Genomic DNA, 71,263 nt, shown 5'->3' on the forward strand with positions numbered 1-71,263 from the left:
GTGCGGTAATATTATTAAATTAAAGAAGGCTACAATTATTAACCTCTTTCTAAGGGCCATATTAACGGAATGACAATTTGCATTTTTAAGTATCCCAGTGATTGAAACGTTTATTTAATTTCCATGCCTCTGGTCTATGGAACCTCATGTGGCATGGGGGAAGGGGGGTGGGAAAGGGGTAGTGATGGGATGGTGATAGATTAGACGTACCGTCCGATCCCGGAGGACCGGAGGTAGGAGATGATTGATGCGAAGATGAGATCTCGTTCTGCGGGTGCTGAGGTTCTCGAATGCGTCCATTCCCGAAGGGTCATTGGTCTAAGGTGCGGTGGTAAGGTGTTAACTGCCGCTATCCGTTCTAGTGACGTCCCTTCACAGGACCATACAAGATGGTAGCAAGTCGCAGGGAAAGCGCAGTGTGGACATCCAGGGTCAGGACCTGTGTCATTCCCATCTGTTGACTTGTAGAACTTGGCACGCCAAAAGGGAGTCACCATAGTCCGAGTCTGGAGCCTGTGTAGTGCCACTTGCTCCCATCGTGGAAGCCCGCGAGGGATCGGGTGGGGGTTAGAAGGTAGGAGCGCTGCAAGGCGCGCTTTTCGTGCTCTTTGTTCTTCCTTCTTCTTTTGGGTTAGATCAAAGCCCTCGTCAGGTGGAACGTCCCGTTGAACGGGCGAGGGGACCGGGCCTTGTGAGGGCTGAGTATTTGCCTGTAGCAGTGCCCTCGCGGCCCCGTCCGCCCGCTCGTTCCCTGGAACGCCTGCGTGGCCCGGTATCCACGCGATGGTGATTGTTTGTCGAGCCGCGGCTTGACGAACCAATTCGCGGATGCGCGCAACTGTAACGTTGCATGTGCTCGACTGCTGTAGTGCACGCATCGCCTCTTGGGAGTCGGTGTATATTCGAGTTTCTGTAGTTTCTGCTCGTGGCATGTTCGTGGCTGTTTCAACGGCGAACAAAACTGCCAGAAGTTCCGCCATGCAACTGCTCCGTGTACATGCGGTGAGCTTGTGGTTCGTCTCTTTGCGTGTAGGGGAAAGCCAGGCAATCGCAGTGCGGCCGTTGTTGTCTCTCGCCGTGTCCGTGTAGAAGACATCCACGTGCGCGGCAAGCTTGCTGACTTCAGCGCGGTGGATGGCTACTTGTGTAGCACGTCGTCCAGGGTGATCAGGTCCTTGATGACTTGGGAGGGGCTTGATGGGAGTGACTGCCTCTGCATCCCAAGGTGGCGTCGGTGTAGGCATGAGTGGGCCGTCAATTAGGTCGGAACGGCCAATCGAGGCAAGAATAATTCGCCCGTGAGGAGTGCGAGATAGCCGCTGAGCTTGGCTTATCCGCATCTCCTCGGCAATCTCACGGATGGTGTTCATTTGAGCGGTCCTTTCTAGCTGTTCAACCGGTGTGAAGCGGGGGAGCCCTGTAACGACCCGCATGGCCGCTCTCAGCATGGTTACTAGTGTGGTTTCTTGAGTATTTGTAAGGCGGAGGTAGTTCAGTCCGTACACTACCTTCGAGATTAGGAGGGTACGGACGAGTCGCCGGAGGAGACCATCCTGTGCACTCCAGGCCTTGCTCGAGATAGCCTTGAGCAAGTCTAGGCCCTCCTCTTACTGCGATTTTACTCTCCGACGCCAAGTGACTGCACCGCCTTTGTGGTCAAATGGGACCCCGAGGATTTTGACGGAGTTGTTCTGGGCGATGGGGATTCCATCCACCCTCAGTTGGATGTCGATACGGGCGCTCCTGCGTCGGCTGGGTATAACCATGTACGTGGTCTTCTCCTTAGATAACTCCAACCCTGATCGGATGGCGAAGGTCATGACAACGTCAAGCGCGCTCTGCATGTAGCGTTGTTGGCTATCCGCCCCACCTGCCGTCGTCCACATGGTGACGTCATCCGCATAAATGGTGAAGCGAATTTGAGGGATGGCTTCAAGGGCGAGAGCCAGGTCAACCATGGCGATGTTGAATAGTAGCGGCGACAAAACCGCCCCTGTGGAACACCGATATTGTTTGTTCTCCATTGACCTTTAGTTTGTCCGATAGAAACCTGGAACGTGCGATCCTGTAGGAATGTTTTAATGAAATTCAGGAATCGGCCCTGTATACCTCTTTTCTTTGCGGCGGCCACGACTGTGCTGTGTGGTATCGAATCGAATGCCTTCCGTAGGTCAATGGCCACGAGCGTACGCGGTTGGCTTTTAAAAAGCCGGCGCTGGTAGAGATCATGATGTATCATGAGCAGGCTGTCTTGTGCCGAAAGGTGAGGTCTGAAGCCCGTTTGCATGGGATGGAAAGCACCCGTCGATTCAAGAATTCATGTCAGGCGTGTTGTGACCATGCGTTCTAAAACTTTGCAAAGGTTGGACGTCAAGGAGATCGGGCGGAGGTTAGCCACCGCGTGTGGTGTCTTGCCGGGCTTTGGGATAGGGATCACTGTAGACCTCTTCCAGTCGAATGGGAGTTCACCGTTCACCCAAATGGTGTTGAATGTGTGAAGGAGCTCTTTCATGGCATCTTGCGGAAGGTTCCGGAGCGCGGTGATGGTGACACGGTCTGGTCCAGGTGCCGACTTTGCTCGTGCCGCGCCAAGAGCGTCCAGGAGTTCTGCGAGCGTGAAAAGGGCGTCCGCCGGCTGTTCGTGCACGATGGTTTCCCGGGCGTAGACTTCGGCGGCGGGTGGCTCGGGCTGTTGGGGGAAGAAACAATTTCCTGCCTCTTCCGCAAGCTGCTCTTCCGTGATGTCAAGGCGGAGCGCCAGATTGCTTCCGGTGTTGCACATTTTTGTTTTCCCGGCAAGCCCTTTGTAGGCTTGCCACAGCTTGCGGTAGCCTGTCCGTTCGTTAAAGGAGTCGCACAGGCTGCGCCAGATAGTGCGGCGGAGCTCGATTGTGTATTTTTTGGCCTTTGCTGTCGTGCGATTTAGGCGGATCTTATTCCTTAGGGATCTCCTGGCTCTGTAGCGCTGGAGAGCCTCCAGTCTTCTGTTCCACAGCTTGATCAGGTGCAAGTCGGGAGGTGGTGTGTCTTCCTTGACGTTGTATTCCGCACGGGACTCCCGAAGGGCTCGCTGAATCCGGTCTGCGAATGGGACGTTGTCAAGACGGCTCATTGCGGTGCGGAAGTTGTCCCACTTTGTGAAAGTGACTCGACGCCTGGGTGAGGAGCTGATGGGGAGCTTTATGCGTATAGGGAGGTGGTCACTGCCCCATGGATCAGTCTGGACTTGCCATTGCACCTGTAGACGTGGAGAGGCCCAAGTGAGGTCGGGAGACGTGTCTTTTTGGCTGGCGACTTGGGCCAGCCGTGTTGGAGTGTCAGGGTCGTTGCATAGATGAAGCCCAGCTGCGAGGCATGCTCTCTTGATGTGCTTTCCCCTGGCGTTTTTGTTCGGGTATCCCCACGCGGTATGTCGGGCGTTGAAGTCTCCAGCTAGGATGGTATGCTTGTTCTGTTCTACCAAGCCCTTTATCCAATTGACCTCGTTCGAGTCCCCGCACGGTCTTATGTATGTGTTATGTATGTTGATGGGTGTGTCTCCAAACTTGACCCTCGTGGAGACGACTTCGCGGTCATCAGAACATAACGCCTCGGAATTCAATTTTGCGTGCTTGTGCTTTTTCTTTATAAGTGTAACTACAATACCGAAATTTAATGTCTGTCTTTGTATACTGGGGTTAATGTAAGTGTTGTATCCCCTAATTTTAAGATTCCTGACGTTAGCCTCCTGAAGAAGACTAACGTCAGGTGCCTTGTTGTTAAGTATTGACTGACGCGTTTTGAATTCATGAATTTTCTGTTGTAAGCCACCGCAGTTCCATTGCAGGATCCATGGTTGCGGGTTCACTCGAAGCTTGTTGCGCTTGTGGATGTGTTTTGCCCCTCGGGTGTTTGTATGTGTATGAGAATTGCTATCCGTCACTGCGAGTGCCTATGAGTTTGTGGATAGCCGCCGTGAGCTCGGACAGCTGTTTTTCAACTCGCGCAAATCCCGCGTATTGAAGCTGTAGGATTTGCGTCGGCATGTCCATCTGTTGGGGTGGATGCGTCAATAATGAAGTGAGTTGGAATGCTCTCATTGTCACTGCTGCATACGACACGCCGGCATCTTGGCTCACCGGTACAGCTGCAGGTGGTAGAGGCTTGGGCTTTTTGCTTCTTTCCTCCGTTCTCGTAGTTTTCTTCGAGGTGCGCCGCGGTGGGATTGCGCGCTTTGGACATTCATTACTCGTGGCCACGTGGGCCCCATCACAGTGTTTGCGCACTTTGGATCTTTCGTGCACTCCTCCATACCATCGTGCTGGGAGCCCCACGTTCCACAGCGCTGACCTTTCCGTGGGCACACGTCCATTTTGTGGCCAATTGCATGGCATTGAAAGCAGACTAGCGGTCTCGGGCGGTACTCACGAACGGCGAGAACCTCGTGCATGTACGCCACCCGTTTAGGACAGGTTTTGCCCTGAAATGTCACGAGTATCACGTTGCCCTTCTTCCCCAAGGGGCGCGCTGCTACCACCTTCTGGGTTCTGCACACGATATCCTCCAGAAGTTGTGCAGGAGACACCTCATTACCCTGACCACGTAGGTACACAACACCGCGGCACTCGTTTCCGGCGAGGGCCTTGTATGGTTGGAATGTGCTGTCTTCGTCCCCCTTGCGGATTTCCTTTATTGTCATGAGCTTTGCGGTGTTGTTAGGGTCCCTGGTGGTGATGGACAAGGCATTCGCTTTCTCATTCCGGTGGACGCTGTAGTCCGCTTGAGCGTGGATGCCGGCATGCTGGATCGCATCGCGGATTTCTTTTCCAGTGAATGCACCAACTTCTTTCTTTCCCACGGAGCGAAGCACCACAGTTTGTACCGGAAGCGGCCCCGGTGTAGATTTGTCGTCTTTTTCCGTTGCTTGTGGGCTTCGTTTTTGTTATCTGCGAGGAAGCGCCTGGGAGCGGCCATTCTTGGTCGTCGTCTGTCTGGGAGACCGACGTCGTAGTTAGCGGTACCGATGGTTCGGATTGACCCGGCGTGGGTCCTTGGGACGTGCTGTACGTCGACGCGCCAGCTTGAGAGGACCAGCCGTCTTCTTGTGGCTTCGGGTTTGCCGATGGGAAGCGGCCATCATCTTCCATTTGTTGTACTCCTTGATAGGACTCTGCCTCGCGGTCCCCAGTAGTTGGTCTCATGGGCGACCGTGACCTATCGTTATTTCGTTTAGACCGTGGGTACTGCCTTGGGTCTCTCTGCTTATGCTGGGGCGGGTCATTCAGGACTTCTTGTGGTAGCGGCACAAATCGAGCAACAAATTGTTGCAGAGCTTCCAGGATTGCCGGTTGGCGTTCAATCACTCCTGCCAGAACTTGAAAAAGTTGGCTCACCTCCGGCGGTGGTAATCTTTGGTGGGTCTGAAGGCCGGCGGACTGGGTCCCCTGCAGCTGACCTGTGCCATCTTCCCTGTCAACTTCTATTTGGCCCAATTTGCAAACGGTTTCTTGGGACGGCATGTTCTGGATGCCTTCCGTTATTGGGCCCGATGTGGCCGTGGTTGTCTCTGTATTTGCAGCTCGAGTGTTTGTGTCTCCCATTTCAGGTGATAGGCTTAGCGCGCTGTTCATGACACCATGTTCGAACATCACTGAAGTCGTCCCTTCCGAGTCAAACATTGGCGGTCGGAGGGTGACGGGAGGCCCTCGTTGGTCCATGATGCCCTTTCGGGCGCGAAGGTCCCTTAATTTGGGCGCTGCGAATAGCTCTCGGCGGAGGTAAGAAAAACAAGTCTTACAGATCAAGCGCTTCGTCGTCCTCTCTCCTCCTTTTCTCAATCTTTCTTCTTAAGTAACCCAAGTGAATATAACTACGTACAAATATTCAGATGTGATCTACAAAGTTGACGGTGACTTTGTAGATCACATCTAAATATTTGTACACCTTCCTTCTCTTTCACTACATCATTATTAAAACCTCAGTTGTGAGTCAGCGCTCTTTCCTTCCTGTTGTCTCTTCCTTGCCTAAATTATTTGCGCTGTTTAAGTCAAGATGTCTATCCAACTCGCCCAGCAACTCATTTTGGCGAATTTGCTTTATTTGAGAAGTTGTTTTCTTAGCTGACGAATGTTTGGAAAGTAAATCAAAACCTGAAACTTAAGAAAGTTCTTTAATGGAAATGTCGAGGAGCTCGGCGAAAAAATAAAATTATGTCTTGCCTTTTCTTTTTGCGAGATAAAATAAAAGACATCGGAAGATATCGATTTCTTGTCCCATCGTCTTTTTAGGGACCCCAATCACGACGCATGCCTACACAAATTATGCACTCAGTGTTTTATTTGTGTTAAACTTCATCGATGCTCGCTTGTTGGTTCTTATTCAATGGGCCTTGTGTGGCAGCATACAGTTTCGTTGAAGACATCATATTTTGGTCTACCGACAGAGCGACCAGGAATCTCGGGATGCTGTTCGTAGGCAGAACGGCACTTTGGGTTTATATTTGTAAGATTCGGCCTGCCAATCGACCACAACTCGTACACTGAAACACAAAAATGTTTTATTATTATTGTTTTCATTGTTGTAGTATCCGCGTAAAATCTCCAAATAAGACAGCCGATGCTGTAATCGACCCGCTAGGACGATTACGGCATCCAGTGTCATCTCTGCTTAAAACATGGCTGCACACGAGGAGAGAAATAGCGACATGAAAGAGTGTCCGGGCCCTGTGTAGCCAAATTTCAAGTAAACTCGCTCGAGAAGCTTTGCGCCTGTTCGGCAGTGAAAATATCCGCAAACACAGTATCTATATAGTAGAGAGTTTAGGGAACCGTTTTTGCACGTCCCATATGGTACGATCGGCCCTCCGGTACGCACTGCGCATGCGCGTGCACAGTAGTACGCTGTTTGTACAATAGGGCCCAACGTCTCGTATAGGATGTGCAAACACGGTAACCTAAACCTCTCTAATATGTGTTTTCGACGGTCCGGTAGCCTTTACGGAATAGGGTTTCCAAATGACGATCATAAAATTGGCGGAAAAACTACAAATTGCCAGTCCACCTTGTGTAAGCCCGACAAGTAACTGGACATGGTTTATAAGAATATGGACTGGCATATGTTAGGTATATAATCAGGGTCGTTGTATGGTTTTACTTAAACCAACGCCGGATTCCTACTGGATATTTTCAGATAAGTTCGGCCGACCATATCCAGTGACCATTTCTAATTTTTACGAAAAAGATATCTTGTAGACTCAATGCCCATCGAAACAAAAACAAAAGCTGTTTGGCAAAAAAAAAAGTCCTTGCGGTAAAAATTTACAGGCACACTCTCAGTGCGAAGCGCTTTCTGCGAATTGCGCGAAGTTGGCATTTGGGTCACCTCTCCCAAAAACACTGTTGTGGTTGCCGGTCTAGAAATATTTACTGAAAAACTATGTGTAAGGAGGATTGACTCAATATATTTATCATAAAGTATCAAGGTTGTTAATTTCTAGAAAAAAAAAAGTACAAACATGGCAGATACCGCAAAAATCCTAATATTTTATATTTTTTTCCCTTCGGAATTATAAGTACCAGAGCTTTCAAACATTGTCAATGTGTTGTCCTGCATCTTTTTAATAGTGGCGCTAAATATGATTTTCCCGGGTAGCGAAATAAATTTGGGAGAAACACTTAGATGGGGTCATTTTATAATTACGAGTTATTTTGAAACAATTAAAAAAAGTCATTCTCGATTTTTTAAACCTTTTCCACATTAAGGCCAATGATAGGTACTAACGCAATCTGCAAAACATGCTGCATTATGTTTGTGTTTTAGAAGTTATAAAGCTAGAAATATGACCAAATTGAGGCTACCGCAGCACCGTGTAGGTACCCATAGATCACGAATTCCTTATTTTACAAAGTGTAAAAATGCTCGAGGGTGGTGAAAAAGAAACATATTGATAACAGAGAGGTGGATGGTGGTTTTAAATTTTAAATTCTTAGTGCGTTTTTGTACAAGAGTCGAAGCAAATGCGTGCGGTCCGAGGCGATCGAGAGGCTCTCTCATTAAGCATCGATGGTTAACATCGTATATTTCGAGTCAATCCTCCTTATACATAGTTTGTGAGTAAATCTGTCTAGAGCCATTGCCATGAGAATTTTGTGGGGAGAGGTGTGCAAAATGCCAACTTCGCGCAATTTGCCGAAAGCGCTTAGCACTGAGAGTGTGCTTCTAATTTTTTTTCCGCAAAGACAAACTTTTTTTTTTTTTTTTGGCAAAACAAGTTTAGGTTTTGTTCTGATGGGCGTTGGGTGTACAATATATACTTTTTTTCGTAAAAATTAAAAATGGTCCCCGGACATGGGCGGCCGAACTTATCTGAAAACACCCTACTGTGTTCAGCTGAAGTCGTGAAACGTCTGTCAACATTCCATGCTGCCGCCGTCTTCGTTCACCGCGCACAACCCTCGAATTGAGTTATTTTTATTGTGTCTAATTTATATTTACGCCGTTAGCTCGCGCCCCAAAGGGTGTACCACAGCACCCTTATTTATACTTGCCACTACTCTTCGTCACGACATGATAGGCACGCGTATTATGTTTTTACTTCAAATCAAGTTTTCCTAATTTCTTTGTGTTATAACAGTCGCCTGTTGAAGAAGTGATGTGAACCGAACAGCAATTGGAACTATGAAGTCATTCATTGCATCTTTATAGTACACGAGGTCTGATTGAGAACCAATGAAACTGCTTGTTTTTCTTTGCAAGAAGGTAGACGGGCAGCGTTGTGCTAATGTTTACGAAGGTAATACATCCACATTCGTCTCTTTTCCTGTGCCCTTTTTTTAACGTTCTTTTCCCTGTGTCTTTTTTCTATTTATCGTTCTGTCGCAGCGAACGAAGACACCTCAGAACCACCCATGTCATCATGGCGGATGACAAAGATGTATTTGTGAGAGTATGGCTGAGGCGAATAGTTAAGTTTAAGGCAGTGGTAACAGCACTGTAGCACTCGTAATATTGCCCGGACTCATCACTGTATAAATCCTAACCATTTTCAACATTGATCAAAAAAAATAAATGAACGGAAGGACTTTTTTTTTTTTTTTGTACGATGAAATGAACAAAGTTGCAGCTGCAACGCTGAAAGTGGTGTGGTAAAACATTATTGGACATTTTTTTTAAAATGAATTTTAGACATTAAAACAAGTATATTCGATGTAAAGGATGATACTTTGGAAGAGGGAACAATAATCAGAGCCTGTAGAGTCACCCATTTGGGAACAAAATATTCGGTCTGATTACTTTTCAAATGGCACTCGTCAAATTCAAATGGAAACAAAACATTTCTTTGAAGTGACGTTTCACTCAAAGGACTGTTTTCAGCTCAAGATGTTAAGGAACACAGAATGCTAATAATTAAAAAAAATCCGTTTCTTAGTAATGGGCCTCAAAATTTAGTGGGTCAGTAAAGAACTTGATTGCCTCTGGTTCGCCACATTAGATCAAAGAATAGTAATTGAAGACTAAGCAACCTGCATAGAACTATCGTGTCTTCTTTATTTTTTTTTTATTTGATACTTCATACTTTGTTTAGCTTATTCAAAATAAAAAAATGCTGATACTTCATTATGCGAAACGAGTACAAAAGGGGAATTCTTGCTTACCACCATCCGCGGGTCTTCTCACGGTGAAGCAGGTCGAATAGTCGGTGAAGAGCAGATCACTATATATCGGTCTTTCGCCTAACTGATAAAGAGGAATCGGGTGTTCTCAACATATATCGTGTAAATCACATTGTTAACAACTGCAATGCTATAAAATTATCCATTTAATCACCTAATCAAACCAGTTTCTAGACTAATTAGTTCTACGCTGTCATAGACCTAAAAAACAAACCCCTGTTTGGCTCTCGCTTCAAATTTACAGTATGAGCTATGCTCATTTAGCCAATCCATTCGGCGATTCTCTTCTGGACGCCGCCATTTTGGGGCTTAGGTTCTTTTCAAAAGTCCACCAAGCAACATTGAGCGTCGGCCACGAAGCGTATGGTTGGAGCCGAGTCCTCGCCGAGCGCTGACGAAACCCTTGTGCCCAATGCATGCTCAGAGTACGTGATCAAGAAATGGCGGACAGGCGATGGCGCGGACTTTCCAAAAAGGGTCTCCATTGTTACGATTTGAAAAGGCCACTTCCTGAGCTCGAGACAGGCGCGATATTGTTTTTACTCTGTCACGGATCGTTTTAACACTTCTGGACGGCGGAAAAGAGCTTCCTGCGATTTCAGATAACTTTGCTTCAGGGAACTGGCAACCATGATTTTAAGCACCAAAAGCATCTGCGACCGATTGGGGTCTTCCGCCGAGTTGGCATTATGGACCCTAGGCCCACATGAGTGTACCACCAGGCGTACTAAATAGGCGACGCTTCACATTAACGGCACTTCGACCATCTTGGTGCTTAAAGTCATGGTTGCCAGTTATCTGAGGCGTGATTTGAAACCGCAGGAAACGGTTTCCCGTCCTTCATAAATGTTAACACAGTATACGTGACGGAACAAAACAGTGACGCCTGAGCCTCCAGAAGACCTACAGCTCAGGAAGCCACATTCTCGAATCGTAACTATCGCCAATTGACCGATCTCACCAGCCAGTTTTGTTGCGTCCCCGCTGCCGACATGCATCCTGGGAACTGTAGTTTCTACACGCGCGAAAACCCCGCTGCGGGTATGCACGAGCAGAACAGGAGATGCCGCGAGCTGTCTCGTGCTCTGGCATTTGTTTCCTGTGAGCTACAGTTATGGCGGCGTCACGTATGTGTGGAAAGCTTAGTGAGATCGGTCTATTCCGCCCACTCGGCACTAAGCATCAAAATGGCGGCGCCCAGAAGGGGGTATTGAGTGCCGTACTCTAAGCGTAGCTTCCTTAGTGGCCCTAGGTACCACCTCGTAATCTCTTGAAGCATGAAATGCTTTTTAACGCTAACCCCGATCCCAAAATGTTGTCCGTTCAGCCGTCCGCGCATTTCATGCCAAATTTAGCGGGGAAATTGATATCACGTGACCGAAACATAACTTTGGTTTCCCCTCTAAATTTAGGGGGAAAATTGATGTCACGTGACCTGACATTATAAGATATGTACACCAATTGAGTTTCCCCCCTAATTTGTTTTTGTGGAGAATCGACCCCGCGTCACCTTATGTCACCTGACGTCCTCTTACGTGACTTGAGCTCACCTGACCCATACACAAATTTAGTTTTCCCGCTAAATTTGGCGATGAAATTGATTTCATGTGACCCATACACCAGTTTAGTTTCCCCGCTAAATTGGTGAGGGACTTGATATCACGAGACCTGATGTAACGTAACCTATGCACAAATTCAGTTTCCCCGCTAAATTTGGCGGGAAAGTTAATGTCACGTCACCTAACGTCACGTAAGCCATACAACAGTTTAGTTCCCGCTAAACTGAGCGGGAAAAGTAACGTCACAAGGTCCCACATCACGTGACCGATATATATATACCAGGTTTTTTTTTTTTTTTTTTTCATTCTTAAACACTTGTTTAAAAAAAAACGTGAAAGAATGCTAATAATAACTAATGCGGTCTGTGCCGGTGGGTTATATGGCCAGGCGGACATTATGTGGGTGGCTAATCTTTGCGATAAGTCGGCTGATTAATTAAAATTCGTCGATTAACTTTTTAATTAGTGGAAATAGACATATGATTTCAATTAGAAACTTGTAGAGCATCATCGAAAACCACTAAATCAACTATTTTTGCAAGGATATAACGCCGGGAAAGCATTTTACGGCGTTCTGTAAAAGCGTTCCATTTGGACGCGTTTCTAAATTTCGGTTTCTTATCGGAGCGCATCACCGCGCCCGCGGTTGATGCGCTCCGATAAGAAACCTATACTCAACCTGAGTGAATATAGTTTTTTAAACAAATTAAACTGATCGCTTCATAAATACTGCATTTCACCTCGTAACTTTTTTCTGCCCTTGCGTGTTTTTTTTTGTTTTTTTTTTATACATAACCATGACTCATATTTTTACTTATTTCTAGTGAATACTGGCAGTTTTAAAGGTTTCTCAATCCTTATACAGCTCTATGCTGCTGAAAAGAATCAACCTTGAGGTTGCCCAACAATCATTTTTTGGACTGAGAAAAATCCCAATAACGCATGTCATTTTACCCCGCGTTAGATTTCGGAAAGACATTAGGGGCTTACATAAACTGCCAGGATTTTGATTGTCATCGAGTCATCGTATGGAAGAATTTCGTTAGATTTATTCGGATAGATCACGATAAAATGTCGGTTTCTGGAATATAAAAGAAAGAAAAATACAATGCATTTGTGGATTAAGGCTTGAAACATGCTCTAATTCTTGAATGATTGACGAAATCAGCTCTTAAACTTATATTGGGGCTGTGTAGCGAATTTTGTACTTCCTTCGAGCCCTTCAGCGGTCCTGAAGAGCTCGAAGCAGCTCCAAGTTTGTAAATAGGTATAGAAGAAGAGGAGGAAGGCTTTAATGCAGGTTGTAAATAAGGAAAAGGGCTTCAATCTTCAATTCTATCAAAATATTGAACCCAGGATCCTGGGTTCAAGCCCCGCCCCTGCCCGTTTCCATCTGGTTGAGCATCGTACCGGCATGTGGTCATGTATCATTACTGCGTGGTGCACGTTAAAGACCCCAGGCTAGCGGTTGTACCGCGCCTGGCTAAATTGCTCATCTACAGCTGAGACACCAGACGCCCACTGAGGCAGACTAACTTCCGGCTGTATAAACAAACACACAACACAACAACAATTCAATCTAGGTTGTAAATACTGAGAGTAGTGAAGGAAGAAGGATTTAACATTGTTGATAGTTCAGCGGTTGTAAATTTTCTGTGTTTATTACTGTTCAGATGGCACCACCCACGAAATCTTCCGCGAGTTACTCCGGCGGGTCATGGCGCGTGACCATCCAGAGCGAACAACGCTGGACGCGGGTAGGTTTTCAAACGTCAAGGTCCCAAAGCGTTACTCGAGAGCAACTCTCGAGGATGAGGTCGAGTCGAATCCGCCATGCTGTTCCTAACCGGAAACAGAACGCGGGCACGGACCATTTATGGAGCGCGTCGGCTCATCAATCGTTGTCGCTACTTAGCAAAGCATTTATCGAGGGACTTTAGAATATGTAGGCCTCAGCAGGTGTGCTCGTTACGTGTTATTTTGAAAGCCTCTGAAACTTACGGACTTGAGTATGGAGGAGTTGCAGAGGAGACCCTTGGTCCTGACAAGCGTTTCTCTTGAGTAAAACCAACAATTAAGCAAAGCAAGGGGCGTTGGCACATTCTCGTTTATTTATACCAAAGCAGAGTTGCTCTAAGAAATATTGAAACAAGAATGGATACGTACATATGGCCTTTGTGATGCACGTAAAAGAGCCTCCTAAGAACTGAGACAGTTTCCCGGTTTTCAAAACCATCGCCATGCCTCGTTTGAGTGCACTGTGCGTCGGGCAAGGCAGAATCGTTTCTTTCAGAACGGTAGAGAAGGTAAAACGTCTGGTTTATAGACAACAGCTGCAACCAAATAGTAACACGTCAGAATTAGACTTCAAAACCCTTCTAAAAATGCGCTACTTTCTACTTTTAAAGGGACACTGACACCTCCCAAATTTTGTTTTTATTCTTTGCCACGCGATCCAGTATGGTGTGAGAAGACTACCCAATCAATATTTGGCTAGAGTGTCACATATATTTTTAATAAAGTAACAAAAAATGAAAGCCGTTTACAACTCCCTGTAATGCCGATTTAGAGCGCAGCTCTTGAGGAGGAGGAGGGAAGGGTACCGGGGGGGGGGTCAAGTGACCTCGGGGGGCGGGAAGTCACGGGACCTTGGGGCGTCACGTGACGTCGGGGGTCACGTGACGATGCCGATGACGTCATCAGTGATGATGACGATGCGGATTCCGGTGACGTCATCAGTGACGTCACTGATGACGTCATCACTGATGATGACGATGACGATGCGGATGCCGATGACGTCATCACTGACGTCACTGATGACGTCATCAGTGGCTATGACGTCAACGGGTGGTCACGTGACCTCGGGGGGTATCCCCAGGTCACGTGACCCCCCCCCCGGGGTCACGTGACCTGCGTAACCATCGTGACCCTCGTGAGGGTAACCCTAGTAACCCTTGTGAGGGCAACTCTCGTGACCCTCGTGAGGGTAACTCTCGTGACCCTCGTGAGAGTAACTCTCGTGACCCTCGTGAGGGTAACTCTCATAACCCTCGTGACCTTCGTGAGGGTAACCCTCGTGAAGGTAACCCTTTTGAGGGTAACTAACCCTTGTAACCCTCGTGAGGGTTACGAGGGTAAGTAACCCTCGTGGAGGGTAACCCTCGTGAAGGTAACCCTTTTGAGGGTAACTAACCCTCGTAACCCTCGTGAGGGTTACGAGGGTAAGTAACCCTCGTGAGGGTTACGAGGGTAAGTAACCCTCGTGAGGGTAACCCTCGTGAAGGTAACCCTTTTGAGGGTAACTAACCCTCGTAACCCTCGTGAGGGTTACGAGGGTAAGTAACCCTCGTGGCCCTCGTGATCCTCGTGAGGGTAACCCTCATGATATTAACCCTCGTAACCCTCGCAACCCTCACGAGGGTTACGAGAGTTGCGGTTACGCCGACGCCGACGCCGACGGCGACGCCGACGCCGACGCCGACGCCGCTCAAGCCGGGAACGGGCCCCCAAGAGCTGCGCTCTAAAAAAACTGCTGGAAACTGAAACCGAGCTGGACTGTGGAGGAAGAAGAAATATAGAGGAGGAGGAAGATACCGGAAGTCGCGTGGCTGTGCCCCCTTTTTTCCTCAATCAAAGTTTTGCAGAAGTCACAAAAAATGGATATCATATTTTTTTGTTTATTTGTAGTATTGAGTGTGTGCCTTCGATGACCTACTACTTTGATTATCTTTGGTGGTTGTGTCTGAACCATAGAAAACGGCACGGGACCGCAGAGAAGAGAGTGAGCGCGACTCAAACCGGGTAGTTCTCGATCGGCGGTTCTCGGGCGAGAAAAAAAACGAATTTCCAGCCGAAAATTGTGTTCGGGGTAGTTGTATTTTCATATATTATGTACATATAAAAACCTTGGCGAGTATAAATACCCTGTCAGTGTTCCTTTAAAGAAAGCTAGCTCTTCAAGTCTCAGAGAAAGAAAAACAAAAAATGAAAGCCGTGTACAACTCCCTGTAAAGCCGGATTAGAGCGCAGCTCTTGAGGAGGAGGATGGAAGGGTTCTGAGGAATAGCTAGCAAAATTTAAAAAAAAAAAGTGAAAGCCGTTTACAACTTCCTGTAACGCCGAATTGGAGCGCAGCTCTTGAGGAGGAGGAGTGGAGGGTATATTCCTCCTCCTCCCTCGTGATCATGCCTGCTAGTCCTCCTCCCCTCCTGCTCCCCCTCCCTCTCCTTTACCACCTCCTCGACCTTCAAGCTCCTCCCCTCCCCTCGCCTCCGCCTCCTCGTCTCTCCTCCCCCCTCCTCCACCTTCGTACTGCTTTCCTCCTTGCCGCTCAAGCCGGAAAGGGTCGCGTAAGGGCTGTGCTCTGAAATATAGAGTCAGGAGGAGGAGCGGAGGGGGAGGAGGAGGAGGGGGAGGGGCGACGCCGACGCCGACGCCAACGCCGACGCCAACGCCGACGCCGACGCCGCACAGGCTGGAAACGGGTCATGTGACCCCCTCCCCCCGAGGTCACGTGACCCGCCCGGACCATACTACACAATGAGGGGAGGAGGAGGAGAAGGAGGAGGATGAGGGGAGGAGAGAGGGAGGGGCGACGGCGACGCCGACGCCGCTCAGGCTGGAAACGGGCCCCTAAGAGCTGCGCTCTAAAAAAATATGTATGCATGCAAGATGGCCGTCCGGTGGCCGCACTCGCGCTGCAGCAAACAGGCAGGAATGCGCGATCCAGCAATTGTCATAGATATCAATGGGTCCAGCCGAACACCAAACGTACCATTCCTGTCCAATCTGTGTCAGCTCACTGGTGCCGTCTAGTGCCACTAAATACGCTACGCTTCAAAGTAACATTATTTACCGAAATTGTGGCTTAATCATAGTTCCGAGTTATCTGAAGTTTTAGAGCGCAGCTCTTAGGCGCCCGTTTCCGCCTTGAGCGGCGTTGCCGTCGCCGTCGGCGTAACCGCGCGGTGCATTATGGGTAAATTTCCCCGCTAAATTTAGCGGAAAAATTTCCCCGCTAAATCTAGCGGAAAATTTTCCCCGCTAAATCTAACGGAAAAATTTCCCCGTTAAATCTAGCGGAAAATTTTCCTCGCTATATCTAGCGAAAATTTTCCCTGCTAAATTTAGCGGAAAAATTTCTCCGCTAAATCTACCCACCAAGGTCACGTGACCTCGGGGGGGGGGGGGGGGGGGTCACGTGACCCCTCCCCCAGTTCACGTGAACCCCCCCCCCCCCCCCCGAGAACTCGTGACCGTCAGTACCCTTCCCGGCTCTTCCTCAAAAGCTGCGCTCTAATTCGGCGTTACAGGGAGTTGTAAGCGACTTTCCTTTTTTTTTAGAGTGCAGCTCTTAGGCGCCCGTTCCCGGCTTGAGCCGCGTCGCCGTCAGCGTCGCCGTCGGCGTAACCGCGAGTAACCCTCGTAACCCTCGTGAGGGTTACGAGGGTTAATCTCACGAGGGCTACCAGGGTTATTAACCCTCGTAACCCTCACGAGGGTTACGGGTTAGTTATTCTCAAGAGGGTTACCTTCACGAGGGTCACAAGGGTTACCCTCACGAGGGTTATGAGGGTTACCCTCACGAGGGTCACGAGAGTTACCCTCACGAGGGTCACGAGAGTTACCCTCATGAGGGTCACGAGAGTTGCCCTCACAAGGGTTACTAGGGTTACCCCCACGAGGGTCACGATGGTTACCCAGGTCACGTGACCCCCCCCCCTCGAGGTCACGTGACCCCTCGTTGATGCCATCGCCATTGATGACGTCATAAGTGGCGATGACATCAACGGCATCCGGATCGTCATCGGCATCATCACTGATGACGTCACCGGCATCCGCATCGTCATAATCACGATGACGTCATCAGTGACGTCACTGATGACGTCACCGGCGTCTGCATCGTCATCATCATCATCACTGATGACGTCATCAGTGACCTTACTGATGACGTCATCGGTATACGCATTAGGATCGTCAATGATGACGTCATCAGTGACGTCGCTGATGACGTCGTCGGCATCGTCACGTGACCCCCAGGTCACGAGACCCCCCCGACGTCACGTGACACCCCAAGTTCACGTGACTCCCACAAGGTCACGTGACCCCCAAGGTCACGTGACCCCCCCCCACCGAGGTCACTTGACCCACCCCCAGTACCCTTCCCTCCTCCCCCTCAAGATCTGCGCTCTAATTCGGCGTTACAGGGAGTTGTAAACGGCTTTCATTTTTTTTTCTCAAATCACAGGAAACGCTTTTCCGTGCTCCACAAATGTTGAAACAATTCGACAAAGCACGAAGCAATATTACATGAGCTTTCTTACACCGAACGTGATGCTGAAGAAGTCTGACTTTTGAATAGTAACGATCGGCAGTTACGTCTGCTCTGCACAAGCACCAAGGTGGCGGCACGTGCAACAATATCGGGGAATAGAGCGCCGATGTTCTAAGCGTAGCTCATTTTGGTGAGTGCCGTCAAAATGCCAGGGCATAGGCTTTGATTACCCTCAGGTGGTGTTGCTGGAACGCGCCTTCGACTGGCGTGTTTACTACGTCTTCATGTTAGCCCTATCGATTCTCAGCTAGTGACGTCACATATTTTTTTATGCCGTGGTGCTCGTCGCCATTCATGCGGGCAAACAGCCGGCCAGTCAGTGGACGCCACGACGACAGTGACGTTTTCCCACTTGAATTCGGAGTTTGGGAGGGGTGGCTGGCGCCATCTATCGTCGTGGAAGCCCGTCCAGACGGCAGAGGCAGCCGTCTCTCCTGCCTTGGCGAATCCGGTATATCGGTGCGTCGGCGGCAGCCCTCTCCCTCGGCGTGGTGCGACAGCGTGGGCAGGGCGATGTGCATGCGTTCGCTCGGACGCGGGGTTTATCTGCCGCTTGGGGAGGATTTGGCGTCATAGGCGCGCTGTCTAATGCAAATGAGCGAAGTAGAATGTATTCGCCTAATAAAGTATTTGAACCAACCATTTCCAAGAGTACCTCAATCTTTGTTTGGTAGGGTCCCAATGTATACCGAAGCACCAAACGAATCCAAATGATTCATTTGGATTCGAAGCCACTTGGTTCGACCTAACCGGAGCCACTTTGAGTCGAAAAGATCGTCTGCTAAAGACGCCGGCTCTCGGCGCCGTATGCTCGTTCGTTGGCGGCAGTTGGCGTCGCGACCGCTTGCGCCATCTCTTGTCTCCCGCGCGAAACGGCGCCGTATTGTTTGGAGACCGATGGCTTCGCTGCGTTTCCATAGGAGCTAAGCCTTTTTCTTTCCTTACTTTTTCCTCGGGTAAGTTAGCTCTTTGCAAATTTTACAGAAACAAATGCACCATCTGTGGGCAACGCTGCACAAAGTCGTAGCGCGATAGGTTAAGAAATCGAATTGTGCGGTCGATTTAAAGAGCCTGGCCGCCTCTTGAATCACCCAGTATATACTGAACAGACAAGTCACCCCTTTATCATGTTTTCCGCGACTACTTTTTAGGCCCGGAGCAAAGATCCTTGGTTGGTCATTGGCCACATAGGCATTCCAGAGCTTCGTGTCATCAAGGTGAGTAAGTGCGCGCTGGATTTGAAAGCTTTTCTGACTGTCGATGGTGACATTCAGCGGATGGGGACATGAACGGCCATCCTCACAAAACGTTCCAGCTTCTCCTGGGTTTTCTCTCTTACCGGCACGTTTCATTTGTGGCGTCATCAGAACGCGCAAATGTGCCGGGAACATTTGCATCGACATGACATATGCCGGCAGCCGGGTTTTACCCAGACTGATGTCACCAGAAATGACGAAAACAGAAGTCCGGCGTCCAGCTGACAAGACACCGCACATCAACTTCAAATAGCGCGAATGTGCTGGATATTAGGGAGTTTTCGTAGACCGCGCTGCCCCTTCCGCTAAGCGTTCCGCAACGAAGAAGTTGCTACTGCGCCTGCGCGCCGATAGCCTTGACTGTGGAGTTCCCGCTATCGTAGCGGGTTGCGGAGGGCCTTGCGGGACGGCGAAAACGATCTACAAAAACTCCCTAATAACAGCTGCATCGGTAATGACAGCAGCTGGAACGTGGCGGGGTTGTTTAGCGGAGTGAACCATCCAGGAAGAAACATCTCTAAAAAAATTCAGAGGGGAAATAATGTAGTCGTGCGGCTGAGACGTGCATGCCAAATTAAACTCCGGAACAACATCTATCTTTGACCCCGGACAATTCATATACGTGATTGTTCAGCGAAATGTCCTAGCTTTAAACATGCAGCGCTTACGTAGCCAAACTTCGCCTATCATCTGCGTTTTCTCCCTGTAAATGTATTCTTGTATTCTCAGTCTTTATATTCACATTAACTAATCGTTCCGACTTCAAGGAAAAGCAGTACATACCCTTTTCGAATCGTTGTGCCGATGAACTTGATTTTGGTCGTCTTCAGTCACCTGGGCAAATGCACCGCAGCAAGCTAGAATAGTCGCAACTATGGAGACCAATACAAACATCTTTCTTGTAAAAGTTGGGCTCAACAAATGATTAAGAAATCGAAAATATTTTTTAATATATAAATATATATATATAGCTCGCTCTCTCTCTTTCTCTCTTTACCTTCCCCTAACTTTGACGTAATAAATTTAATAATCACTCTTTCCTCCGGAAAACACGAACTCTCTCCGGAAAACACAAAAAAAGGTCATTCATAAAGCTCGAGGCTCACAAGAATGCCTTACAAGCATCAAACATGAACTTTGGCCAGCTTACGTCGCTAAAAAAAAAAAAAGCAACAAAAAAGTGATTGTGTTTCTACGGTGGCTTACCGCAGGCTACGTCGAAATGCGATATGCTGCTTGATTTCTATCAAAGCAATATTTCTCTATACGGGTAGGAATTGAGGGGGAGGAGGAGACGTCGGAACACAGACCTCTGACTGGAATGATTAGTGGGTAGAAGCGAAGCTCGCCGTCTTTGTCTCTACGTGACTCTTGGAACGTGTTCGATTGCCGAACGTTTTGCGTTCCGCGTTCGCGTTCGAAGAGTGAAGAGAGACAAAGGGCAGCGAGGCTTCACGTTTCACCACTAATCATTCCAACCAGAGCTCGGTGTTCCGACATGGTTTTCAAATTCGACGAGAAAAGAAGCGGTAGCGGGAGGAACGAAAGGAGCGCGAGCGGACATTCCTTCGCTCGGTAGAAGTGTGTTTCGGCGTCTCGCCGCAGCGGGGCGCCCGTCACGTGGCTCTCCTCTCATCCGTTGTCTGCAGCTCTAGCTTTTCAATTTCGGCGGCCGCGTCTCGTGGCGATCTGCCAGGCTTTGTCAGTATAGAGGAAGCTATGGTATTCGAAGGTGGGATAGCCTCGCGCTGGAGTCTGAGACTCCTCCCTGCCGTTGTCATCCCTGTCGGTGACTATATCCAAAAGCCACTCTTTCTCTCCTCCGGCGCCTCCTTGGAACGTCAAGCACAGCCATACTCAGCACGTCACCGCTTCAGTTCAGCTGTCTTTTCTTTAGTCTGCTTCACGATGCCTCTCGCGAGGCATTGTGAGGAAGACTGTGGCACATCCAGTGAGCTCCTCGACCTGCAACCTGCACATACCCAGGATATGGTTTCATGTTCCAGAAGAGAATTTTCCGAGGAAGGGGGGATCTTCCCTTCCCCCTTTTCTAGATTTTGTCGCACTTAAAAGTTACTACAGCATGTTTATGGTCCTTCATATTCGGGTTTTATACTTTTCGAAAAATCGGGGGTAAAAATGGGGCGCTTTGATCCAAGGTGGTAATCGGGGAGAAATCGTGGTTTTGTATTCTTTTAACATTATTGAGCTACTTATCGCTGATTTCTGTCTGTCTATCTGGCCTCTAATGTAGGAGGCGGAAGAGAAAGAAAAAAAAGGGGGGGGGGGAGGGGGTTCCCCGGCCTCGTTCTAACGTCCTTCAATTTAGGTTCACCGCTAAATTTAGCGGAAATATTTACGTCACGTGACTTAAGCACCAATTCAGCTTCTCCGTTAAATTTCGCGGAAAATTTGACGTCAGGTGACCTTTGCACCAATACAGTTTCCTTGAGGTCGTCCTCGACGTCGCCCTCGACGTCGTCCATGGCCTCGTAACAAAAGTAGGAGGACAGGACGTGACTGCGGCCGAGTGGGTTTTCGTGTCTCAGCTCGGAGCGTGGAGCGAAAGCTTGCTCTGGGAACCTCCTGGGTTCGATCTCCCCCGCCCCAGCCCCCGCCCGCGCCCCCGCCCCCCCGCCCCCGCCCGCTTCGATCTGGATGAGTTTCGTACCGGCACGCGTTCGTGTATACTGCCTGATGAACGTTAAAAACCCCAAGTTAGCGGCTGTTCTGCACTGGCTAAATTTCTCATCTATAGCTAAGAGACCGGTCACCCGTTGAGGCGTCCCAACATCAAGGCTGTATAAACATACAAAGCAAGACAATTTTAACGCATATATATCGCTAATATGTGGAGGCGTGCGCGAACAACAGGGGGCGCTTCTCTAGCTATCATCATCATCGTTTCTGACGTCAGCGGTAGGACAGGCTGGGTCAGACCGGGCCTATGTTGGATCCCTTGGCTCGTCAACTCGCTTCATACGCTGTTTGGGTATGGTGCCTGGATCGCGTCTCTGACTGGTGTGTTTATCGTCCTATCTCGCCCATACATCAAAAGTGGTCCCCAAGTGGCAACAAATGACGTCACAGAAACCGGAGTGTCATGCTGTTGCCTGTCGCGATCCAGGCGGTTGGGCGTAGAAGTGCTGGCAAAAAGCACGAGCGAACGCGAGTGTCGCTGTCGTCACTGCGTCCCAGGCGTCCCAGCTTCCGGCTGTTCTACCTTCCCTGGACTGTCACAGTGGAGAGCGACCTTCAGCAGAACAGGCGTCTGTCAGAAACATTACAACTGTTGGGACGCCGCCAGGATCGCGACCGGCGACAGTATGATACTTGTATGACCTCATCAGGCGGAAATCGAGGGACCACTTTTTTGGGCGCGGTAAACACACCAGTCGGAGACGCGTTCCAGTCACCATAGTTTGGGTAACGAGTGGCCAAGCTTATTTGATTCGTTGTGTTTGTCTGGTGAAGTGATATTTTCAGTAGGACATTCTACCAAAGCTTGAAACCGTGGCACGCGTAGTCGTGCTGACAAGCACTTTTGGCGTTCAGATGTCGAAGCACTGGGTTGGTGGTGTGCCTGTTCCCTACCCCAGTACAAAAATCTGGATGATGAAAATAGAATATCCAGCGCTTTGCGCCACTACATCTATCACGGCGAATAGGGCGGATTTTTTATTATGATTTGGACAAAATAAAACTGAGAAAGAAATGCCACGTCAAACTAAAAATAGGAAAGCGAAATTCGAGAACCTCTCGCATGTGTAGTAAACACTTCAGTGAAAGCCACTTCGTGTATCCTGTTGGTTCTAATGTTCCGTGAGTGCTGGTCTCTTATTAGTTCCAGGTTTATGCTTTTTTAACTTTTGTAAACCAGTTAAACAAACTTTCCTCCAAAATATCCAAAAGAAGCGGTGGCTGGCTTCCGGAGTCGTTTCAATTAAATGCCTGCGTATTCACCCGCTCGAGGAGAAACGTGCAAAACTCCCTCGCGATAGAAGTTTTAGATCTAGTAAGTGGGTCCCAAAAAAAATTATAGACATGCTATAAATTCGTCTTCAGCGTCCCCCCAAAAAAATTATAGACATTCTATAAATTACTACCGTTTATATGTTTAACCCTACGAACTCAAATGCGCATAATGCGTGTTTTATATTGTAAACAATTCTTAGTAAGAATTGGATAGAACAAATTAATCAATCGCCGGAATTCGCCAAGCGATCACTGACAATTTAAGAATTTATGAAAATTCCTGCTTTTCTTTCGAGTAGAAGTCGCGATGTGACAAACATCGTTTTTGCCACGTATTCGGTGCGGGAGCAGCGAAGCGTCAGTTGCTGACAAGCATATTCTTGTCAAGAACTGCCGAGTCACACTTGGATAGAAGCGTCGGTATCGGCAAGCTCAATGTAGCTCAAACAAGTGTGCGGCGCTTTGCAACACAAATGTGCGCGCGTGCCCAGCTAAGAAGAGAGCGCGCCATTTACTCTGGTAAATGTGAAACCTCTTTCTTTCTACAGCAGCCTCCACAAATCCGAAAAAAAAAAAGAAAGAAGAATCATAGAAGCTGTGAATAGCCCTGACGCACGCCGGGCAAGCTGTAATGTGCAGCTGCTTGTTTTCGAACATTTTAAAGGTTTCTCTTATATAAAAAAGCAACTTCGAGGTGATGTTATTTATTAGAAAGATCACTCACAAAAACGTCATACATGGGTTTTTAATAAATTAACAGTTTTTGATCGGCATAGATGCGAACTCACATAGCCACTCCGTGCTTTGACATGGCGCGTCGTCTGCTCGCATCTTGCCAGCTCCGTCAGTCAGTCAGTCAGTCAAATGAACCAAGACCCTTTTGGATCAGGGCGGGTACTCTGGAAGAATACCTGTGGTTCAATAGTAAAATAAAATAAAGTGTTCACTTAGTGGAGATTCACTTCGAAGTCCACGGCCGTTGAGTTTCCGTTTTCGTGTTGCGACAAAGTACAGGGGGCGCCCGCGAGGTGGCGCCACCAAAACATCTTGTTTCCAATATGAAAATAACCCCGTCGTTCATCTTTACGAGTGGCTAAAAAACATTCAAAACGCAAAGAATAAAGCACGTGGGTTATGAAAGGTGGCTTTTATCGGGCACCTGTTCTCTGGCTTCTCCATTTTTTCAAATATTTCGAGTGTCTTCGCACATATTTAGAGGAGAAAAAAAAATGCTGCACTTATTTATGACAATGTGGGCTATATTACGTGACCTTCAAATAATTTTGATCGTCTACATACACGGGGTGTTACTGATCCAGTGTTACTGCGTAGTTCTTGCCGTTTCTTTTGATTTTCCACGTGTCCTTCGTTCGATTAGCAGTGCGTATATCCCCCATGCTGGAAAGCGCCGACGCCGTCTTCGCGCTAACAGTGTCCGACAGTGCACATAAATACGTGTACAAAGCCGTTTTAGTTTTAATGCGATTATTTTGAAATAAAACGCCGTAACTGACCAATTATTTCGTCTGCAGGACTGAGAAATGTTCCAAGCTATCTAGTATACGTACGAATGATTTGTGATATTTGCTTTTATAATCGAGCGCAGGGAGAAAATGCGCTCATTTTTTTCCCCATAAAAATGCTTTAGTGGAAGTGAATTTTCGACTGGTTGCTGTCTGCTTCAGTCTGCAACTAGCGGTGGATGGATCCAGCGCTAGTTGGTCTGGTCTCACTCGGTCTGGTCTCACTCGGTCTTAAGCGCCGTTCACACTCTTGCAACCGAGTAAGACTGAGAGAGACCAGACCGGCTTTAAAGCCTTTTGCGACTTCTTAGGACCGGATGCGATGCAGCGGAGCTGGTCCTAAGAAGTCGCAAGAGGCTTAAAAACCGGCCTGGTTTTTCTCGGTCTTACTCGGTCACAAGAGTGTGAACGGGCCTTTACTCGGTTGCATATGTGTGAACGGCGCTTTAAAGTAATACGGAGTATATGAGAACTGATCAAAGAATCTTGATCACTCACCGGACAGCGGCTCACCGGAGAAACGCTTACCCGTTCTCTCGGGTACACACCGATAAAAGCTTCCCTCTTGCTCACCGAGCGAAAAAAAAAAGTATATATATATATATATATATACATATATATATTTTTTTTTTTTTTGATGGATCTTGACCTTATGCGGTTTTATGTTCCTTAAAAACATGTCTCCGTAAAAAAAATGTATGTCAGATTTTATCTTTGTTCTCGTAGCCCTTAGAAATAGGTTGTAAACGTTTCGAAGTTTATTTATAAGGAAAGTGCACCTGAAAAACCATCTATCCATGGATAGATGGTTTTCTGTGTTTATTCAATTTTCAGATTTCGGTGTATTCCTGTGATCTGTTTAGGGCGGACACTAAAAACGGTGATTATCGGTAAGACATATTTACGAAAAACTAAAAATTTAACTAAAGCGGCCAAAAAACTAAGAATTTAAGTTCAAGAGGGGAGGGTTTCGACAAAACAGTCCCCAGCAGGATATAAAAATTTCCAAAGATCAGTGTTTTTTTGTTTTGTTTTTAATTTCTAACATCGACAGCTTTCATTGGTGTCTTTCGGTTGAACCCGATTTTGTATTTCTGACATCGACGGATGTTAGTCGTTGCTTTTTTTTTTCGGTTGAAACCGGAAAGTCTACGGCCTACTTTTGATGAAACTTGCATTTAACCAATTGGAAGCTTTCGACGAGACAGAGGCGTCACGGTGAGGCTCCAATGGAATCATTTTGCATAGACATCGTGTGTACACAACAGCCGACCTCAGTTCCAATAGCCAATGTCAGCCTGCCTGACCACAATATACAAAACGTTCACGGACCGATTCGGCGCTGACTTTTTTTTACACAGTATTCAGAAATAAAGAACACATTTCATCCATGCCCTGGTGAAAACTGTCGCGATAATCTCATTCCCAATAGGCCTACTCGATCCGCACCAGCGAGCGAGGAGCAATCTGATAATAAGAGCGAAACATATACTTCTCTAAAGCATATAGAAACGGGGGGGGGGGGGGGGGGGGGGGGTGGTGAAGAGAGCCACCGCCCTCCCCCCTTTTTTTTCTTATGCTTCCCAGGTAAACGTTTTCTTCTACGAAAAAATTGATACATTGCACCCAAAAGTTTAGTTTCTTTTGACATAGCAAACATTGGGCGATCAAAATAGATATGTGCAACGTCATATCTCAGCAAACTCCCCCCCCCCCCCCCCCCCCCCTCCTCGAGACGCTGCCGCCGGCCGAATGCCTCTACCGCACCCCCCAAAACCTGACCCATAAATCCAATGTCGGACATGGATATGTTTTCGAACCTCATATGGTACCGAACCTTCACTCCGGATTATGGTCGAGAAGTGCGGCCGCGGGAAGGTGCAGACGCGGCCAAAACGCTGCAGGCGCAAGCATGGTGCCTGGAGCACGTCTCCGACCGGTGTGTTTACCGCGTTCAAACAAGTGGTCCCTCGATTTCCGACTGATTACGTCACAGAAGTGTCTGTCGCCGGCGGTGTTCCAGCAGCGGTGGTGGATGTGGCAGACGCCTGTTCTGCTGCAAGTCGCTCTCCATTGTGACAGTCCACGGAAGTTTCGGCAGCCAGTGGTGGGGACGCTCCGACATCAGCGACACTCGCATCCCCTTGTGCTTTTCGCCAGCATTTCTACGACCAACCGCCAGGATCGCCACGTCCGACAGCAGGACACTCCGGCTTCTGTGACGTCATTTGTAGCCACTTCGGGACCAATTTCGATAGGTGGGTGGAATGGGACGCTAAAAAGACCAGTCGGAGACGCGTTCCAGGCATCCTAGTGCAAGAAGTCTGAAAATGCAACGACGTCGTGGACGCTGTCGTTGGTGTCGTTGGTGTAGTTGCCAAGACGAATCGGCGCGTCCCGTAAAGGGGTGTCCAACAGGATACTTCAGAACGCGTAAGGCGACGCTTCTCCGCCCATGCACAGCTGCTGCGAAGCGTCTGTACACGAACTCAACTCTGTTACGTCACGGCACGGTGGTGGCGCTTCGGGCGCACTTCCGGTATAGGGCTGTGGGCGGAAGTCCACATTCGAGACGTGTGTTCCTGCGTTGTTTTGAAAGAAACCAGACAAAAATCCTGCCTTCTCGTCACAGCGCCGCGACTGGGGCTGTACCAAAAGAGTCGAGCAAGGTTTGAAGGTCAGTTTTCATGTGCTCGGTTCGTTCGAGAACGTGGATATGTGCCGTAAAAAGGGCAAACCAGACGCCGCCGTACCACGATGACTTGGGTGGGAAGCACTTTGGGTTGAATTCACGGATAATTGTGGTCATCAGATTTATTTATTTTGTTCCAACATGAACGCCGGAAAACCGTCAAGTTGTACGGACCACCTACAGACTACGTTCAGTGCGTCTTCAAGTTTAAACAGCCGCCTGATCGTTCGAACTGTCGTCTGCTCTTTCAAACGTTTCTGCTTGTCGTCTGCTCTTTTAGACGAGACCGGCCCGTAGACCTAACGTTGGCCCGGTACTTCTGATAAGAAGTAAGTGCGGGCCCCAAAAGACTCAGGTTTGAAAGTTGGTAAGCAGGCTCGATGTAAACAGTAGATGGACGAAGATGTTGATCATACCAGTGGCCATCACCGACTTGTTATGCCCGATTCACTTGGTTCAATTCTGCTTCCGGTTTTCAGTATCGACGTCGACCATCTCAGCTGCGCTTCACGCTTTTGCAGCCCGAGCGACGTCGCGGCTGAAAATTGCAAACGAAATCTCATCATGCGAAGCAGACTTTAGCGTACAATCTGCGGCGTCCATGCGGAATGAATCGCCGCATGTCACATTATTCACGCGAAGTTTTTGTAACGAGCTTCAGTAACTTCGCTGAGGCCGCTCAAGTAGTCAGGCGTTGCTAGAAAGACGTAGAATCAACAATTCGAACTCGAAAAATAGCAGGGGGACTCACACCGACGTCGACAACATCGCATTTCAATTATTTGTTTATGAGCGACGGTGAGCTTCTTGCCCACACTCCATCGCTCATGCTCGTCGCCGGTGGCGTCCGCTGGGGGCGCTCCGGTTTGTTTCTAAACTCGAGTTGGCCTATATGTTAATGCGGCTCATCGATGCTTCTCGAAGCCAGCGTTCCGGGACCTCAGAGTAATCTGTACAGTGAGACTACGGAGCTACTAATTTATAGGTACATAAAGGAATGACCCTTGGATGACCACAGCTTTACTAGACACACTAGATACCTGAAATTCCTGACGTATCTTTTAACCACACAAAACAGCAAAAATCTGGACTCTGGAAAAGATTACCTTTTTTCACAAGCATCTTTTGAAATAATGCTCATGAGCAAGATTGGCCATTTGCAGCACTACCTCTTGTCGAACAAATACGAGCAGGTGCGGCATGGCAGAAGGCACAGGTTAATTTTGAATTTCGCACATCCTAGAGTAATGTGCAACCGGTTTGTACTATTTGCGCCCGTCTTCTTCTCGCAGCTTTAAGGCCAGTTGTGCACGCCATCATATAGCTCCCATCCACCATCGGCTTGGTTTGAAACGACGAGTGATCTGTTTTCGAAGATGTATTTCAGTTCTTCACTGCTAAGCGCAGGTATTCTCGCCCTTGAGACAAGACGCGGCGCAGGAGGAAATAAATAATTCTTGAGTTGCAGCTCCTGGGCAACGCTGGGCATCTAACGCTTAACAAGCCATCGCTTCCGAGAAACACAGGTGCAGGCGGGAGGAACGAAAATTGCTACATCTGACATTTTCGTAAATATAATTGATAAAAACAATATACAGAAATTGCTATATCTGACATTTTCGTGAATGAAATTGATAAAGAAAATATGACTTCGTGACCTTTTCGCAAGACTGCTTCGATTATCTACGCACGCAATATGTTCTGCCCCACGTGCTTCATTTAGCGGCACAAGTATGAAATGAAGAAGGGTGAAAACCCGTAGGAAGAAGAAATTGAAGTGAGCGAAAAAAAAAAGAAAAATTACACCATCTTCCCGAGGGGAACCATGGGGTGATGCGGAGCATCGTTCCATCACACTTCATCGAAAGAACGAAGTGAAGTGGAGTCAACAGCGGTGAACTGTACGCGCGCAGAAATTGGTTTGCTCTTTATGTTTATACTGCCTTGATGGAGATGCGCCTCAACGGGTAATCGGTCTCTTAGCTGTAGATGAGAAATTTAGCCAGTGCAGTACAACCGCTAACCTGGGATTGTTAACGTGCATCACGCAGTATAGTGATCACACGAACACGTGCCGGTACGAAACTCATCCAGATCGAAACGGGCGGGGGCGGCGGTGACTCGAACCCAGGAGGTTTCCAGCGCAAGCTTTCGCTCCACGCTCCGAGCTGAGACGCGTTAGCCCACTCGGCCACTTCCTTTTTTTTTTTTTTTTTTTTTCTTTATTGTTCGGCCACTTTCTCTTTCTGAACGCGCGCAGCGCGCCTACCGCTGCTTATATTCAAACTTGAAGGAGAAGAAACTAGAGGAGGAGAGTTGCGCCTGCGCGCGCGGTGTGAGTAGAAGCGAACGCACGCGAAGTGCACGCAGCTGGTAGCTGCGTGCACTTCGCGCAGCTGTTGAAGAGAGAGAGAACGCACGCGCAGCTGTTGGAGAGAGGGACGCAGCTGGTAGCTGCGTGCACTTCGCGCAGCTGTTGGAGAGAGAGAGAACGCACGCGCAGCGAGGAGAGTTGCGCATGCGTAGTGTGAGTGCGGACTACGACGCCGCGGGACATAGCCCGAGCAAGAGATGCTTCGCATCTAAAAAAATGAATGTCGTCTCTCTGAGCCTGGAATATACTTGCATGCCTTTGATCGCTCTGTTCATAACTCACATCCAGTATCGTCTTGCTTTGCGACAACGAGTGATCTGTTTCAGAAAATGTATTTCAATTATCCATAGCTAAGCGCAGGTATCCTCGCCCTTGTGACAGAGGACGCGACATAGGAGGAAATAAGTCTTTCTTGAGAAGTTGCTCCTGGGCCAGGGATCCGCAACCCGGGGGGGGGGGGGGGGGGCGAGTGCAAGGGGGCTTGAGCACACGCTTACATTTTCCAGGGGGTGCTGGGCAATATGCTGAGCTCCCGTGCGTTTGGCTCAAGGCCTACTGAACCATGCCTGCACCCCCACTCCCTTCCGTGTTCCCGCAGTTGCTCAGCTCCGCCAAACTACACTCTAAAAAAAGGGTGTAAAAGGGTGTATTGTTACACCCTTTATCCCATATAATACACCCCAAAACTTCAATTCGACGTACAGTGCCCTACAGTCGAACAGACGGCCCGAAATTTCACGAGGGGCTGGATAGCCGTGTGGTACAACTTATTAAAATAGCTAGTGTACGTTTTGCTGACTACAGAAAAAATAATCAGGGTTTTCTAGGCCCTGCTGTAAAAACTCGGTGTTTTCTCTATGTGGTCCTTGACATGCACTTTAGCTATTTAAAAAGTTGTATGACACCGTTATCAAGCCCCTCGTAAAATATGGGGCCGTCTGTTCGACTATAGGGCGCTGTACGTCGAATTGAATTTTTGGGGTGTGTTATATGGAACAAAGGGTGTAACAATACACCCTTTTACACCCTTTCTTCTTGAGAGTGTACGTACTTGGCTAAGGGCAAGCACGTGGCTCTGTTTTTGTTACGGCTGGTTATTCACCAAATCGCGGCAGAACCTCCGTCCACGAAATTCTATGAAAAAAATAACGAAGTAATGCAAAGCGTCAGTAAACCGCGGACGACGCAAAAGCTAAAAAAAAAAAAAATTAACAAAAAAGAAAAAAAAACGGCGCCTGGAGTTTTCATAGTGCAGTCAGGGAGATCTCCTCTCTTCCCCTGCTTGGTCGTTTCCCTGGGGCCCTCCCATACTGCACTGGCGTCTTTTCCATGCGGGGGAACGCGAAGCGTACTGTCTGTTTTTGTCCACTCAGCCAGCCTGCTTGATTAAAGTAGAAGTTTGGGCTAGTTGGTATTTCATGATTAGAGATTAAAACAGCGCAAGGACACGGACAAGAACAAGAAGGTAGCAGCGCCTTGTTTGTCTACCTTCTTGTTCTTGTCCGTGTCCTTGCGCTGTTTTAATCTCTAACCAGCCTGCTTCTTCATTTCGTTTCTATTTTGAGCAGTCATTTCCCAAAGAACACAATAAATTCTTCTAGATTTTTTGTTCTTGTTGCAGCTGAGTCTTTTTTTTTTTTTTTTTTCGGTCTGAGCATATACGGGGGTCGGGTAATTGCTTGTGTGGGGAGAGCCGAAGCGCGGGGCGGGGAGATTTTCTGCGCGAGTAGAAAGCCCTTCTTGAACAAGGGACTGCCTACAGATGTATCAAGCTGAGGGAACAAGAGATCCCAACTACCAAGGCAATTGGGAAGGCCTTAGCAGGATACACAGTTTGTCAAGGTAGAGATCGCACTGCAGTATGTGTTGAAGCACGGCAATCAGGGTGGTTGTCGGAGACATCAAAGTATTGCGGCATCGATCCTCGCCTGTATTTCTGTGTCTCGTTTTCGAATCACCATTTGGTTATTGGCAAGCTAGCCTGCTATGTTCAGGCGGGCACCTTACTATACGCCCAGACTGTTTCACCCTCTTTTCAAAGAAGACCATAAAAACAGGAGACATGCTGAAATAAAAAGGGCATCGCCAGTGAATGTCTACCACCGAAGACGACCGCGTTCAACGGTAGTAAACTTCTTTTGAAATTTTCAAGAACGCCTTGTTGTAAATTCTCACAAGAATGGAACTGCCCCAAGAAAATTCACAGGAATGCGTGCACGATTAAACTACACCTTCGTTCAAAACGTGAGTTTTATACGTGCAGGCGCCCGATTTTTCAGTGCATTTTACATCGACTCCGTAGATCGATGCCACCGTATATAACTACTACTATTGAATAAGATTGTGTCAACATCTCATTGTTTCGTGGCAGGAATTTTGGATGAATGTACGGACACACGTTATAGATTTAAAAGTAAACATTTCGGCGAAACTCCGCCTGGTTAGGTAAGTAATAAGACAGGGTACTTTGTAGGCTCAAACCAATATCTTCAATGTGCCCGACGTTTCGAAGCCGGCTCGGCTCCTTGATCACAGGTGACCGTATGTGGGCCCAAAGGTAGCAATCCGTCGTTTTCTTCTACTCTCTCTTAGCATTGTTTTCTTTTTCTGTTTTTGTGTGTGGTGCATCATAGCCCGTGGATATAGCTGCTTAGCAGCGTTCCGGTGGGTCGGTTCAGTTTGTGGTATGTACTTTGTATGTGCCAAGATCCTAATATGAGACGCTTTCTCCAGTTTCTTTCTCTATCGAGGATGGAACTGCTGTCAAAGCCGATGACGTGGCCGGTGTTCTGAGCATGTTCCGCCCGCGCGTTGCCTTGGATGTCTTTCTTCTTTACGTCATACTTATGTCTGCGCAGACGTTCGGGAAAGTTCTTCGTTTCCCCCAAATAAGAGGCGTCGCATTCAGCGCAAGGAATTAGGTGGCGGCGCTGGCTTATTCACACCAAGAGCGTTCTAATTGCAAATAAACATCTGCAGGTTTTTGAACTCTATGACTCTCTTAGAATTTCATAAAAATATTTCCCCAGATCGATAACTCTCTTGCACCCCTTGACCCAGTCACAGGTCATGACTTTTCTGATTGCGGATGAGCCGTTGCAAGAGATCCTGTTGGAGCGACTTGAGTAGCGCCCGAGCGCACACTTGGCTGTTGCCTTTGACGCTGAACCGCTTAGGCTACCTAAACCCCCTCTAACTCAACCTTGATTTGCACTTATTCGCCATTGTTTTTCGAGATGTAAGCTGTTATCGTTCCGCCCTAGACATGCCCGCCATCGGTCGGGACAGAAGCTTCCGCAATGTCGCTCGTTCCAAGCGATGCCTAAAAAAATGAATCAAACTATTTTGTCAGCAACCTTTCGAGCGATGTCCAGAAATAAGAATCAAATACTTTTGTCAGCCAGGTACTAATATTAAAGTACTAACTTGAAATGGTAGCACAATGAACATCTAACCAGCCAAGTATAACACCCTAATATGGATCGGACGCGCCGCAACCTTCCGTTTTCATGGGCAATATCAGCCACATCAGCGATAAAACCCAGTTCACGTGCTATTTTCAGTTTTCATGGCGCCTGGGCATTAATATGACCAAGTACGGTTACTGTGGCATGCGTCGCTCGTGTATCACTAGTCGTTAAGACAAAAACGTCTTAGCGGTAATTGATGCGACCACGACCTGGTTACACTTTAATTTTCTTGTTTTGAAATAAAATAATGCAACATGTCTTTGCAGATTTGTAATTACCGGTCATCAAAGGCTCTGTTCAAAACCTGAGACAGGGGTGGAGAAGAAACACCATTCTCAGGTTAATTCAACATGGTTAATATTCACCAGCTCGCCTGCACCCTTACGATTTTTTCTATGATTAAAGGCTCATCGGGTAAAATTTTAAAAGAATCGAGTGATTTTTGTTTTTCAATTGTCGCAAAAAATGACTTTTTCGATTTTGACAAAAGTATGACTTTTTCCATTTTCGGGCGCAATGCAGAAAACACTTTCAACACTAGAAAGCTAATTTATTTGTTAAAAGTTCACAAAGCATGAAAGACTCGACACAAAACGTTTCAGCTTTAGAATATAAATTTAAAGCGACTTAGAAGTTCGCCGAAAAATGCCTATTATGTAACATTTGCTCCGGAATCCAAGTTTGACATTTTATTTCGCTTAAAATATATGCTCATATAAGTTAACTTTAACTGATTCTGGCAGTAAAGTATGCGTGCATTAAACATAAGAAGATTGACTGTGTAGAAAGCTGCACTCCTTGTTCCTACAGCCTTTAAAGTTGCGGCATCGCGCAGTTGGGAAAATCGTTCTTACAACCTTCTCTTGAATGCGATTTTTTGTCACGAATACAAGAAAGTATCTTGAAAAAGTAAGGTCTCTCCCATTGTGTGGACAGCTTTAGCTACCTCATATAACAATTTGACTGAAAAAAAAAAAAAAAATAGGCATGGCACCACCATGACCGTCCTTATCTGAACACGCCCCACAGTAACCTACATGTGTACGATCATACTCCACTTAGATGGTTGTCTAATCCATCATTCTAACATCTAGAATCTTAAAAAAGAAAAAAATGCAGCCCCACTGTTTAAAGGTCCAGAGATGGAACCGCACATATAAATTCGCTAAATGTGGTTGAACTCGGAAATAAAAGGTTAATTGCACATTCTCCTCTTTCGTGGGATTTATTGCAGCTATAACTTTTTTAATCAAGAGTGCATTGTATTAGGCAGTTCATTATTTACATGTTCTAATTACCTGGACAAGACGACTTGTATTTGTGTTCATCCCTTGTCCAGAGAAGCAGTCTTGTTGCAAAATGTTGACTGCCAGTCCTTTCAGTCTCTTCAATCGACGTTTTTTCAAAAGTGTGGCCCGCCTATATTTCGTTTCACCGTAACTTGGTAAAGGGCAACCGCTCCTCGAGCCAATCAGAGAGACGGAGCGAAGGTATGTGACAAATCTGTGCAGATGAGCACTCTGATGATATGTTGTCATGAGCCTCTCTTCAACGTGCATATTGGCTCACCGAGACTGTAGCCTTCGCCGTTTGCCAAATTGTGATATAACGAATTACAGTAGCTACTACTGTAATTACCCAAGGCCTTCATACTTTGGGCCTTTGTTCGACAAGAATGTAATGTCAGCAATCACTGTGAGGTCGACTCAGCGCCTACTGGACTCGAATGCTGCATTAGCGTTCGACGTAAACTGGGGCCCATTCGTGTTTTTTACGCCGAAAAAAAAATGGTGACAGTCATGCTGCTTGATGGGGTTTTGCAAAGGGTCTATTGTGCCATACGTTTATATATGAAATGACCTGCTATATAACAATGCACCAATACATACTATTAAACTAGATGCTGAGATGTGCGTTTGTTTTTGCAATTAACAAGTTACAGCAATAATTGTTTCTTACGAGTGTAATATTTATTTTCGGTAGCTGGGCCCGTTTTGTGCTTATTAATGTCAGTGTGCTATGATCCTTGCCGAACACTGACGCAGCACTCGTTTTCGATAAGAGCTGAGCCGAGACCACGCCGAACGCTGATTCAGCCCTGGTGCCCAATACATGCTCTGAGTGTGTGCCCAAATAATGGCTACTAGATGGCACGTACGTACGTCTGAAAAAAAAAAAAAAGTTATGTTGATGTCTGGTGACATTTCCCATCTAGAGCGTGACCCGTTCACCATTATCTTGGCAGTACAACCTCCCGCTGTCTTAACATCTAAAGTCGAATTTGTTTTGTTTGAGAAGTCGTTTTCTTAGCTCACGAATGTTTGGAAAGTAAATCAAAACCTGAAACTTAAGAAAGTACTTTAATATAAATGTGGAGGAGCTCAGGGACGAAATAAAAGGATGGCTGTCGCCTTTTCTTTTTGCGAGACAAAATAAAAGACACCAGAAGAAAGTGATTTATTGTCCCATTGGCTTTTTAGGGACTCAAATCACGACGCAAACCTAAACAAATCATGCACTCAGTGTTTTATTAGTGTTAGATTTCATCGATTCTCGGTTCTTATTCAATGGGCCTTGTGTGGCAGCATACAGTCTCGTCGAAGATATCATATTTTGGTCTAGCGACAGAGCAACCAGGAATATCAGGATCCTCTTCGTAGGCAGAAAGGCACTTTGGGTTTATATTTGTAAGATTCGGCCTGCCAATCGACCACAACTCGTACACTGAAACACAAAAATGTTTTATTATTATTTTTTCATCGGTAGTGGTATGAGATTACATTATCCAGATAAGACAGCCGATGAAGTAATCGACCCACTAGGACGATTACGACACCGAACGAATGAAAATTCTGCTTGAAACATGACTGCACACGAGAAAAGAAACGGCGACATGAAAGAGCATCCGGGCCCCGGTGCAGCCATATTTCAAGTAAACTCGCTCGATAAGCTTTGCGCCTGTTCGGCAGTGAAGATATCTGCAAACACAGTATCTAATAGTCGAGAGTTTTAGGGAACACTTTTTGCGTATCCCATACGCTACACGATAGGTCCCCTGGTACTGAACAATGCGCTACCACAAAAGTGCGCTGTTCGTATACCGGAGGGCCCAACATCTCGTATATAGGATGTGCAAACACGATGACCTAAAACTCTCTAAGTGTGTTCTCGACGGTTCGGTAGCCATCAAAGAATAGGATTTCCAAGCGATGATCATAAAATCGGCGGGAAAGCAACGAATTGCCAGTTCATCTTGTGTAAGTCTGATGAGTAACTGGACATGGTATATAAAAATATGGGCTGGCATTTGCTAGGCATAGGGTCATTGTATGGATTTACTCAAACCAACGCCGGGTTCCTACTGTGTTTAGCTGAAGTCGTCTAACGTCTGTCAACATCCCAAGCTGCCGCAGTCTTCGTTCACCGCGCAGAATCCTCGAATTCAGTTTTTTTGTTGCGTCTAATCTATACGCCGTTAGCTCGCGACCCCAAAACACCCTTATTTATACTTGCCACCACTGTTCGTCACGACATGATCGACATGCGCATTATGTTTTTGCTTCAAATCAAGTCTTCCTAATTTCTTTGTGTTATACAAGTCACCTGTTGAAGAAGTGATCTGAACCGAAGAACAATTTGAACTATAAAGTTACTCGTTGAATCTATGTATTATACGAGGGAACATTGAGAACTAATAAAACTGCCTGTTTGTTTTTTTATGCAAGAAGGTAGGGGGGCAGGGCTGTGCTAATGTTTATGAAGGTACTACATCCACATTCGTTTCTCTTCCTCTGCCTTTTTTTTCTACGTCCCTTTCTCTTCTGTGTCCTCTTTCTATTTACCGTTCTGTCGCAGCGAACGGAGACACCTCAGAGTCATACATGTCATCATGGCGGATGACAAACGCGTATTCATGAGAATATGACGGAGGCGCGTAGTTAAGATTTAGGAACCGATAAGAGCACTGTAGCACTCGTAATATAGCCCGGACTTATCATAGTTTAAATCCTAACCATTTTGAACACTGAACAAAAAAAGAAAAAAAAATCTGCACAAAAGGGAGTTTTTTTGTTTTTTTTTTTTTGTACGATGAAGTGAACAAAATTGCGGCTGCAACGCCGAAAGTTGTGTGATAAAACATTATTGTACATTTCTTTTAATTGATTTTTGAACATTCTAGCAAATATATTAAATGTAAAAGATGTTACTTTGAAAATAAAACAAAAATAATCAGAGCCTACAAAGTCACCCAATGGGAATAAAATATTCGGTCTCATTACTTTTAAACTGGCCCTCGTAAAATTAAAATGGAAACAAAATGTTTGTTTACGGCTAAGTTTCACTCAAAGGACATGCTTTCAGCTTAATGTGTTAAGGAACACAGAATGCTAATAATTTGTAAAATGCGTTTTTAGTAAGAGGGCTCAGAATTTAGTGGGTCAGTAAAGAACCTGATTGCCTCTAATTGGCAGCATTAGAACAACGAATGGAGATCAAAGACTAAGCAACCTGAATAGAACCACCATGTTTCGTGCGTTTTCCTTTACCCGATACTTCATACTTTGTCTTAATCCTTGTTTGTTCAATATTAAAAAAAAGTGCTGATACTACATCATGCAACACTTGAGTACAAAAAGGAAAATTCTTGCTTACTGTCATTTGCGGGCCTTCTCACCGTGAAGCAGGTCAAATAATCGGTAAACAGCAGGTCTTCATATCTCGGTCCTGTGTCTAATAAACACGAATCAGTTGTGCTCAACATATATCGTGTGAATAACATCATTAACAACTGCGATGCTACAAAAAATTCTGTTGAATTTCCTAATCAAACCAGTTTCTAGACTAATCAGTTCTAGGCTGTCACAAACCTCGAGGAAACCACTGCTTGAGTTACATTATGAGTTATGCTCATTTAGTTACTCCATTCGCAGATTCTCTTGTGGACGCCGCCATTTTGGTGCTTATGCACTTTTCGAAGGTCCACCTAGCAACATTGAGAGTCGCCATTGCTTGGGTACGAGCGCATGATTGGATCCGAGTCCTCGCCGATCGCTGACGCAACCCTCCTGCCCAATGCATGCTCAAAGTACGTGATCAAGAAATGGCGGACGGGCGATTGCGCGTGTTATAACTTCGCCTCGGTGGGCGTCGACCGGGATCCAACAGGCAGCCGGCTTCAATCGCATCCGCGTTCCAATTGCCACGGGGCGTTTATTTGTTAGACAAAGAAGACAAAACACGCGACGCCCTCGTAGCGGAGGTAATTCATTCAGTCACTATACATTTCCCCACACTAATCCAAAACACATGTTTACACGGTACAACAGCAACAATTCAACTTTGTCTGCCAACCAGGTAATAAGTAAATCTGTCGGATTGCCTACGTATGCTCGTGCTGTGCCTTACAAAATTAACGGGAACACAAGGTTCGTCATCGTCATAACGATCGAAATGGTTCTCAGGTTCCGAGTCCGAGTCATCTGAATCCGTGGATGCTGCCGGCTCACCGCGGTCCACCGGCGAGCTCCGTTCTGCATCAAATCCATTTTGGGATATTGGCCTCAGGTGATCACGGTGTACAAAACGAATCCTACTAAAGACTCGCACCAAGTATGTAAGAGCACTAATTTTCTTCGCCACCTTTCCTCTTGCCCATCCCGTTTCCTCCCCTCTCACGTTTCGCACCAACACTTTGTCATCGACGTTGAACTCTCCTGGCCTTGCCTGTTGGGTGTCAACGGTCTTTTTGGCTTCATTTTGTTTTTCTTGCCGAAAAGCAGCAGAACCGGGTTTCAACCAGGCAAGACGTGTCCGTGGCTAGCGCCCAAAAAAGAGCTCTGCCGGCGTCTTTCCAGTTACCACGTGGGGAGTTGTTCTGTCCTGGAACAAAAAGTTTGACAGCTTCAGCTGCATGCTCCTCTTTACACCCCGCTCGCTGTCCTCCAGCACCCGGCCGTTTGAGAAGGGACTTCGGCCGTCTGAACTGCGCGTTCGGCAAGTCCTTGGATGCCGGGTGGTAAGAAGGAGTTATCGTGTGCAAGATTCCATTTTCACGCATGAAGGATGGCGGGTTCGAATCCCGGCCGAGGTGCCCGCAATCTGACGGAGGCTTATTGCAGAGAAGGCGCCGTGGTAACCGAGCTTTCAGTTGCACGTCAAAAGATCCCCAGGTGGTCGAAATTAATCCTCAGTCCTCCGCTGGGGCGTGCCAGATGCCCGTCGTTGGTTTGGCACGCAAAAACCCCCAAATTTGACTTTTGACGCATGAAGGATCTGAGCCCTTCAGACACCAGCTGTGGTCCATTATCTCTGACCACTTCTTCTGGGAACCCGAACTGCGAGAATATCATTTCACTTCATTTATTCAACCCTTAAATGCCCAATGGGCATTACTTAAGGGGAGGGAGGGGGGGCAAGGAATATAAAGTCGAAAATGCAGAACACTGTACGAACAAAAAAACAAACATCAATTATACATTTGTACACGCTATGAAAAATAGAAGAGAAAATCCGCACAGAAAAAAAATGAAGTAAAAAATCACCAACACATCGTCTCTGTATAAGCACTCGCTAAAAAATATTAAAGTAGCCAACTATGAAAATCTGCGGCTTTTCGATGGTGTGCCAAGATGTCGGAGACGACATTAGAATGGCTTCCAGCCATTTTGAGTGGTCAACAACTAGGATCAGTATGTTCGATTGGTCTTTCTGCGCGAAGTCTAGGTGCACGCGTTCGAAGATCCTAGTAGCCAACGGCAAATGTTGGACCGGAGCAAGGGGGGAGTTGTTCTCCGTTGCGTGGCAGACGTCGCATGTTTGCACCGGATTCTCAATGGCAGCGTCTAGTCCACTCCATCAGACATGCTGTCTCGCCCGCATCTTCATTTTAGATGCTCCTGGGTGCCCTTCGTGTAGAAGACGGATGATGACGTCATGCAATGCTTTTGGGATGACCACTCTCGTGCCCCATACCAAGCAATCGTGGGAGGTAGACAACGCCTCTCTTCCTTGAAAAAAGGGAAGTAAGTCCGGATCGTCTACTTTCTTAGGCCATCCTCGTCTCGTGAGTTAGATGATCCGAGGTAGTAGGGGATCCTTTTTTTGTCTCTTGCTGCACTGTGCAGCTTGTGACTGGAACATGATCGAGCGGCGAAAAGTAGTTAACCTGGTTACAGTCTCCTGTTTTCGCGGGAGGGGGGAGCTTTGAAAGGGCGTCGACATGACCACTGCTGGTATCCTTGGCAAAAACGATCACAAAGTTGTACTCAGCTAACAGAAGTCGCCATCTCTGTATGCGTGCAGCTGCCATGCCGGTTGACTTCTACCCTTGCTTCAAAAGTGTGGTGAGAGGGTAGTTGTCAGTGACCAATGTGAATCTCCTACCGAAAAGGTACTTATGAAACCTCTTGACGGTGAATACGATGGCAAGTGCTTCTTTTTCTACTTGAGAGTAGTTTTGTTCGGCCGTCGTCAATGTCCTTGAAGCGTACTCGATCGGTCTGTAAACGCCCTTGCTCACTTCATGATCCAAAGCTGTCCCTACACCATAATTAGAAGCATCATAGGTCAACCTAACAGGCTTACTTGGACAGTACAAGGTCGAGACATCAAAACTACACAAACGCTCTTTAGCTTTCCTCACACAGTCATCACATTATTTTGACCACAACCATTCAGCCCCTTTTTCTAGCAAGTGGCACTAGGCCGTAGCAATGCTGCCAAGCCTGGCAGAAACTTCGCGTAGAAGTCTAACATTCCTAGAAAACTGCAGAGTTTATGTACATTTGTAGGAGTTGGAGCGCTTTTGACCGCTTCCACCTTGTCGGGGAAAGTCCGGAGCCCGTGTCGTCAAGCATATTTCTAAGGCACCTCACTTCTCCCACAAAAAACTTGCTCTTTTCCAGGTTCAAGCTAACACAAGGCTTGGCAAGTCGTTCTAACACGCGTTTCACATTGTCGAAACATTCATCATGGTTCCTGCCTCCAATCAACAGATCGTCAATGTAACATGCAACCTTCGGCAACTCAAGCAAAACCTTATCCATGATAGCCTGAAAAATAGCAGGAGCGCTCGACACGCCGTACGGCAACCGCGAAAATTCGGAAAGGCCGAGGTGAGTTTACTCTGAGCGCTTTCCTCTCGCTATCAAGTTTCAGTTGCAAATACGCAGCGCGCAGGTCAAGAACTGTGAACACGCGGCATTCCGTGAACATTGCGAACTCGTTCACCACTGTCAAGGGGTAGTGTTACGTGCGCCAGTTCGGATTTCCTGAGACACTGTAATCGCCACAGATACGAATCTTTCCGCCGGGCTTCGAAACAATGACTACTGGAGTTGCCCACTCACTCGTCTTCACAAGAGACAAGATGCCATCGTCAATCATACTCCTCAACTCGCATTCAACAGCGTCCCTAAACGCAAAAGGAAGGGTACGATGCTTGCAAAACACTGGCTAAGCATTATCCTTGAAAACAAGGCTTGCCGTGAATCCTGTTATGGCTCCGGATTCTTTCTTGAACACCGACGGAAACATCACTTTCAATGTTTCAAGAGTTTTCTCTGCTGCTGGTACTACGAAAACTGACCTCCAGTCCAGCTTTCTACCAAGCAGCGTTGGAAGCCGCACATTGCCGTTTCTCACCACCAATAAAAGCAGCACATATTTCCCATGACCGCTAGCTATACCTCGATGTCGGATACACCGACAACGTTAACTTTTTCCCCGCTGTACGTACACAAGTTGAGGTCACACCGTTTTAGCACTCCTCGAGGTAGAATCTATCGATACGCCTATTCTGGCGCACGAGTAACTGCAGAGCCCGTTTCCACCTCTAACTCTAACTCGTGACCTGCTATTTCTAACCTAGTCGTAACTGGTGGCACCTCCGCGACTACGTTACAACGCACACGTCTCCGGGACCCACATTAGGCCGGTTCTTTGGTTTACCCCTGGTCTGTTCTCCTCTGCACATTCTTTTTGATCCGTCCGTTTCCGCACTTAAGGCCTTTCGCTTTAAGAAATGGACACTTACAAGGTTCATGCGCAGAAGAACCACATCGAGAGAAGACAGTTCCTGGCTTTGTCTGCTGTTCCTGGTCTTGTCTGTCCCACAACCGATGCACGTCGGTGGCGTCTGCACCGCTCTGTCTCTGCAGCCCTTTACTCTGCTGTGTAGCCAGTTCCCTTGCCAGTGCCACCTTGTAGACGCCCCCGAATTTGGAACTGCCATCCATCTCGGAAAGCGGTCGCTGAATCTCGACCTCGAGACAAGCCGCGACGAACCGGTCTCGAACAGCAGAGTCGAGGAACTCACCAAGTCACAAGTCATGCCCAGCTTCTTGAGGGCAGTCACAGTCTGCCAGGCTTTCGCCATCCTTCTGGTACCTCCGGTAGAATTTCGTCCCCTCCACTATGGTGGACTTGGCCGGCGAGAAGAGCTTCTGGAGTACACATGTCAATTCTGACAAGCTCTTGGAAATCGGAAGCGAAGGCACCAGCACTTTTTTAAGAGTGCGATACGCATTTGTTCCGAGGAAGCTCAAAAACGTTGCCGCCGCATCCTCTGGCTTCACAGCATTCACTTGCACGAAAATATGGAAGCGTTCCAGGTAGTCGTCGAACATTTCCTCGTCCGGGCGGAACTCGTGGAACTTCGGTATGCTGTCTGTTCATCGCATCGTCGTCGCCAGTTGTAACTTCGGCTTGGTGGGCGTCGACCGGGATGCAGACAACAATCAGCCGGCTTCGATCGCACCGGCGTTCCAACTGCCACGGGTTGTTTATTTCTTAGACAAGAAAGAAGAAGACAAAACACGCGACGTCCTCCTAGCGGAGGTAATTCGTTCAGTCATTACAGCGCGGACTTTCCAAAGAGGGTCTCTATCGTTACGATTTGAAAAGGGGTCTTCCTGAGTTCGAGACAGGCGCGACATTGTTTTTGCTCTGTCGCGGACCGTGTTAACATTTCTGGATGGCGGAAAAGTTCTTCCTGCGATTTCAGATAAATTTTCTTCAGGCAACTGGCAACCATGATTTTAAGCACCAAAAGCACCCGTGACCGACTGGGGTCCTCCGCCGAGTCCGCATTATGAACCTTAGGCCCACATGGGTATACCACGAGGGGTACCAAATATGTGGGCCAAAAACGTAAGTTTCTTGTCAAAAACAACTCCTAAACATTTGTGCTCTTGTTTTACAGGTACAGATATACTCTTGAGTTGTAAACTGAGCTCCAGTGACAGGCCACGTGGCAGTGAAAAGGGCACTCACACTGTCTTTTAAGGAGAAAATATAAACCCATTTTCATTGACCCTTTACTCATTTTATTTATAGAGACCTGCAGTTGACGCTCGCAACTTGAGAGGTTGCAGGAAGAAAAGGAAATCTGCGCATCGTCTGCATATAACGAATAGGAGACAGATGGTGGTATCACTGCAGTCAGACTGTTTATCTTCACTGTAAACAGAGTAACGCTCAATGCACCCCCTTGTGGGGACCCCATTGTCTTGAAGAGAAACATCAGAGAGCGTGGAGCCAGACCTGACCTGAAAAGTTCGGTTAGTAAGAAAATCTTGTATGCAACGCAACATTCCGCCACGGATGCCATACATGTGCAACTCCTTAAGAATCCCATAACGCCAAGTAGTGTCGTAAGCCTTCTCTAGGTCGAAGAATACCGACACACAGTGCTGTCGATGTACAAAACCTTCCGGTATGGAAGTTTCCAGGCGAACAAGATGATCTTAAGTTCAGCGATCCATTCTAAATCCATAGTGATTCGTATCTAAAATTTTTCAGCCTCCAAAAAGTGCACTAGTCGCCTATTTATCAGCCTCTCGTAAGTTTTCCCGAGAGAACTGGTCAGCGCAATGGGACGATAATTCGTAGGCAGTGAAGAGACTTTACCGAGTTTCAGCAAAGGAATTATATGTGCACGTTTCCAGCAATGAGGAAAAGCAGAAGCTCCCCACAAATCGTTAAAAAAAGTCAACAGGTGTCTTAGGGATTCACGGGACAAGTGCCGCAACATTTCATATTTAATTCTGTCAGGTCCAGGTGCAGATTTCTTTTTGTTGTTAGGGCCACCTCAAGTTCCCACAATGTGAAAGGCATGTGGCTCGCGAGCCGCATGCGGCTCTTCAGTTGTTAAAGTGCGGCTCGCGGCTCCGTCCCCTAACCTCACCCCCCTCCCTCCCCCCCCCCCCCCCCAAAAAAAAAAAGAAAAAAAAAAGTGAAACGTGTTTTGTATTGAAAGAGAGGTTGCGGTTTGGTCGTATTTGCTGCTGCTATCTTACGTATAATTGGACTGATTTTAACTCAGATAGATTGAAACTAGTTCGAGTTTCGTTTATTGCTCTTAACAAAAGTTTGCCCCCCCCCCCCCCCCCCCCCCCCCGCGGCTCAGTGGAAGTTTCATGGTTTTCTTTGCGGCTCTTAGACCGGGTCAGCCTGGCCACCCCTGTTCTAAAGCATCCGATCCAGACATAGCAATTGGCTGCTTTTCTGCTATTGCCCTGAATGTTTTTTTTTTTTTTTTTTTTAATTTGGCAGTGTAACTGGATGAACTAGAAACTTCTTGAAAATAATTTGAAGACGATTTACCTGGCCCTTCAACGTTGGCACAGCTGAGGGTAAAAGAGGTATCCTAAAAGAAAGATAATTGCCCCGAATCTTAATCACTCAGTCTCACACCTCTTTTGAAGTAACAAAACTGTTCACCTTGGAAACATACTTCATCCACGAGCTCCTCTTGGCTTGCCTTTTTTTCCAACGAGCCTTTGCTTTACTTTTTTTTTTTTTTATTCGATCTTGTTCCTGGTACTTGGGTACCGGCAAAAAGGCCCCAGGCCTTGTTCTGAGACTAGCGTGTGGCAGTACACTCCTTGGTCCACCAAGGCTTGCATCGCTTCGGAAACAAAACTGCATACTCAGGCGACATAGATAAAAATTCGGTAGAGTCAAGTACCGCTTCCAACGCAAAAAAAAGCCCAGTCCGCCTTATTCAACTTACACCTGGGGATGCTGGTTCGAAGAGAAGGGAGTGATGCCAAGTGATGCCATACTTTCTAAGATCACAGGAAAATGGTCACTTCCAAAGGGATTGTTTAAAACCTTCCATGAAAAACATAAAAAAGTTGGATTACTTCCATTTAAAAGGAAAAGGCCAGATGATAACAAAAATCGTTCAATGACCCTACCACGGGAGTCTTGGCGGGCACTGTCCTACATGGGGTGGTGCGCATTAATATCTCCTAAAATTAAAAAAAAAGGTTGTGGAAGCTCGCTAACGAGTCCTTAAAAGCCCTGTAGATGCAGTGAAATAGTGAAATATTTGGTGGCAGGTAGATTGAAACCAGTGTAATAAGGCGGTCAAGAATGACACGAACCGCCACTACCTCCAGTGAGGTCGTGAGAGGATCTGGAGCACAAGCTAGACCGCTCTGGACAACAACAGCCACTCCAACAGAAAAGTTGATAGATGATGCACGGTCTTTTCTGAAAGCTTGATGGCGGCGTAAGACATTTGCATGCGTGTCCCTAAGATGAGTCTCCTGCAGGCGTACGGCCAAATGTCGAAGCTCACCGGGAGAAAAAAAAATGATGTCGTCAATATTAGGAAAAAGGCCTCGACAATTCCACTGCATGATACTATACTTTGTCATTTAGAACGAAAAAAATATATATACGAAAAGCGACTTAAAATAGGGATTCATTAAGGTTTGAAACCTTTGTCTACACGTGACGTGCTCTGTTTTTTTAGAAAAGGTCTTTCTGCCTCCGAGTGGGGTCACTGGCGACAGAAAGAGAGGACTCCGATCCTGAGAGTGGAGCATCCTCCTCGGACCTGGGGTCACTTTCGTCCATGGGTTCGTCTGTTGCCGCCGGCAGCTGACCCTTGGGGGTCGACTGCTTCGGCGGCTGCCTGTGCTTCCTCTAGGGAGCAGAGGTGCGAGGGGGTGGGCCTCGGCCCTTAGGGGTCGAAGTGCCAGGTGGAGCAGGCGGTGTCAGCCCCTGCTCCGGGGTGGATGCTAAAGAGACAGCATCCACCTTGCGATTCGGAAGCGGTGCCACTAGCAACGCTCCCGAGGACGAAGGAGACCTCGACGGGAGACGCAGATCGTCCGTAGACGTCTGTGTTCCAGTCGAAACCATTGGCCGTACCGGTCCCCTGCGTACGGCCGGGGCATGAGAGCCTTTGGAAACAAAGGCGAAGCGCTTCTTTGCATCAGCGTATGAAATGATTTCGGTAACCTTCAAGGTGAGGATTTCTTTTTCTTGTTTCCAGAATGGGCAAGATCGGGAGTACGCTGGATGCGTACCGTTACAGTTAGCATAGTGGGGCTCATTCTTGCACACATCAGCGACGTGCTCCTTGCTAGAACACTTGACGCGAGTGTCACTTCCTCGACAGTTCCGTGACCCATGGCCAAACCGCTGGCACTTAAAACACCGCTGAGGGTTTGGCACATAAGGGCGGACGCAGCACAGAAGATATCCTCTCTTTACAACTTCAGGAAGTGAGGTTGACTCAAATGTTAGGATGATGTGTTTGGTCTTGCGTTCAACACCATCGCGGCGAAGGGCAATACGCCGGGCAGCAATTACTCCTTGCGTAGAAAGGCCCTCAACTACTTCGGTTTCTGTGCTCTCGAGCAGCTCGTCTTCTGAGATCATTCCTTGAATTGTATTAAGTGTTCTATGAGGTGTGACAGTGACTTTGTAATCAGTCACGCAGTTTAGTGCTAATAGTGAATCACTTTGTTGCTTACTGTGTATCTCTACTAGGAGATCACCAGATGCCATCCTTTTTGCATTGTAGTTCTTCCCAATTACTTTTTCGAAAACTTTTGAGATAAGGAAAGGGGACAACTTACCAAGCGGTGTTTTACCCCCTGAGTGCATAACGAGAAACTTGGAGAACTTTGAAAATACGAAAGTGTTTTTGTTTTTTTTTTTCCTTTTCTATGCGTAGTGCTTCGGGCGGACCCTTTTCGGGGCCCGATCAAAAAAAAATTTTTTTTTTGCTTGAAAACTTATATAAATGGTAGAAAGATTCAGTGCTCGGGTGCAGCGCCCACCGTGGAGCCCAACAAGGGGGTAAGTAATGTGCCATAACAAGGAAGGCTTGGCTGACACAATTACTCTACCAGTGCTGCCCGGGCACTATACCCTAGTTTGGGTGCAGGGACAGCACCTGTTTCCGCTCAAGGGCCCTTACCGCCTAAGAAGGTGAAAAGGAAGGAAGCCAGTGTAGAACAAAAGAGAAAGAGGTGGAAGGAAAAGGGAAAGAGGGAAGAAGAGGGCAGAAGAGGCGACTGACTGAATCATCCTGGTCGGGCCAAGCCAGGACACCCTTCTACGAGAAGCAGGGGCCGAAGCGGTATATTGCCTCGCCCGGGGGGCCCCGAAGGGTCCAAACGTACCTCGGGGCTCAGCTCAACCACTAGGGTCACCTTTGTCCTGGGTACGGGTTAAGCCACGCACAGCCAGAAGTGGCTGAGCGAATCCATATGTCTCGGGGTTCGTTGTGAAGCCACTCACTAGACACCTACTAAAGTAGGTGCCCCCTGCGTGCGGGTATGGTGGCCCACGTGGCTGGGGTCTGTTGTGACGCTACTTACCAAGCACCTAGCACGTAAGGTACAGGCGCCCCCTGCGCGGCTCGGGGTTCGTGGAGACGCCACTCTCCAAACACCTGCTTTCACAGGTGCCCCCTGCGGGGATCTGTTTCCTGTGAACTACAGTTATGGCGGCGTCATGCATACGTGGACCTCTTAGTGAGATCGCTTTATTGCGCCACCTCCGCACTAAGCATCAAAATGGCGGCGCCCAGAAGGACATCAAGGAGCTGGGTGCCGTACTCTAAGCGTAGCTTCGTCCGTGGCTCTATAGGGCACCTGGTAATCTTTCAAAGCATGAGATGCTCTTTAACGTTCCCCCAATCCCAAAATTTTGTCCGTCCATGCATTTACCGCTAAATTTAGCGGGGAAATCTATATCACGTGATCTAAGCACCAATTCAGTGTCCCCGCTAAATTTAGCGGGAAAATTGATATCACATGACCTGACGTTACAACATCTGTGCCCCAATTAAGTTTCCACACTAAATTTAGCTGGAAAATTGACGTCACATGACCTGGTGTCATGTGACGTGAGCTTACTTGACCCGAAATCTCGTGACCGATGCACCAATGTAGTTTCCCCGCTACATTTGGCGAGAAAATTGATGTCACGTGGCCTGACGTCACCTGAACTATGTACCAACTTAGTTTCCCCGCTAAGTTAAGCGGAAAAACCTTGTCACATGACAGGACGCCACGGGACGTACACACCAATTCAGTTTTTCCGCTAAATTTGGCGGGAAAGTCGATGTCACGTATCCTGACGTCACGTGAGCCATCCGCCAGTTTAGTTCCCCCAAAACTGAGCGAGAAAATTGCTGTCATGTGACCCCTATCACGTGACCTATATATGTATATACCAAGTTTTTTTTATATTCTTACACATTTGTTAAAAAACAAACGCGAAACCTACATCAATGCGGTTTGTGCAGGTGGGTTATACGGCCAGGCGGACATTATATGGGTGACTAAACTTTGGGAAAAGTGGGCTAATTAATTAAAATTCGTTAATTAACTTTTAATTAGAGGAAATAGACATATGGTTCCAATTAGAAACATGCTGAGCGTCATCCAAAGCCCCTAAATCAGTCATTTTTAGAAAGACTTTGAGCGCGTGAGAAGCGCAGTAGTGCGCTGAAGTTACCACTCGTGGAGCAGGTACAAGGCTGGGGCTAAATAAGAGACGGAAAAATTGCGCGGGCGCCATACCGCAACCGCTAGCCTTGCACCTGCTCCACGAGTGGTAACGTTAGTGCGCTACTACGCTTCTCACGCGCTGAAAGTTTTTCGGAAAATTACTGATTTAGTGGTTTTCGATGACGCTCAGCAAGTTTCTAGTTGGTACTATATGTCTATTTTCATTAATTGAAAAGTTCATTAACGAATCTTAACTAATTATCCGACTGATCGTTACGATTAGCCTCTTATATTATGTCCCCCTGGCCGTATAACTCACCTGCGCAGACTGCATCAATCTAGCTTTCATGGTTTTTGAAAAAAAATTCTGTTGAGCTTAAAAAAACACCCTATGCGGAGGGCAAGTTCGTCTGCTTCTTGCGCAGGGGGTAGCGGTGACGTCAGAACGCCGAGCCCTGATTGGCTGATCGCGACCCCCTATCTCAGCGTCGTCTGCTCCGTTGCAACGTCGTCTGCTCGCAACATCGTCTGCGTCTGTCTTACCTTTCCTGCGACTTTCGAAAGTGCAGAGGCCAGTGGCCAGGTTCACAAAACGATCTTACGCCAAAAAATATGCGTAAGCAAAACTTGAGAACAAATTCGTATTCACGAAACGAAATTTTTGTAAGTTTTGCGCAGGTTACGACGAAATCCTACGACAGCTCCGAAGCTGTCGTAGGTCGCGACGACCAACGGACGTTTATTTTTCTACGTGCGCTTCTCAAGCGTCCCGACTTCAAGCAGCAAGAAAAAAGTAAAAAGTACTTGAAACAGACCACGACGAATAAGAACGCTGGATCCACAAACACCCGGGAAAGCTCCAACTGTTTGATAGATTGAGGGCCCGTACCGTGAGGACAGGGTGTAGCGAGCCAGGATGCGACCGACACGTTTCAGAACACAACAGAGGAATCAATTTAATCAAGCGACAACAAGTAAGTACAGCGAGAGGGGGCGCCACAGGAATGCGGCAGACTATTTACAAAGTCAATAGGTGGCGACCTCTACATCTCCCCCCTTTATGAAAGATGAAAGATGGAGGAAGCCTACTACATAAAACTTCACAAATTTAAACGAGTCGGCCGAACAACACGTCGGCCACTACGAGTTCGCACAACACCGTCGCTGTCGGTTGGGACCGGGACCGGCTCAGTGGCAGGGGGCGGCCCTGTTGGGCTTGCAGGTCGTGGTTGTTCAGGAACCAAGACGTGTTGCGCTGATTCGGGCTGATCTTGTAGTTGTGCCTCTCCACCGAAAGGCACGAGATGGCGGCGGTTTCGCTGAAGAACACCACCCCGTTCTGTTTCCACAATATAACTTCGTGGTCGTTGAGCAGGACTCAGCACTGTAGCGCGCACTTGATCAGGTCTCACCCAGACTTGCTCTCCGGTTCGAAGTGACGGCAGGTCCCTGGCCGCGTGACGCCGGTTGTAGTCTGCAGCCTGTTGTCTTTTGTAGGCTAAATCATTGCTGGCAACCTTGTCTTTCACTGGCCAGTTTGGACGGAGCTGCTCGTCGCGCTTAGGAACTCGGGTCTTCAGCTGCCTCCCCATCAAAAGCTGGGCTGGGCTGAAACCGTTCACTCCCGGGGTGTCTCGGTAGCTGAGGAGGGCGAGATGGGGGTCATCTGCCTTCCGAAAGAGGTCTTTTACCGTCCGGATCATTCTCTCAGCTTCTCCATTAGACTGGGCGAAGTGAGGGCTGCTGGTCATGTGGTGAAACCCGTAAGATTTAGCGAAAGATGTGAACTCTCTCGAAGAAAATGGTGGACCATTGTCAGACCTTACGCGCTGAGGAATTCCATGGCGAGCGAAGATGCTCTTGATCACGTCGATGACAACCTGAGCTGTCGTGATTCTTAGCGTTACAACCTCCGGGAATCGGGAGTAATAGTCCACCACCAGGATGAAGGTTTGTCCGTTGAGGTGGAATAGGTCCATGCCGAGCATTTCCCACGGACGACCGGGGAGAGGGGTGGAGACCAGCGGCTCTGACAAGTTCACACGAGTGGAGGCGCACTGTTCACAATTGGTAACCATGGAAGCGATCTCCGCAGTTATGCCTGGCCACCATACCGATTCTCGAGCCCGGGCTTTGCTACGGTTAATTCCCTGATGTCCCTCGTGCAGCAACGTCAGCACTTGCAGCCTCAGTGAAGAGGGGATGACTAAGCAGGCACCCTTAAGAAGAACACCGTTGCAAACAGATAGTTCATCCATCACGGCAGCATACTTTCCGAGATGCAGCGGTAACTTTGACTTCTGCGGCCACCATTTTCTTCGAGAGAGTTCACATCTTTCGCTAAATCTTACGGGTTTCACCACATGACCAGCAGCCCTCACTTCTCCCAGTCTAATGGAGAAGCTGAGAGAATGATCCGGACGGTAAAAGACCTCTTTCGGAAGGCAGATGACCCCCATCTCGCCCTCCTCAGCTACCGAGACACCCCGGGAGTGAACGGTTTCAGCCCAGCCCACATTCGTGGACCAGGCTTCCTCCATCTTTCATCTTTTTTCGTAGCGTCGACTTGGACTGCACGGGAACTCTCGTTGCTTGGCCGCGCAGACGCTTTCTCTTTATCGGCGTCTTCGGACTGACGTGCCTGGGTCCAGGCTTCAGTGAGAGTTAACTTAGCGTTCCGACACAGCTGCTCCGAGAGACGCGTGTCACGCAGGCCGACGACAAACCTGTCACGAACTAGACGCTCTTCTACCGCCGCTGACGGGTAGTTGCAGCGCTTCACGAGCTTACACAGCTCCGCGTAATAGGCATCCACGCTTTCGTCAGGTTGCTGGATGCGTTTGTGGAAACGCGAAGACTCGTAGAGCTCGTTGGCTGGATGCACGAAGTGCGCCGTAAAGCGAGCAACCACTGCGGTGTACGAGGCGAGGGACGCCGCGTCGAGCGAGAACGTGTTGAGCAGCGGACGAGCTTCTGGACCCATACAGTAGAGTAGGGAGCGTACCTGGACGTCTTGAGGCGCTTGTCCAAGCCCAGACACGGTGACATAGTCGTCGTAGCGGTCTCGCCACGTCGGCCAAGTCCCGACGTTCGAAAAGTCGAACGCGTCCGGCTGCCGCAGATTGACGCCGACCCACTGCGGGCTGGATTCCTTGGACATGATTGTAGTGTCCTGAAGGCTAGCGTCGAGGTCGGTTCACTTCTGACACCATGTTTGATAGATTGAGGGCCCGTACCGTGAGGACAGGGTGTAGCGAGCCAGGATGCGACCGACACGTTTCAGAACACAACAGAGGAATCAATTTAATCAAGCGACAACAAGTAAGTACAGCGAGAGGGGGCGCCACAGGAATGCGGCAGACTATTTACAAAGTCAATAGGTGGCGACCTCTACACAACGGCCACGATTCCACCGACAACGACCAAGCGAGCACGGCAGATAGGCCTAGCAGGCACTCCGACTCGGCGGCCGTGTGCCCACGACCGGCTGGCGCGCTGAATGGAATATGCCCGCGCGTCCCTTGTGAACCCTACCCGTCTTATACTTTGATCGCTGACCTCAATCCTAGATTAAGAGGTCAATCTCTTCCTCTTGTCATCTCCTTGTTTTCCAAGGCAACGGTGACTCTCGCCGGTAAAAAAGCGCGCGGTGAATCTCCGACAGACGCAGGAAAGCTAAAGCAGCCATCGCTTTGACTAGCAGACGTAAAGCAGACGACGTTAGCTGCGCCAACCCGCCGACGCCGTTAAAGAGTGAGGAGTCTCGCCGCACACGAAAAGAGGGAAAAAGTATTTGGGACACGCTCACCGCTCGGTTCTTAGCAAACAAACCTCGGCGCCTTGGGACACCTCGCCAGTGAATCCTTTGACTTCCCTCCTTGATGCGCGTCTGCTAGTTGTTAAACAAAAACAACGTACCGCTCGAGTTATTTCGTCTGCCCTCTCTGAAAGGCGAAGTCGAGCTCCCTCGACGTTCGAAAATCGCAGGAAAGGTACGACAGGTGCAGACGACGTTGCGAGCAGACGACGCTCAGATAGGGGGTCGCGATCAGCCAACGTTACTAAAACACTCAGTTGGGAAACTCGCCGTCGAAAACTGTGCCGCTGGCGTCCACCGAGACCGAGCTAAATGCGACAACAGCGCCACTCTTTATCGTTTGTCTGTACTGTGGTCACCTTGAGCTTTTTGAAAGCCTGTTTTTGCTTAAAAACAAACGGAAAAGACTCTTTTTGTATGAAATTTATTGGAGTTTAGTACCAAATGATGGGCGCGTGATGTTTTTATCATCTTTAGTTCGCAAGGTTTTGCGGAACAATTAATATTGTTTTCATACAACTATGCCTCAGCGGGCCTTTCAGGTAGCACATCCTGACCTAGGTGCATTTTAACGTCGGTAGTTGAACGCGGTGCGTCCGCCGGGGAGACGGGGGTGGCACCCCTGTAACCCCTACCGCTGTATGTGTTCTTAAAGCCAAAATGGAAGTCACGTGCAGTTCCTCGAGTGGCCGCTGCGGGAGAAATGGTGGCGTTGTGTTCGTCATTAGCTCGGTGCTCGGAGACAGATTGGGGCCACTTTATGAAAGCTGTCTCTATGGGAGTATCCCAACTGAGTGTTTTAGTAACGTTGCGATCAGCCAATCAGCGCTCGGCGTTCTGACGTCACCGCTACTTCCTTTCTCATGCGCAGAAGACGAAAATGAGCCCACTTGCGAGGCCTATATATATATATATATATATATATATATATATATATATATTGTTATCCCGTGACCTATACTATACTAGATTGAATATAGTTCTCTAAACAAATTACAATGGTCGCTTCTTAAAGGGATACTCCACCGATTTTTTTAACTACCTCAACTAACTATATTTTCTGACTCCCCGGCCTTTAGCCTTTCCGGTATGCTATTTAGCATCGCGAAATTCATAATAGGTATTGTGAAATCGGCAAATGAAAATGGTGCAAAAACCAATATTCAAATATTCGCGCACTTTTCAGTGCCGTGACGTCAGTGGCAGGCAGGCTTGCCAGTCGAGCAAGTCGTCTAAAAATTGAATATGCCAATCATTTGTTCCGTGCTGGAGCGCGGATACGGGAGCGAGCTTCCAAAGCACTCATTTGACACCATGAAACTGCTTCAAATCCGTTGGGAACAACTTCTGTAGTCCAAAAAGTTAACCCCTGCCTTCCACTGACGTCACTTTTTCATTGTTGCCAGTAGAGACTTTCAGTTTGAAAAACATGGTGAAGACCAAAACTGTAAATTCAATAACTTCGCGAAAAAACAATATTTTGACCTAATATTTGGGATTCTATTTTAGCAATGTTTGTTGGTTAGTTTAGCAAAATTTCAAGCAAATCGGAGACAATGAAAAAAACGGTGGAGTATCCCTTTAAATACTGCATTTCACCTTGTACTTCTTTTCTCACCCTGTTTTTTTTTTACATAATTATGAATCTTGTTTTTACTTATTTCTCGTGAATATTGGCAGCTTTAATGGCTTCTCGCTCTCTGTACGGTTCTATGGTGCTGAAAATGGTTAACCTTGAGGGTGCCCAACAATCTTTTTGGACAGAGCAAAACCCGAATAACGCATGTTATTTTACCACGCGTTAGGTTTTTGATAAGATGCATTAGGGCTTACACGCAAACGCTAGAATCTCGGTTGTCATCGAGTCATTGTATGTGAGCATTTCGTGAGATTTATTCGGAGTGATTACGATGTGATGTCGGTTTCTGGAATTTAAAAGGAAAAAAATTACATGGTATTTGTAGATTGAGGCTTGAAAGATACACCAATTTTCAATAATTGACGAAGTCAGCTTTTAAATTTATATTGATATGGGGCTGTCTAGTGCACCTTGCACTACCTTTTTTGTTTGTTTTTCGCAGTGTGATTTCAGGAGTAAAAGCCAGTTTATTTTCCATTTTTATTTTTCTCATTCTTCTTTTCTTTTTTTTTTTTTTTAAATCTTTGTTTCCCTACCCCCAGTGCGGAGTAGCCCGCTAGTACAACTGGCCCAGGCGAACATCTCCGTATTTCAATCATCTCTACCACTCGCCCACTCTGCGGGACAGCTAAGTTTATTTCCCCCTATTCTAGGTTTAAATTTTGTTCATTCTCCAAGCTTGAAGATGGGTATAATAGTTGACTAAAGGTGAGGTCACAATTATTGTTTTAGGGAAATTATTTTTGAAGCTGACAAAGGAATTTATCTTCCTAAAGTGTTGTATGCCTTACAAGTGGCAGACGACTGAAAAAGACACCCCGACGATGGTGAACAATTAGCGTGTTATGGAAAAAGTAGAACTACCTTATATTTACATCTGTCGTAAGCTCTCAACTTTAAGCGCAAATTTTAAGGTAATAAGGGCTATTTTTTCTTTCTTTCGTATTTTAGTGGTGGAACTGCCCATTCGTGAAAAGCTTGGGAAATGTAGCTGATGGTACAATATTCTATTTATTTGCTTTTCTACTTGTTTATTTGGTAACATCTATGAAGCTTATAATAAAACTTCCGGGGTTTGGTGTCTTCGGTTGCAGCAATCACAAAACACAAAGTCATACCGAATTAATGTTTTGTTTTTTTTTTAAGATACGTTTGTAACCGATAAAGAGCAATATGTACTATAAGGCGCACATAACGAGTCGTGTTGCTCTACATTTTAGGAGAAGTTAATGTTCGGATTGTCACCTTCCAATTTGGCGTTTGCTTACTCTCCGAACCCGAATTCATTAGTGCTCATGAGGAAAAATGTATCGAAAACCACGTGGTCTTTGGTTAATAGAAGGTATCTCAAAAGTCATCAAAAGAAATAACCACAATAAACTTTCACAAATATGAAACATTCGCTAAAAGAAAAAAATAAAACGACAATATCTGTAGTTCAAAAGCGAAACCAGTGCAAGGAATTAGCAATATATAAAAACCTAAAACACCAAATTTAATTATTGTCAGGCCGGGGCAAATCCAGAGCATCTTATTATCGCTTTCCAGCCAAAGATAGTGCTTCATTAGCCAACAAAAACGCTAAACAAATAACAAAGCAATAAGTGTGAACTAAACATCCTGCGTTTTTCCAGCTTGTCAGTGAGTGTAGCCTATATTATAGTATCGGACTCAGCAGATGCAGTGTGGGGTAAAGTACACATAAAAAGTACTTGAAGTAAAGTACAAAGTAAATGAGGGGTTATGTACTTCAAGCAAAGTAGCAAGTAGGCGCAATGTACTTCCAGTAAAATACTATAAATACAATGTACATTAAAGGCCCGTTCACACTCTTGCGACCGAGTGCGACCGAGTACGACTGAGAGAGACGAGTTCTCTTAAAACTTGTTAAATGTTTTTAAAATGAGGGAACAAACTGGCATTGTGGCGCCATCTATGCGGTGACCCTGGAACTGCATTTCACAAGAGCGAAGGTTTTGCGGGATTTCCGAGGTCAAATGTGCGTAATACCCATAGAAAGGCTCGTTTATAACATTGACAAAAGTTTTTCGAGCCAAGAAAGAAAGGATAATGCGCGAGAAATAAAAAAAAATATGCCGGACCGCCGAGTTTACACTGCTTCCCAATAGATGGCACCAGTGTGTTTTCTGGTTTAAGAAGTTGTAAGGAACCTAGGTTTAAGAGGTCGCAAGAGTGTGAACGGGCCTTAAAAGTAAAGCACAAGTACTTTTTAACACAGTCCTTCAATATTCCCAATTTTATTTCCCTATAGAGTTTTTTTTTTACTAGTATGCGTTGCCTTGGGGGCAATTGGGGGTACATCGGTAATTTTCAAGAAATGGCGGCGAATATTGGGTTAAGTCCAGTGGCCAAAGAGTAGTTGTTTCACTCTCGCCTTGTGGCTGAAACAATTTAAACACGAGCAACATATACGGCACTTATTTCTATCAATCTTATAGGCACCTTTCCTTCACGCAGAGAAATGACCGGATGATGGCTCGAAAGACGTAGCGCGTTTTCACATGACGCTACGCCATTTTTTTTTTTTTTTTTACAGAGGAATTGTTAAGGGCTAGTTTCCCCAGCATCGTGTCCGTCAGCAAACAAATGATAACATAAAAAACTCTGGACAGCTACCGCCATCTATAAACGACGGCGGCAACCAGACAAAAGGCTTGCCGGTTGTCTGGTTGCTGCCGTCGCTCGTAGACGAGGCAACCTTTTCAGCCTTTTCATAGGGAGGCTCTAGTTCCTTTCCAATCTGGCTGGCCGACTTGCGGCCGGCCATTACTTCATTCTCACCATAGTACAGCTTCGCTGGTCTTCCATCTTCACCAGAGTGGAAAGGCTGAAAGTTTTTTTGTTAGAAGTTGGATCTGACCTTACCAGGAAAATCAAGGACACGAGTACGTTGTCCTTGGAACGGCTTGATTTCACCGAAACGAAATTTGGGGAATGTACTTTGAAGTCGGGAGTTGTACTTTCCTCAGAAGAAAAAATACTTCAAGTACAAGTATGTACTCAGAGAGCGTCCTTGAAGTAACTTACATATTTTCTAAACCTACTTGAAGTAGTCCTTTAAGTACAATGTACTTATAGTACTTCCCAACACTGAGCAGATGTGCATTTTACACGTCAATTTAAAAGCCTTTGAAACTTACGAACATGAGTATTGAGGATTTGCATCAAAAGATCATTCGTGCTGACAAGCATTTCTCTTGAGCAAAACCAACAAGCCAAACAAAGGGCGTTGGCATATTCTTGTTTATTTCGACCATGTAGGGCCAAGTTGCTCTAAGAATTATTGAAACAAGAATAGATACGTACATATGGCCTTTGTGATGTACGTAACGCATGTCCCTTAAAAATGTGAAAGTTTGTCTCTTTTCAAAACCTTCCAAGTACTTCCTTTGAGTACACTGTGCGTCGGGAGAGTCAGAATCGTTTTTCACGGAACGGTAGAGAAGGTAAAACGTCTGGTTTGTAGACAAGAGCTGCAATCAAATAGTAATACCTCGGAATTAGACTTCATAAATATTTAGAAGAATACTCCACTTTCTACGTTTGATAACAACCCTTCGAGTCTAAGAAACAAAAATGGCGATTGCTTGTTTGCGCTATAGTCGGTTAGAAGTTACGAAAAGTTTTCGAGGGAAAGGAAGGCTGGGGAGAGGAAGGTCTTTCTTTTTCACCTCTCCAGCATTCCGTTTGCTTCCTCCTGCCCAGCCTCCCTTTCCCTCGAAAACGTTTTTTAACCTGCAATTGACTATAGTAGTGTCGTGCAGTGTGCGTATATTTAGAACAATTAAAGTTTTTTTATTGGTTTTGCGTAATTAACTCTTTAAAGGAAGTGCGTGACAAAAAACAATATTTTGCAAAAAAAAGAAAAGGAATTGAGTTATGGTTTTATGATGTTTTATTTTTTTTTAATCTTCATATTTGATGTATAAAATAATTAGTGCTGGTTATGATCGCAGAATTAGTCAAATGCGGATTTGAAGACCTCCAGGCAACCCACAGTGGCATGAATTTGAGCCATTTTTCTCTACGTGTTTCTTCAAGCTGGGACGTCGCCCGCCATCACATTTAGATTGACAAGTAGACCTAGCCGTCGTAGCTGCAATTTCTCCGAGAAATTTATTAAAAAAAATTTTCCACACCGCTAACAAGTATAGCTGCACCTCTATGGTAACATTTGAAGGCGTTTTTCTTTTTATGTAACTTTAGGGAATCTTCACAGTTTGTGCCCAAGAATTTCTGTTCTTAAAGGGCCGATGCAACGATTTTTGTACTTTGCACAAATACCGCTTAGAACGAATCCTTGACGCTAATGACCTGTGAAACACCCGTTTGTTCTTCACCGCACCCAAACAAAGTCGCAGAAAAAAAAATAAAGAAAAACGAGCAGCGTTCATCCCCTCAACTCGGAGCGAGAACGAGCGGCCACGTGATCTGGAGCCGATTGTATGCCGCCAATGTTGATCATAGCCACGCGCTGGGGTTGGCAAGGCACAGGAGAGGCGCTGAGTCCCAGACATTGTTATGGTTCGGCTATTGTCGTCATTGCAGCGATTGGACACGGGGCACTAACCGAATACTTCTCTAGCTATCGATTATCACGAGCCCAAATCGAGTGCCCACGCCATGCTCGGGTCCAATCTATGGGCCGCATTCAAATATCGCCACTCGAGGATACTGCGATCCCCCAGTTACGTCATCAAGTTTCGCGAAGGAGAGATTAAATGAAAACGCTCGCTTTTGTCCTTGAAATTACACCGCACCAAAGGAGTTTCTTGGCCAGTGGTGTTACGTTAGGTGAGAGTATCCTTGAGTCCCACTCGTGACAGTAAGCTCGCGTAAAGTGAAAAACGTTCCAATTGAATATCATTGCACCGCCCCTTTAATATTATCCTATCGCCACCCAATTTGGCATGTATATAGTTTAGAATATTTACAATGCAACTATCTAGGTTTGGTTAGAATGTATATATTTATTTATAAAAAAAAAACTTAAGAAACTTTTGTTTGCCCCTTGAAGTAACATGTTTGCTCTTTTTTGTGTTTTAAAAATGAAAGAAGCATCGCACACAATACTTTTGTTGTTCATTGCACTCGGTGGTTTGAAAGGAGCGAATTAATTCATTTTACTAAGCTTTCCAAGTATATTGTCATGCCTCACGTTTGCAAAAGCACGGTTTTTTTCAGCATGTACAGTGCATCGAAGACCTTGAAAAAAAGGTATATAAAATCTAATTTATTTTTTATGAAGAGAAGATTAAGCAACATATACTGTAGAAATTTCAATTCGATAGCGTTAATAATAATAAAAACATATCTCCTCACACGCATGTTCTCGAAAGATTTGATTCAGCTGAACATCCACTCCGGCATGGAGCGCCAACTTAACCTGAGCCATTTGGTTCAACCCAAGCTTAAATAGGAGTTAGATTTTAGCACAGCTTGAAGTATCTGTTCACACTACAAAAGCTAGGTCTCGGATTTTAAGCTTTTGGCAGTTCCTCATGTGGCAAAAGCCTACAGAACATAAGGTATTTTAATATCCGGCTCAAGACAGATATCTTCCCTTGATAATATTATGCAGTAAACAACATTCTATAAATATCGCAATAAAATATTTTTTGTATTTTGTTTACGCCGGACACAATTTATGCACGTGATTGTTCATTGACAATTTTCTAGCTTTAAAAATGCAGCGCTTACGAAGGCAAAGCTCGCCTGTCATGTGCGTTGAATCTCTGTAAATGTATTCTCAAGCTTTATAGTCCGTTCCAACTTCAAGGAAACGCGATACATACCTTAGTTGAATCGTTGTGCACTTGAACTTGATTTTTATCTTCAGTCGATTGAGCACATGCATCGCGGCAGGCTAGAAGAGTCGCAGCTGCACAAACCAATACAAACATCTTTCTGGTAAAATTCGGCCTCAGCAAAGGAATCGAAAAGCTTTGATATATATATACATATATATCTAGCTGGAAAATACCAGAAAGGTCATTTTATTAAGGTTGCGGCTCACAATAATGCCTTACATGCATCACACATGAACCTGTTGGCCAGCAAAAATAAAGATAAGTTCAACTAAGCGCAAGCATCTACACAATACTCAACAAAAAATAGGGTTGTTTTTCTGCGGTGATTTGCCGCAGGCTACGTCGAAATGCGATGTGCTACTTGTCTTCCATGAAAGCTAGATTTTTTTATGTGGGTAGGAATTGAATAAGAGGAGAAGATGAGTGCGTGCTGGAACGTCGGAACACCGAGCTCTGGTTGGAATAAAGACTTTTAGCAAACCGCTACCGTGTTCCGCGTACCGCACTACCGAGCCTGTGACGCATGCTTTTAAGCGCGCACCCGAAGGAAGAAGACGACGACACTGCTGCTGGTAACTCTTCTTGTGTCTTCGAATTTTCCTTATATAGCCGATCAATTGCGTGATTAAACAGTATATTCGGTGATTAGCAAGTAACAGAAAGACATAGGGTTTTCGTGCGAGAAGGACCTCCTGAAGGGAGGCCAGGACATCAACAAATATGACCTCGGACATCAAGTCATCGAATGCACTCATGTCCATCGACATGAATGAAGCACAGACAAGCACGTCAACGATCATTAAAGACGGCTATGAGATTCCGCCCGTACACTGCACCGCTGAAACAATGAGCAGTTCCTCATCGACAATCGCGTCTACTAACGACGAGCTGCACTCCGACGAAGCGGCCGTTCATGGCAAGAGAATACGAAAGACAAGCCAGAGCTCAGCATCACATTCTAAAGCGTACAGTGCTACGCTGTCTTGTTTACCGCCTAGAAGGGGCAAGGGCTTTACCGGACTGTTTTTACGGATTCCGGCACCATCGGAGCAGGGTAGATGCACTGGGATATATCGTCAGCTCACTGGAAGAAGCAAAAGCGCAGGGTTGGTCTGCGGTGGCCGCCTTTCTGGACGTCCGCAAAGCCTTTGATACCCTCCCCCACAAGGCCATCATTTCAGCCCTGCGCCGTTTCAGGGAGAACGGGCGTCCACTGAAATGCATTTGCGCGTTTCTTAGTGAACGTACTATGTGTGCAAAGGCCGGCAGCGCGGTGAGCAACCCCCAGAAAATCATTTGAGGAGTTCCCCAAGGGAGCGTTGTTAGCCCGCTACTCTTTGCTCTGGCCATCGCGTCGCTCCCAGCGGCGGCAAGGGTTGGAGGAGAGGAACCGGCGTGCCCTATCAGCATGGCCGTCTATGCAGGAGACGTGGCACTCTGGTCCACTGCTCCCCGCTACAGAAAGCAAAGTATGGTATGCGCTCTCCAGCGAGCCCTGACAAATACAGTGTATCATCTCCACCAACTGGGCTTGGCAATATCAGCAGAAAAAACGATTTCGCTGGGCTACGCTCCAAATAGGCCGAGCAAGTTCATGCCCACACTACGCATTGAGGACACTCCAGTGAAACTGGCAAAAACGACCACATATCTTGGCGCCACGTTGGACTCGAGGCTATACTGGGGCCCAGCAATGAGGGAAGTGCTTCAAAAGATGCGGACCCATACGAACATCCTTCGGATGCTCGGCGGAACTACCTGGGGAACCTCATCTCACATGATGCTGCAACTGTATAGGGGGCTCATTCTGGCCCGCTCATTGTACGCCCTACCGTTCGCCACACTCAGTGCCAACCAGCTCAAAAATCTTGAACAACCGCAACGCGTGGCACTCAGGATTTACCACGGAGCCCTAGGCGGGAAAAGGCATCACGGAGGTTGGTGCGCTCCTCTTCGTGATCGGTGCATGCACTGATGCCATTTCCCGCCTAGGGCTACCTAGGACCAACTTAGAGGAACTCCTGCGTCCAAGAGCGTCACGAGCTACTACAGACAAGGCACTCAAGAGTGTAGTCAGCTTCCTCAGCAGCGCGGAACTGAAAAGATCCCCTTCCCCCTCCCCCCTCTCTACTCCTCTATCTCTTTTGTCCCCTATTTCTGTTACAATCTCTATCTGGCTGCTAGCGCTACCAGATTTCATAGCGGTAGTTGTCGGTTACCTCGATTGCCATCACGAGACATAAAAACACTTCTTCAGTTCCTGAAGCGAAAGGAACGACGGCGTCATGTTTCTGCTTAGCCGGCCACGTCCTGCCGGCCGTGCGGTCTATCCCCGCTTGTAACAATTGGCGACGAGAGAAAAAGACTTCGTTCAAGTTCTTCGAACGTCGCAAGTTCGCGACGTGAGCACCAGGCATTTTTCAAGATTCTCAGCTCGCCATGCCCACGTTCGGCAGAATTGAACCTTTTGAGGGAGAAGGTGAGGAGTGGCCGTCATACGTCGAACGTCTTGAAGCTTTTTTTTCTGCGAACGACGTTGACGATACCAAGAAGAAGGACATTTTCTTCAGCTGTTGCGGCGCGAAGACCTACTCCCTACTGCGAGACCTGGTGAAGCCCGCCAAACCACAAGATAAGTCTTTAGACGAGGTTCTTGACGTTCTCGGGAGTCACTACTGCCCCAAGCCTTCTGCTGTCGTTCAACGGTTTCGTTTCAATTCGCGTGTTCGCGCGGAAGGGGAGACCGTAAGCAAGTGTGTTGCAGCATTGAAGAGCCTGTCGGAGCACTGCAATTTTGGAACAGAACTAGGGAACATGCTGAGAGACCGCATAGTCTGCGGAATAAACAGCGTTACAATCCAGACTCCTGGAGCAGCCGGACCCCACGTTCGAGGATGCCGTGCAGACCGCCTTGGCCATGGAAGCAGCGAAGAAGGACGCCGGAGAGATTTGCCAGGCAAGCTCGAGCACCAATGCGTTCACGACTCACCGCGTCACGACACCGGCGGGAGACGTCACCTGCTACCGCTGCGGAGATGGACACCTTGCGTCCAGCTGCAAGCATGTGAATACTACGTGCAACTACTGCCGGAAGCGGGGACACCTGTCGAAGGTGTGTAATTCAAAACAGAAGGACGCTCCGTCGTCCAAGAACAAACCTGCGAAGCATCGTTCTTCAGGGCCAGGACGCAAGTCCCGTCTTCCTCATACACTTCCAATGAATGTCCTGGATGACAACACTGAAGATAGCGGAGTTACATCGTCCGAGGTTTTTGACATGTGGCAGGTTGACAGCTCTGTGCCGTCACCGCCTTTCACCGTCACTGTCAACGTTTGCGGCAAGCCACTGTGCATGGAGATGGATACGGGAGCGACTGTCTCCGTCATGTCAAAAAAACGGTTTCAGGAGTTACTTCCAGCCGTACCTGTCAAGCCATCTATGGTGCTGTTGCGAAGTTACTCCGGGGAACTGACTCCGGTCCAAGGAAAAATTGATGCAAGAGTACAGTTCCAAAACAAGGAGGCGGTTTTACCTCTCTTCCTTACTGGAGATGGTTCCCCTACACTGCTTGGACGCAATTGGATTCGAGAACTGGGAATCAATTTCTCGGAGGTGGAGGCAACCGTTCATTCTCTCTCTGATGTGAAAACTCTGGTTCACGAGTTTTCGGAAGTCTTCGAGGAAAGCCTTGGTACCTTCAAGGGCAGGGAAGCCACTATTCATGTTCCACAAGATGCTCCTACGAAGTTCTTCAAGCCACGTCCGCTACCTTTTGCCTTGAAGGATGGGGTTACACAAAAGCTCCAGCGCCTACAAAGAGAGGGTGTCATTGTACCAGTAAAGACTTATACCTGGGCTGCGCCCATTGTTCCTGTGGCCAAGAAGGATGGCCGTGTGAGGATTTACGGTGACTTCAAAGTTACCGTAAATCCAGTGGCAACATTGGAGAAGTACCCCATTCCAAGGATCGAAGACCTGTGGGCCACGCTTTCCGGGGGCGAGAAGTTCACAAAGTTAGATTTGAGAGATGCCTACCAGCAAGTAGTTCTCGAGCAAGACTCCAGGAAGTATCTGACCATTTCGACACACATGGGTTTGTTTCAGTACACCCTTCTTCCTTTCGGGGTTTCGTCGGCTCCAGCTATCTTCCAGCGGGAGATGGAGAACTTGTTCCGAGGTCTGCCACACGTTGCTGTGTACTTTGATGACATTCTTGTCACTGGCACGTCCGACTCAGATACCTTCACAATCTTCGTTCTGTTCTCGTTCGCCTTCGGGACGTTGGACTCAGGCTGAGATCCGACAAGTGCCTTTTCTTCTTGCCTCAGGTAGAATACCTTGGGCATATCATCAGCAAGGAAGGACTGTCACCAGGTCTCGGCAAGGTGGCAGCTGTCCTACATGCCCCGGCACCACGAAATGTCAAGGAACTTCAAAGTTTTTTAGGTTTAATCAACTTCTTCCGACGATTCCTTCCTAACCTGTCTGGACGTCTTCGTCCACTGCACTTGCTTCTCACTGACGGGAAGAAGTGGGAGTGGGGAAAAGACCAAGAGGAAGCTTTCACGTCAAGCAAGCACCTCTTGACCTCAGCTCCGGTTCTCGCTCATTTCAACCCAGAGAAGCCTGTGTGTCTCAGTTCCGATGCCTCACCGTACGGGATTGGCGCCGTCTTGGCACACCGGGAAGCCTTTGGTCAAGAACGACATCATCGCCTTCGCATCCAGAAGCTTGTCCCGAGCCGAACAAAACTACAGCCAGCTCGACAAAGAGGCATTAGCCTTGGTGTACGGTGTTGAGCAGTTCCACCAGTACCTGTGGGGAAACCCGTTCCAAGCCTTCACAGACCACAAGCCTCTACTTGGATTGCTGAGTCCTGACAAGCCGATTCCAGTCCACGCTTCCCCTCGACTCATTAGGTGGGCTCTCAAGCTTTCTGCTCACAAGTACCAGCTTCTCTACAAACCGGGTAAAGACTTGGGACACGCGGACGCACTCAGTAGACTGCCAGTGCCGACAAACAGTGTTTCAGAACCTGTGCCGGCTGAAATCTTTATGCTCGAAGAGGCTTACCCCAGTCTTCTGTCACCTGCTGTAGTGGCTCAAGCAACGAAGAATGACCCGCTTCTGGGTAACGTGATGCTTGCTGTCTTGAGAGGAGAGGGCATTACATTGGGACCAGAAGGGAACCCATTCAGCGCAAGGAGTACTGAGCTAAGCCTTCATGACGGATGTTTGCTCTGGGGAGCACGAGTGGTAGTCCCACAAGTGTTGCAAGATCGAGTCCTGAAGCTTCTTCATGCAGGCCATCCCGGCATTGAGAAAAGCAAAATGGTCGCCAGAAGCCACGTCTGGTGGCCGGGTATTGACAATGATATTGACAAAAACGTGAAGAGCTGCACAGTTTGCCAAGCTCATCAACGGGCTCCACAGCCGGTTCAACAGTCACCCTGGCCTTTTCCACAAAAGCCCTGGTCAAGGCTTCACATTGACTTTGGAGGCCCATTCATGGGGGCGAACCTTCCTAGTCATTGTGGATGCATTCTCAAAGTGGGTAGAAGTTTTCCCCGTGCCATCCACCTCGGCAGAAGCTACTATCACAGCTTTGCGAGTAGCATTTGCCCAGCATGGACTGCCAGATCTGATAGTATCAGATAATGGTCCTGCCTTCGCAAGTGAACAATACTTGGAATTCTTGACACGCAACGGTATACGCCGCATGCTTGTACCACCCTATCATCCAGCTTCAAATGGTGCAGCGGAGCGTGTTGTTCAAACTGTCAAGAACAAACTTAAGAAGAGTGCATCTGGGTGTTTCCAGACTCAGGTATCTAGACTTCTGTTCCACTACAGGACCACTCCGCATGAGGTCACCGGCAGAGCGCCGTGCGAGCTACTGACCGGGAGACGTTTTAAAACACCGTTAGATGTCCTCCGGCCAAGCCTCCAGTCGTCAGTACTACTCAAACAGCTAAAGCAGAAGCTGTACACGGATAAAGGGTGCCGGCAAGGTCCGTCATGTGGCACTGAAGAGGAAGTCTTCGCAAGTAATTTCCGTCAAGGTGCGACATGGCTGCCTGCTCGTGTGATAGGCGCCACCAGTAACTCATCAGCACAAGTCCGCCTCAACGACGGTACAGTGTGGCATCGTCATGGTGACCACCTGCGGCCCAGACAGACGGAGACAACTGCAGCAGTCACCGAGCCACTTCAGCCCGAGACTGCCGCAGATCAGCAAGAACTACAAACAGAAGACACCATCCAAACTGCTGATCCAGTTACGGTTCCACATGATTCCGTTGCTATGGTACCAGTTGGCACAGCTGCCGATGTTGACAAACCCATGGACAACAGTAGCACTGTCCTCGCCACAACCAGCAGCGCACCGCATCTGCGACGTAGCGCAAGGGCTAGAAGACCCGTGCAGCGCTACTCTCCTTAGTTCTTTTTACGCTTGCAATGTTCTAAGGGGGGAAAGTTGTTACAATCTCTATCTGGCTGCTAGCGCTACCAGATTTCATAGCGGTAGTTGTCGGTTACCTCGATTGCCATCACGAGACATAAAAACACTTCTTCAGTTCCTGAAGCGAAACGAACGACGGCGTCATGTTTCTGCTTAGCCGGCCACGTCCTGCCGGCCGTGCGGTCTATCCCCGCTTGCAACAATTTCCCTTCCCCATCAACAGTGACATGTGCGCCCAAAGCGCAACTGACTACAACGTCGATTTTCTAATAAACAACGACTTCAACAACAATCGCGCACCCCGGTGTCAAGGAGAGCGCGCTTAAAAGCATATCCGTCACAGGCTCCGGTATTGCGGTACGCGGAACACGGTTAACGGTTTGCTAAAAGTCCCCAATGATTAGTGGGTAGACGCAAAGAAAGCTGCCGTTGCATCGACTCACTCTTCGAACGTGTTCGATTGCCGAACACCGGCGTCCTGCATTCGGCGTTCGAAGAGTGAGCGTGGTGGTAAAGCGTTTAAGTGTTTTGCACGGATTGCGCTAAAACGCTGCGGTGAAAAGATGAAGCCAGGTGCCCAAAGGCAGAGCTGCAGGGTCCTGGAAGTATCCGAGCAGCGATCGCCAAAGCTTGATCGTGGTCACCTTAAAGGGATACTACAACGAAATTTCGGCGCTAATTTTTTGGTCTATATCTGTTCAAAAGAGCAGTATCACATGGGACATACCAATATCTTGTTAAAAAAGTCTCGAAAAGGAATTTTAAAACGAATTAAACGATTAGCAAAGAGCACCTGGTGGATGTCGCTAACGCCTCGTTTGTAATGCTCGTCTAGGAACCTTGACAGCTAGTGACGGAGGTTGTCTCGTCTCCGGCCACGACGAGAGAAGAAGGGAAGGAGGAACTCCCCTCTTCTCGAGAATCCCTTTTGTGTGTCGCAGAAGTCGCTATTGTCCCCCTAGAAGATTATAGAAGATTTACCCGTCTCTCAAAATTCGTACAAAAGCAGCCGCTTCGGTGGCTGGAACGACTAGGCCATCCTCTCGACGTCAGCCTTGCCGTAGCTTTGCTCGTCTTGAGACGACCTACGTCACGATTGCGTTGGATGCCATATGCTCTAAGCTGGGCCTTCTCCGAGCGCTTGCCAGAGTTGGCCGTTTATAACAAAAAATACAGCCACCAGGATCAAAATACAAACGTGCGATTGTCATTTACGGATATTGTAGATCATATTCAACCTATTTTTGAACACGACGAGAACCCTGTTGCATGATGGTCAAGGCACAGGTCCGGGGCTCCGAGTACAGCGGGCAGATCCAAAGTAGGTGCTCCATGTCATCCTTATACCCCTGGCTACGTGAAGCCCATGTTGCAAGCCTCCCCCCCTCCCCCCCCCCCTCCCCCCCCCCCGAAATCTTCCATTTTGCTGGGGCCTCCTCTCCTCCTCCTCCTCATACAGCATGTTGTCATAGGTGCCTATTAGCGATCACCGCTATCACAAATAGCGTACGTCAGTACAATGGATGAACATTACAAGAAAGCCTCTATCATACAATGGAACGCAAGAGGTTTGCGATCACGACTTTCTGATTTCAGACAACTCCTTTATAAATATAGCTTCCCCATCATTGTAATCTGTGAATCAAACTTACCTAAAGACATTCAATTATCACGGTACGAAAAATTTGACTCAGCATGCATGCAAGTCGCGTGACAATGTTCATTCGAAGAGATCTTACATATACCGCACACGTCGTTTCAACCCACCCGACCAACGAATATGTTTGCGCGACGATTTCAATGGGAAAATGAAGTTCACAATAATCGCAGCATATATACGACCAAAGTCCTTATTTGACAGGCAGCATTTGGAGTCTATCCTAAATACAATGCCACCGCCATTTATTCTAACAGGTGATTTTAATGCCCATCATCCAATATGGGGGAGCATTCGGACAAACCTGCCTGGAAGGCACTTGGCAGAATTAGCCGACGATTACCACTTATCTACCATTAATGACGGAACCCCGACGTATTTCTACGGAACGGAAGGTAGCAGCTGCCTCGACTTAACATTTGTTTCGGCAGCACTAACATCGCAAACAACATGGTTTGCAGACATTGAAACTCGTGGTAGTGACTACGTACCCACATACACAATAATTAATGGGTTCACCAATGCCCGAAAAACAAACTTCCTACGACGAACCAACTGGCATATGTTCGAAGAAGCAATGACGAACGAATGCAAAAATGTTACTGAACTATCTCACTTGGAAAAGGTCATTGTATCCTGTGCAGAAAAAGCAACACGTGATTTTAACGTCCCGTCCACGCAAAAAACAATTGACGCAGAACACGAGCGCCTCCGCGCTATACGTCGGAGGGCAGAACGACGATCCAGGAAAACTAAAGACATCAAAGATCTCCGCGAATTGCGCAGAGTGCAAAAGAAAATCTGTCGTCATTTTAAGAAGCTAGCTCGACATTGCTGGAGGACGCTCTGGGAAAATATAGATCCCAGAAAGCCATTATGTAAAATATGGAAGATCTCACGAGGTCTCAAATCTTCTCCTTCGCAACTGCACCCGTTTCGCTCTCTGGCGCTATCAAAAAATTGTTCAGAGAAAGAGGTGGCAAGCCAGTACTGCATTTTGTTGACAACATACACAACCCTTTCGAGCCAATCTCCATCTCGCATCACAGTCGAACCAGTACTTCGTGAAGAAGCTATGAACGACCTTTTCACAATGAGCGAACTCGATGCTGCACTGTCTTCAGTGAAACCTCACACCTCTCCGGGACCTGACGGCATACAGTACAGTTATTTGATACATATGGGGAAGGACGCGCGAAAGCTTCTTTTGAATATATTCAACTCTTCATGGATCAATGAAAATGTTCCTGGCTCGTGGAAAGAGGCAAGGATTGTGCCACTTCTCAAACCGGGCAAATCGCCACTTCAATTAACTTCGTACCGTCCTGTCGCGCTCGCGAGTTGCATTGGAAAAATCATGGAAAAAATGATTCACCGCCGTCTAGATTGGTATCTTGAACAGCAAGGGATATATCCAGAAATCATGCAAGGCTTCCGTCGAGGAAGGAGCTCTATCGATGGAGTCTTTGACCTTGTAACTTACATACAACAGGAGCGAGCACATCGTAAATTCACAATAGCGGTTTTCTTAGACATCAAAGGAGCATTCGATAATGTCACTCACGAAGCGATATTTCAGGCTCTCAGCGAAATTGGGATTGGGGGACACTTATATAGGTGGATAAGAAGCTACCTCACAGGAAGATCAATTTTCATGTCTACAAAAGAAGGAAATACGCCTTCATATCCGGTGACCCGTGGTGTCCCTCAGGGGGGCGTCCTCAGTCCTATATTATCTAACATCGCTCTCATTCGTCTCGCCAAAATACTGCCCCCAACCATCCAGGCATCATTCTACGCCGATGATATCTGTATATGGGCTTCTGGATCTACACGAGTTCAAGCAAAGGCAGGGGTTCAGTCTGCACTAAAGAAAATGACAACTTATCTTAATACCCGTGGACTCGAAATTTCCATTGACAAATCAGCAGCTATTGCTTTCACCCGCCGAAGAATGGACAAATACCCACTTAAGATAGGCAAACGAACAATACCGTACGTTAAATGCCACACATTTCTTGGAATAACCATCGATAGGGGTCTGACCTGGTCACCACATATTTTGTACTTACGCAAAAAGCTTGCCAGTTTTAGTGTTCTTGCCCGCTTCATCGGTGGAACCACGTGGGGCGCGACAGTAAGATCCCTATTACAGATATACGTGGCTTTATTTGTCGGCTTACTTCGATATAGCGCTCCCATTTTACATGGCACGTGTCAAACCAACATCAAAGCTCTCAGAGCAGTTCAAGCACGTGGCCTCCGTGGCTGTTTGGGCCTACCAGCTTGTGCCTCGACTCTGGGCACAGTTGCCGAGGCACGCGCCACACCTGTAGAAATACTAATGATGCCGGAAACATTGAGAGTTCATCTGAGACATACTACTAATCATAGTCATCACTTACTGGCTGATCTTACTTTTAAGCGACCTCACTCAGAATATTCGATGGCACTATCAAAAATGGAGCATTACATCCCTGATGATATAAACTCGTTTAATCTTCCAACTATACCTCCATGGAGACTCCCTTTCCCTGTTGTGGAACTTGACATTCAAGGCATCAAGAAGAAATCAAATACACCATTGCTAGTGCTTAAACAACTCACTTTATCAACCATTGCCTGTTTACACGCGTCAAAAACTCACATATATACGGACGGATCATGTGTCAAAAATAGTTCTACCGCAAACATTGTGATTCCATCGGATGCCACAAGAAAATTCAAGCTTAGCCAAAAGACATCTTCAACAGCGGCTGAACTTGTAGGCCTTCATCAAGCCCTTCGATTTATATTGACAAAGCCACCTCAGGCATGGACAGTGTTTACAGATTCTAAGCCTGCACTCCAAAGCATCTGCACATATCTGCGACGAAGTGAAAATGGACAAATTATTTTCAAACTTTTATGTCATCTTCAGAAATGTATTGATAGGAGACACTCTGTCGACTTCCAGTGGATTCCTGGACACTGCAAGATACCTGGAAATGAAGCTGCGGATGGTGCTGCGACTTCCGCCCATACCTTATTCCCCAACGTCGAAATACCCTACTCCAGAAGCGACATCACTTCATTGATAAACCTCCACGCCCGAAATGCAACACAAAGTCTCTGGAAGAGCTCTGCACACCATTACCCTCCTCTATATCTACTGGATCCTGACCTAACATACCGTGTGTCACGTAATTTACCCAAGCGAACGGAAGCTGTTATACACCGATTACCTCTGGGCGTTTCCTACACACAGGATTTTCTGCACCG

General features: G+C 47.3%; 3 protein-coding genes across 3 annotated transcripts in view; 1 reads left to right on the forward strand and 2 right to left on the reverse strand.

Annotated features, from left to right (window-relative positions):
* Nucleotides 1-6,353: 6,353 nt before the first annotated feature.
* Nucleotides 6,354-19,693, reverse strand: LOC115330685. Its single transcript, XM_029992552.2, has 5 exons — nucleotides 19,583-19,693; nucleotides 13,376-13,542; nucleotides 12,200-12,290; nucleotides 9,633-9,714; nucleotides 6,354-6,517 (listed from the first exon to the last, which is right to left on the reverse strand). The coding sequence occupies exons 1-5, from the start codon at nucleotides 19,691-19,693 to the stop codon at nucleotides 6,354-6,356; spliced, it is 615 nt and encodes a 204-aa protein (XP_029848412.2).
* Nucleotides 19,694-35,393: 15,700 nt separating this feature from the next.
* On the reverse strand, nucleotides 35,394-59,974 carry LOC115330684. The gene is made up of 5 exons (XM_040206119.1): nucleotides 59,867-59,974; nucleotides 57,378-57,544; nucleotides 54,245-54,336; nucleotides 37,487-37,564; nucleotides 35,394-35,557 (listed from the first exon to the last, which is right to left on the reverse strand). Exons 1-5 carry the CDS (start codon nucleotides 59,972-59,974, stop codon nucleotides 35,394-35,396), a joined length of 609 nt encoding a protein of 202 aa, XP_040062053.1.
* Nucleotides 59,975-69,877: 9,903 nt separating this feature from the next.
* The window catches only part of LOC120836973, a 1,636-nt gene continuing 250 nt past the window's right edge, over nucleotides 69,878-71,263 (forward strand). Inside the window, exon 1 of the mRNA XM_040206117.3 lies at nucleotides 69,878-71,263. This exon is cut by the window's right edge and continues 250 nt beyond it. Coding sequence (XP_040062051.1) covers nucleotides 69,879-71,263 — 1,385 coding nt within the window. The 5' untranslated portion in view covers nucleotide 69,878.

Source organism: Ixodes scapularis, unplaced genomic scaffold, assembly GCF_016920785.2.
Source record: "Ixodes scapularis isolate PalLabHiFi unplaced genomic scaffold, ASM1692078v2 PGA_scaffold10__122_contigs__length_95168666, whole genome shotgun sequence".
In the NCBI taxonomy this organism is placed as follows: domain Eukaryota; kingdom Metazoa; phylum Arthropoda; class Arachnida; order Ixodida; family Ixodidae; genus Ixodes; species Ixodes scapularis.

What these genes read in the sequence shown, in the direction of transcription:
- LOC115330685 (XM_029992552.2), bottom strand. Translation starts at nt 19,693, where the DNA reads ATGTTTGTATTGGTCTCCATAGTTGCGACTATTCTAGCTTGCTGCGGT. An exon ending in GGCACAACGATTCGAAAAGG is followed by an intron (nt 13,543 to 19,582) that starts GTATGTACTGCT and finishes ATTTGGTTGCAG; the next exon opens with CTGTTGTCTATAAACCAGAC. An exon ending in GTGCATCACAAAGGCCATAT is followed by an intron (nt 12,291 to 13,375) that starts GTACGTATCCAT and finishes TTTATATTCCAG; the next exon opens with AAACCGACATTTTATCGTGA.
- LOC115330684 (XM_040206119.1), bottom strand. Translation starts at nt 59,974, where the DNA reads ATGTTTGTATTGGTTTGTGCAGCTGCGACTCTTCTAGCCTGCCGCGAT. An exon ending in TGCACAACGATTCAACTAAG is followed by an intron (nt 57,545 to 59,866) that starts GTATGTATCGCG and finishes ATTTGATTGCAG; the next exon opens with CTCTTGTCTACAAACCAGAC. An exon ending in GAGAAGGCCCGCAAATGACA is followed by an intron (nt 35,558 to 37,486) that starts GTAAGCAAGAAT and finishes TTTGTGTTTCAG; the next exon opens with TGTACGAGTTGTGGTCGATT.